General features: G+C 38.7%; 2 protein-coding genes across 5 annotated transcripts; both read right to left on the bottom strand.

The window, feature by feature from the left end:
- Positions 1-489: 489 nt before the first annotated feature.
- On the bottom strand, positions 490-35,798 carry stum (stum, mechanosensory transduction mediator homolog). Of its 4 annotated transcripts, none has more exons than XM_047388622.1 (4): positions 34,878-35,794; positions 9,600-9,782; positions 7,396-7,404; positions 490-4,632 (listed from the first exon to the last, which is right to left on the bottom strand). In XM_047388622.1, exons 1-4 carry the CDS (start codon positions 35,086-35,088, stop codon positions 4,598-4,600), a joined length of 438 nt encoding a protein of 145 aa, XP_047244578.1. In that variant the 5' UTR covers positions 35,089-35,794; the 3' UTR covers positions 490-4,597. The 4 variants fall into 4 exon arrangements, with proteins under 4 accessions (XP_047244578.1, XP_047244579.1, XP_047244577.1 ...); XM_047388621.1 differs by lacking the exons at positions 490-4,632; positions 7,396-7,404 and adding an exon at positions 7,520-9,285 and having other exon boundaries at positions 34,878-35,124; positions 35,586-35,798; XM_047388623.1 differs by lacking the exon at positions 7,396-7,404.
- Positions 35,799-43,204: 7,406 nt separating this feature from the next.
- Positions 43,205-44,414, bottom strand: LOC124882475 (C-C motif chemokine 7-like). Its single transcript, XM_047388896.1, has 3 exons — positions 44,263-44,414; positions 43,708-43,819; positions 43,205-43,485 (listed from the first exon to the last, which is right to left on the bottom strand). Exons 1-3 carry the CDS (start codon positions 44,339-44,341, stop codon positions 43,356-43,358), a joined length of 321 nt encoding a protein of 106 aa, XP_047244852.1. The 5' UTR covers positions 44,342-44,414; the 3' UTR covers positions 43,205-43,355.
- Positions 44,415-56,554: the final 12,140 nt, after the last annotated feature.

Here is a 56,554-nt window from a genome sequence, read left to right as displayed (position 1 = left end):
TCTGAGTCGCATCCAAAGTCAAGTCTCGGAAAAGCAGCTCTGAGTCCGGCTGTGTTTACACGACTGAGAGCTCGATTGGAGGGATGGGAGAATGTTGCACACTGAGCTGTCTGGTCACCAAGAGCAGGCAGTAACAAATCCTTATTTGGTGAGACAGGACAGCCAGCAAGCCTCTGCAATCATTTCAGACAAACACAGCTCAGAAATTAGACCTCAACTGTTTACTTCAGTGTGGTATGGCACTATTTTCACCATCGTAACCATGATCACAGTAGAGATAGTTAGTAAGGCTATTCTTAAATTTGCCATGGAAACAGAAATAATAATGTAATTTGGAGTAATCGTGGAAAATCAAGCCTTAGAATAAGTTTTACTGTAAGAAATGCAAAGTGGTTGGCAATTTGTTTGAGAAACAGTTTCAGTTCAACACATTTGGTGTTTTTGTGTTTCAGCAAGCAAATCTAGAAAAAAATCCCTGCAAACCACGAGTGTGGATTAAGGTTTTTCTTTTAATGTTCAAAACAACAAAGACATGAGTGCTGACAACTGCCACATCACCATCAACAGGAGGCTCCACAGCCGTGTTCAGACGTGTAGGCTTATTTATGAGTCACGTATAAATTCACACCTTATTTATAAAAGCTGAGCATATGGTTGCTGCATGTAAGACAGAAAACTCTCTAGTCCCTAAACCAGCTATTTAAAAGTAAAAAACAGGAGGAAAACATTTGTGATTTAAATTGAAAAAACAAACCTCATAATTTTGTCATTAATTTCCACACACACTGACCTGTAAATGACCAAGATCAAGCTGACTATTTATTGCATCATTCTTCAAGTTGCTTATGTTTATCTTAGAGCTGCAAAGCCACAGAATTAAGCTGAAAATCAACATAAAGTTCTAAATCTGCATATGTATTTGCAAGCATATGTGTTACTATATACATTCATGTGACAATATAAAGATGTGCATGCACAAAGAAAATGCTCCAAACCGTTCTATGGTGCCAAAAGCTGGCCAAACCAATCAGGCCCTACATGAAAAGTTGGAGAAGGGTGGAGAAGTGATCCAGGGAAAGTAGGTCTTTTTTTGCAGATTTCTTTTAATGTATGGGCTGTTTAAGGTCATACCACAGCATCTCAACTAAATTTTATTCCAAACTTTAACTAGGCCACTTTAAAACCTCCGTTTGTTTGTTTCTCGGTGCCATCCCAAAGAAGGTGGACTTGTTGATGTGCTTAAGACCATTCTCTGCTGCATTTCCCAAGGTTATGGTCGCAAAATCATAGTCTTTATGATTTTCTACTAGAGAACTAAATTCATGGATCCATCAATTTCAGCAGGTTTTTCAGAGACTGAAACAGAAAAGCAGCCCCAGGCCATCACACTACCATCATGACTGTATGTTTGACTTAATGTAATGGCATGCAAAGCTTGGTCACTGTCAGAGGTTTGGTCAGGAATGGTTTTCTTCATTGAAGATGGATGGAGCAATTTTTCCCAGTCCCTCTCTTATTGTTGAATCAATAACTGTGACAAGCAGGGCCTGCAGTGTTTTAGATGTTATTCTGGGTAATTTTAAACATCTTGGTTTAGTTGTTAATGCACTCCTGGAGTAATTTTGTTGGGCTAGCCTCTCATAGAAAGGTTATCCACTGTTCCATGTTTTCTCCACTTTTGGATAATGGCTCTCTCTGTGGTTCATTGGATTCCCAGTCCTTAAAAATGGCTTTGTAACCCTTTTTAGACTGACACAGTTCAATGACTTTAATTCTTAACTACTCTCGATTATTTTTGAGACTGAGTCATGATGCTTTCTAAGGTCTTTAGCCTACTTCATGTTGTCAGACGGGTTCTATTTAAGGGACAGATCTGGCAGTAATCAGGCCTAGGTGTGGCCGGTTAAACTGAACTTAGCTGAACAAAAATTGTTATTAATCACTGTTAACTTGTGATTTCACATAGGGGACAGCTTGGTTTGGATAGCTTTTTCACATTGAAACACAAAATAATAATTCACAAACTGCAGTTTGTAATTACTCAGGTTATATGTCTGATATAATATGTGTTACAAAAAGCAAAGACAGAGCGTACCACATACTTTTTCACAGCACTGTATGGCCAAAAAACGCTAGCACAATGTCATTATTGAATATAAACATAATACAACTACCGAAGAATACCCCTGACACATATCAGAAGTTACTATATTTATATTTATGCACTTACAGTACTATCATTTATAAATGTATGAAATGCAACTAAATCTAAATAAAATGAAACACTGCAGTACCACTCAGTCATTGAAACCTACGAGAACATGAATCAGTTGTAAGGAATAGAATAATATGCCTTTACAGATATCATTCATTATTATTATCATCATCACTTTCTCGCATATAAACACTGTACAACAGAAAAAGACATAAAAACATCTTTATACAAAACACGGCAGTATCATTGAAAAGGCATTTGGTTAAAAATACTGACGATAAATAAAAGGTACAGGAACTAAACCTGAAATATTCACATTGAATTTGATTCAATCGACATAATTACTCCTTTAATTATAAATTTGCTTGCTTTGTCTGTCCTGCATAATACAAAAAAAAAATCTTCCCATTTTCCCAGTGTTTAATATTCTAAGCTACAGTGGCAGGAAACAATAGCAATGCCAGGATAATTAAAGTTTTAAAATAACACCATGCTTTATCCAGCTGAAAGAACTTACAAAAATGTTTAATAAAACACTTTTAATACACTCAGCATGTTGCACTGTGTTAATTGGAGTAATTAAAATGTCAGCAGACCCAATCAAGTGAAAAGCAGCAAACTGTTATAATCTGTCCACAGTGTATCAAATTATTCTCAGCTTGTACATAGTTTTCTGAAGAAAAAACCCAGATTGACTTGTTTAAATTTAAGAAAACTTACAATAGACACAAATTGACCCTTATTTGGTTTGAGTCTGTTTTAAGCTACCTCTGAGTGGCCTCTACATATATTTCTTTTTACAATATTTTCAGCAAGCAATCTAACAGAGATTTTGATTTAATGCATTACTTTGGATTATAATCAAGTGCCCTACAATAGAAAGGCGTGAATTTGTTGCATGACATGAAACGAATCCAGCTAAGACGTTATGAACTTTTTACCCTGGTCTTGATCTGGATCCTGGAGTTTTTACTTTTCAATCTTGATAAAGCTGCTCAGTCTCCATGCTCCATGACCTCTGACATTTGTGGATAGACTTTCTTAAAAAATGCCAGTAATGCAGTCCATAGTTTGGGTATCCTGGGAAAGCTCTTGTTTGGAGCAACGATTGCTCAGAGAATAGTTTATGGATTCCTCTCCCTTTGAACCCAATGCCCCTCTCAGATTCCTCAGCTGTAACTGTTCCACTTTTAGTCACCGACATTGCATCCATCACATTGTCTATTAATACTCCTATTCTTCAACTTCAACCTTATTCCATATCAATTTGTGGGGGTCAGAACCAAGTATACCAAATAGAATCACTCAGCTTTAACTGTATCTTTGCTTTAATGTGACAGACAGGATTGTGGCCACACCAAACAGAGCGAGATGTTTTTTTTAAGATTTGATGCTTGAATAATGTGTAAAATCCGGTTGGCACTCATTTACATATTTAGGAGGTGTTAAAACTCCAAACAAATACTGAGGAAGAATAAGTCATTTTAGAAAGACTTAACATTTCTATACAAACATGTTGAAACTAGCAGCTAGCAATTGCGTATACATAGCCAATGGTTACATCATTATAATGGATTTGTTTTTATAATACGAGTTCTGACCAGCAAAATAATACTTTATGAATAATTGAGTTCAGAAATACATGATCATTTGGCAAAGCACTGATTCCATGCTAGCAACTTTTGTGAAGTGTTAGCATTAGTTTATGATCACATAGTAGCTATCCATTACTGTAGTGTGCTGTTGAATATTTTGATTCTTTCCATTATAATAAAAAAAATAAAGAACTGAGAAAAGTTCAAACAGGGATGAAGTAATTCGGTGATAATGTAAGATTTCCAAGTAAAAGATGGTGATGCTAATGCCCTAGCTTGTGCTAATCCAAATTTATACAAGGATAGAGCAAACCTCCTCAGATAAACCAAAGATGATCTTATGTACTCACTCTCCATTTCAGCAGAGGAAACAATCGTTTAGCCCCATTTTGTAAAGTTTCACCACATTGTATTATTTGATGAAATACCATTTTTTGTTGGATTCACAATTTAACTAGATTTTCTCAAATTGTAGCCAAAGATGCAGATACCAAACGTTAGCAGCTATTTTTTTTGACAAAAATAACAGCTTCGAATCTTTAAATGCACTCTTTAAATTCTCTCTAAAATAAAACACAATGATCTTTCTTTTAAATCCCAATTCTTTTTGCAAATATAAACAACTTCAGTGTGGTTGCCAGCCACCAGTCAATTCATGTCTATTAATTTTTTATCACATCTCTGCCACACATTGTTGTGAACTCATTATCAGGGTAAAAGCCTTCACGGTGGTTCTACTGGGCAAACTGACCACACGATCCATCAGTAAATGTGAGAAAGACACGCCTCAGACATCTTGAGGGAAACCTTGGTCTCTACAACCTGAGGAATCAAGAAACACAGAAAAATGTCACCTTTTCTATTTGTAGAATTTGAAAAAGACAAAAAGCAGAGAATCTTGTAACAGCACAAAGTATTAGTAGCTCATGCTGTAGCACATACTGACCAGTCTGAATAGAAAGACTTATAGTTCTGGTCAGAAGTTTGTGTACACTCATAATAAGAATAAATCATACTGAGCTATATTGTATTTCAGGGCACACCAAAGGTGGATTTTACTACAAATGATCAAAACACTCCTCTCGCTATTGTTACGAAATAAGTCTATCTTTGTCTCAGCTGATCAAGAAATGAAGGTATTTGGTGGGCGCGGAAAGTGACATAGCGGTAGAGGGTGTGACCCATATACATCCCGGGTTCAAGTACCGACCCAGGAGACCCATGCTGCATGTCTTCCGCCTCTCTTCATTCTACTTCCTATCTGCCTATTTTGAAAATAACAAAAAAAATAAATGCATCTAGGGCCACGAAAAAAGGTTACAAAAAGTAAGGTATTTGGATTATGGGCAGCCACTAATATCAGTTGAGCTCAAAGGTGTTAAATTTGGAGCAGAGGCATGGTGGTTCAAGTAGTTTTTGAACAGCCTGAATAATTTCCTTTCATCTGAGAGGGACAGTTTGAGTCAGATGATTGAAACTTGGAGACAACTTTGTGATCCAACAGGACAACGATCCCAAACACTGAATAAAACTGGTTTTGGAATGAATAAAGCTGGCTAACATTAAGCTTTTGGACTGACTCAGACATAAACCCCACTAAAAATTAATGGGCCATACTTAATAGCCATTTACAAGGAACCAAGCAATTTAAATGAACTCCTCTGATTCTGCCAAAACGAGTTCAAATACGTTCAAATATTCAGCCACTATTATGGCAGAAACTTGTTAATAGGTATAAAAAGCCAAACCAAATGTTATTTGAGATGAATAAAAATATTTGATCCTGTATGTACTGTATTATTTCACACTGTGTGGCTTAGAGAAAACCTACAATACATTTTACTTGTTGTATAATCAATCCATTCAGGAAAAAGCACAGTTTAAATGCACCCCTCAGTCTAAAACTCAAATGACATTCATACCCATGATGACTGTATATACATTACATTTCTGACCAGAAATATCAGTAAAAAAAGCAGCACACATTCTGGCTTCACCTGACAATTGTCTCCTATTCAGAATCTCAAACAGAAGAAAGGTTGTGAAGATGGTGGGTGGTTGAATGTGTGAAATATTGCAGAAGCAGACAGCAGACTCCAGGTTAGTTTTTGGTGAGCAGTGGGTACAGGCATGTAACACAAAAATAAGCAACGTGCTAACAACTTCTTCACGTCCACAGGAGTGACATGAAAGGGAGTTTTACAACTGAGTTTGAGCACAAGAATTTGTTTAGGAAGCAGAGTGAAGTTGGGCTCGCCGAATGAACTTTGCTTAATTTAGTCTTTTAGTCAATGTGGGAAACATCCTATTGAATCCCTTTTTTAAATTTTATTTTAAATTACATTTGATTAGTTGTCTCAAGTTTAAAATGAACAGATGGGAAGGCCAGAATTCTTGGAATGTTGAATGTTAATATTTTAAATATTAATGGATGCATGGATGGATGGGTGGATGGATGGACGGATGGATGGATGGATAGACATTCCTTTAACAAATCCAACAATTAATATGTATTAAGTTTGAAGATATCATTGTTTCTTTTCTGTTTACAATAAAAGCAGTGAGATGTTATTACGCTTTTTTGTTTAAAGTTTTGTGTAAAAAACGTTGTAAAATCTCAAGCCTGCGAATATCAATCAGTCACTGTAATGTAATATTTAGTTGTTGTGTCCACTTGAAAATGCTTCAAGCTGAGCATTAAGAGCGTATGGCTAGAATTAGAAATATCTACACCATGCACCTTTTCAAAGTACAACTTTGTGAGTTTGATTTAAAAGTATCTTCACTCTAAAGCATACCTTCAATTTATTCTGGGTTATTCTCCAATGATAGCCAGTTATTACAGATAAAGTAACATAGTATGCCATAATGTTATTCTCTCATAGGTACAATTCAAACAGTCAAACTAATGTTGGTCCTCAAGGCACTGTCCTGGATGTTTTAGGTGCTTCACATCACACTGTTTATATTAATGGGCCATAAACAGTGTTGTGCATGAACGCAGCATGGAACTTTCAACTGAGCAATGGTGTTTTTGTACATGACAAACTTGAAGTTGGTTTAGTTTACCTGACATGTGCATCATTTGGGGGTGAACAAAAGATTTACATTGTTTTTGAGTATTTCATGCAGAATAAGCCACGACATTTTCCCTCAAGGTGAGATTTGCCTGACTGTTGAATGTGTGTGGGCAGCAGCTGTTCAGCTGTTGCAATCACAGTCAGTTTTTGCAATAATTGTGATTACCTGATATTGATATCTAATCCTTCTCTCCTATATGTAAACATGACTTTAATGTTTTTAGATTTGTTGTAAAAACTTTAAGATACTAGATAGAACTAAAAGATAAATAAAATGTTTTTACACCCCGATCTTAGTCTTTATGGATGGAAGATAAGGAGAAGACAAGCCAAGGAAGCTGTACTTTCATTATGTTACACTTTTAACTTTTCTCTCAGATCACCAGACAGGTAAGGAACTGAAATAATAGCACATATGATGTCTTTAATTTACGTTGTTGCAGAGTTTGTCAGATATTATGCATAAGGAAAGGAACATTGAGATGACAAAAACAAAAACACCTACCATCAGAAACTTTCATGAAGGAGAGCAGAGAAAGAGAGAAGAGACAAAGAAAAGGTTAGCCATAATTTCTTACAATGATTGCTGCATTCATCTACCACAAAACACGAGGGGGGTGGGGGTTAAATATAATCTGACATCATATTTTAATCCAGATACATTACATTCTGAGAGCATTTACAGGAACACAACTCACGTTTGCCAGATCAATGATTAAAAAGAGGGGGCGACTGAGACTGGGAGGTCAAAAGAAATGAAGAGAAGAAAGAGGCAGGGGGAGACGGGGTGTGGGGCCAGAGAGTGGGAGTAATATTATAGGAGAAAGAAAGAGGAGAGGGAAGAATGTGGTGAGCTCAAATAGGAATAATCCTTAGATAAAGATGAAAAAGGTTCAGTAGGGGAAAATAACACTTAAATCATTAGAGATATAGAGCGAGAACATAAGAAGAAATATGGAGGCCAATCAAGAAGAGAGGAAGACTGATAAAAATCCCATGTTTCCAATTGAATTCCTAGTGGCAAAAAGGAAGAAAAAGAGTGCAGCTGAAAAGAGGCATAAACTCCCAAAGCTGCAGGGATTTTTGTTGTAGTAATGATCTAACAATTAATACTCTAACCACACAAGCATGAATAATTTCAGCTTGAAAAGCATCGCTAACCAGAAAATTCAAAATAAATATCCAGTTCTGTAGGAGCTAACAGAGGCAGAGATTTTAGCAGCAAAGGTTGAGGAAGACAAGAGCCCAGAGGCCTGAAAAACAGTCAAGAGCCGTGTACAGAGACACACCGGGGGTGAGGGGGCTGCTCGCTCCAAACAGACACCAACAATAACCGCATTGCAATTGCAAACACACACTCTCTTACAGGCTTGTGTGAGCTGATGCGCTTTGATCGCATGCAGGCAGCTTCCACCTCACATGTGCACACTCATGTATGCTCACAAAGGAGGCAGTTCTGTGCTAATTCAAAGGCTGCTTTGGCTCACTGGGGGGAAATGGACTCTTTCTGTGTGTTGGAGCTTGTTCAGGCATCATTCCAGAGGAAGAATACATTTTTCACCTCCTTCTTTCTGACAGAGCAGAAAGTGAAATTAGCCCATCTTTCTAGCTCTGTTTTACACTCTCTTGCTTTTTGTGTAGTAAATCTAATATCTATAAATAATAAAGGATGTCTTGGATCAACTATAGTTATTGCAGTTTTACAGATGCTTAAACACAGATTTGTTCAAACACCAAATGTACATTTGGAAACATATTATACACATCATACATGTCATTTTACTTGTCCCCCATACTGGAAATTGAGAAATAATGATATTTCAGTGATTTATCATTATAGGTGTTTATTCTATTTAAATAACACTGTTTTGACTAATTTCTATTACTCATCCTGACCTCAAAACATTTTGCCATTCAAAGAGGACCAAAAGAAATGAAGTTTGACCTTAAACACAAGCCTGCAACTCAAATATCTCTGCATCCTATCAGTCAATTTGAATAACTGACATGTCTATTAACCAGTCAGAGTCAGGAGAATTGAAAGGTAATGCCCACATATACTTTGAAAACTCAATGATGTGCCTGATGGAAGTAAATCCCAAAATATTATGCTGCTTGTGAGAATATAAGAATCTGAAATAAATCAGTTTGAATTACAATAGATCTAAGTAGAATAAATTGTAATTTATGTGCTTATATGACTTTCGTTATGAATTGGAACGATTAAAAAAAAAAAAAAATCTATGTATGATTCCTTAGGGTGAGGAGCTCGCCTATCCGGGAGGAGCTCAGAGTAGAGCCGCTGCTCCTCCACAACAAGAAAAGTCAACTGCGGTGACATCTTTTCCGGATGCCCCATGAACACCTCCCTTGGTAGGTGTTCCAGGCACGTGCTCTGTTGTGAAATGTGAACAAATGTTTAATGAATTTGGACAGAGATGTCAAAAAGTCGCACTGCAACAGCATGTCTCATTGTTGAACTTTCTGGCAGAAATTGGCAGTAAAATAAAAGAAGGATCAAATTATTTATGTAAAACAGCTGTTTTGGTGATAATTTAACTGGTTTTACCGCACAGTGATAAAATAGGATTACATTGTAACGCTAATGTCTATCATATTACATAAGATTTACATTTAAATAAGCAATCTTTGATTACAGGTTGACTGCAAGATAAAGAGGTAAAAGGAAAGATAAAAGCAGTTACTGACTCGCTAGAATGACCATGTCCATTCCCCAGAAGATGCTCATAATCCATCCAACCATTATAACAGCTGTCAGGATCTGGATGAAGGCTGCTGCCACATTGAGCCAGAACACACAGCACACGCCTCGCTCCGAGATCAGCTCGCTGCGTGCTCCACACAGCACGGTGAACGCTGAGACGAAAGTTCCTGCAACATAAATAGAGATAAAGAGAAAATCCTGAGCTGCACAGTTTATCAAAGAAAAAAAACAAAGTTATTAACTGCTGCAAAGTCGCAGAAGCAGCAACACTTATCACTTCCGTGTATTTGGCTCTGTGACATTTGTAGACTGATATGATTAATGGCTTTTAAAGTAGTTTTCCACTCTGGTTCATCTCTGGTGAGTTATAACAAACAACTGTCTTCCCTGGGAAATAGACCAGAGAACATTTTACAAGTTAATCTGAAGTAAAACTCACAGCAGGGCCTTGAGCTGCAGGATAACAGGTAGGAAGTCTTCTCTATCCTCATCTAGTATAATTACATCCAATTTCCAATGATGGGAATGTAATTAGTTTTTTTTAGAAAGGGTTATAAAATTCATCTTCTTGACACAAATTTCATCTTTATGAAGTTCATAATATTTCATCGAAATCCCACAGTCCCCCGACTCTTCAGGCTCCAAGCTAGACAAGACCGACATACACACATTTATGCAAACACACTACTCCCTTTGTACCTGCTGTACTTCCCCTGCTTAGAATAAGGCACCTTACAATTCAATTCAATTCAATTCAAAAATACTTTATTAATCCCAAAGGGAAATTAAACGTTGTTATAGCTCATATTATGAAGGTTTCCTCAAAGAGCCGTAGTAGATGCTGATGGCTGTGGGCAGGAAGGATCTCCTGTAGCGCTCCGTCTTACAGCAGATCTGAAGAAGCCTCTGACTGAAGACACTGTTGTTGTAGGACAGTCTCATGAAGAGGATGCTCAGGGTTCCATAATGTTCTTCATTTTATGAAGAATCTTTCTTTGCACAATGATCTCCAGAGGTTCCAGAGGAGTCCCCAGAACAGAGCCAGCCTTCTTTATCAGCTTGTTGAGCTTTTTTAAGTCCCTGGTTCTGATGCTGCTTCCCCAGCAGATGATGGTAGAAGAGATCACACTTTCCACAACAGACCTATAGAAGATCTGCAGCATCTTGCTGCAAACACCAAAGGACCTAAGCTTCCTGAAGAAGTACAGTCTGCTCTGTCCCTTCTTGTAGATGGCTTCACAGTTGCATCTCCACTCCAGTCTGTTGTCCAGGTGAACACCGAGGTATTTATACTCCTCCACCACCTCCACTTCTTCTCCCATGATAGAAATACTTTTTGACTTATTCCTGTTTCTCTTAAAATCTACAATCATCTCCTTTGTTTTAGTCACGTTCAAAATGAGACGATTGTTTCCACACCATGCCACAAAGTGGTCCACCACCTTCCTGTACTCAGCTTCTTGTCCATCTCTGATCCACCCCACGACTGCAGAATCATCCGAGTGTTTCTGCAGATTTCAGGAGTCTGTCTTGTACTGTAAGTCTGAGGTGTACAGAGTGAAAAGGAATGGTGAGAGTACAGTCCCCTGTGGTGCTCCTGTGCTGCTGACTACCTGGTTAGACTCACAACCCTTCAGTCTCACAAATTGTGGTCTGTTTGTCAGGTAGTCTTTGATCCAGGAGATTGTTGAGGCCTCCACCTGAGTCTTCTGGAGTTTCTGACAAAGCAAATCAGGTTGGATTGTATTAAATGCACTAGAGAAATCAAAGAACATTATCCTCACAGTGCTGCTGGCTTTGTCCAGATGACAGTGAGTTTGTTGAAGCAGATGTATGATGGCATCTTCAACTCCAACTCCACAGCAATAAGCAAACTGAAGGAGGTCCTGATGGTTTACTGTTTGCTTACTCAGATGGGCCAACAGGAGTCTCTCTAGGACCTTCATGATGTGAGATGTCAGGGCAACAGGTCTATAGTCATTGAGGACTGATGGGTGAGTTTTCTTTGGTACCAGAACAAGACAGGAGGTCTTCCACAACACCGGAACCTTCTTCTGGGCCAGGCTACGGTTGAAGAGGTGCTGCAGAATCCCACAGAGCTGCTCTGCACAGGCCTTCAGGACTCTAGGGCTGACATGATCTGGACCTGCAGCCTTATTCCTATTCAGTCTCTCCAGTTGTCTCTTCACCTGACTTCTTGAGACACACAGGTGGAAGGGGGAAGCAAAGGAAGCATCAGCATCTTCTGATATGGTTGAAGGCAAACATGTAGAAGCAGAAGGGTCTAGGGCTGAGGTGGAAGATAAAAAATGTGAGGTGTTACTGGACAGCTGTGGGTCCTGTGGGTCAAAGGAAGATGGAATGTCTGTTTGGCTGTGAGCAGGAGAGCAGGATGCGAAGCTGGTTTCTGAACTGAACCTATTGAAGAATGTGTTCAGTTCATTGGCTCTGTCCAGACCTCCATCGGTCTGATCATCCTTCTGCTTGAAGCCTGTGATCTTCTTCATCCCTGTCCACACATCTCTGATATTGTTTTGCTGGAGCTTGCTCTCCAGCTTCTTCTTGTACACCTCCTTGCTGTCTCTTATATTGACTTTAAGTTGCTTCTGTATAATCCTCAATAATTCTCTGTCTCCCTCTCTGAAGGCTCTTTTTTTCTTGTTAAGCAGGTCCTTCAGGTCATTGGTGATCCAAGGTTTGTTATTGGGGAAGCATCTCACGGTTCTGGTGGGGATGATGTTATCCACACAGAGGTTTATATAGTCGGTGACACACTCAGTCATGGCATTGATGTCCTCTCCATGTGGCTGGCACAGTGCGTCCCAGTCTGTAGCCTCAAAGCAACCTTGCAGAGCTTCTTCAGCTTCCTGTGACCATTTTCTCACAGTCCTCTTTATTACAGGTTGTCTCTGAACAAGGGGCTTATATTTTGAGCAGAGAAAAACAAGATTGTGATCTGATTTGCCTAGAGGAGGTCTTGCTGTAGAGATGTATGAGTCCTTGACATTTGCATAAAACAAATCCAATGTTTTGTTTTCTCTGGTAGAGCAGCTGACAAATTGTTGAGACGTTGGAAGTGTAGCAGAGAGTGAAGCATGGTTAAAATCACCAGAAATTGCCACAAAAGCATTGGGGTTTTGTGTCTGTAGCTTAGCAACAACTGAGCTGATGGCATCACATGCAGTGTCAGCAACAGCGGAAGGTGGAACGTAAATTGTTACCAAAATAACACTGGTGAACTCTCTGGGTAAATAATATGGACAAAAACTTACTGCCAACAGTTCAATATCTGGACTGCAGAGATGACATTTCACAGTAACATGTCCTGGATTACACCATCTGTTGTTCACAAGTATTGCCAGTCCACCTCATTTACATTTGACGCTCCTCTTTAAATCTGTCTGCCCGTATGGTTAAAAAGCCCGGCAGAGAGACGCTGGAGTCGGGGATATGATCCTGCAGCCATGTCTCAGTAAAACACATGATACTGCATGCCCGGTACTCTGGCTGGGTCCTTTGTAGGGCTTGGAGTTCATCCAACTTGTTTCCCAACGATCTCACATTGCCCATCATAATCGACGGAAGAGATGGTTTGAACTTCCTCCTTCGCTCTCTTCTCTTTGCTCCTGCTCTGCATCCACGGCGTCTCCTTTTCAACTCATCAGGGATTTGGGGTTGTAGCTGAAGTATTATTTGAGCGTTTGAGATATTAATCAGCTGCTCCCGGTTGTAAAAAACAACCCCGTTGCCATGGCAATGCATCATAACAAATGTCCAAAAATAGAAAGTATTAAGAAAAATCCTCCAAGCTGCACAGCATCCGACACTGGAGTGGACAGTCATACAAAAAAAATCAACTGTATTCACCACAAGAGGAATAGTTCCCAAAAAAGAATAAATCAAAATCAAAAGTAACAGAACTACTCCAACCTGCTGCCACCTTGAGCGGCGCAATTCTAGAATTTACAAATATTTATACCCCTTAAACTTTTTTTCACATTTGGTCCAGTTGCAACCTCAATGTATTTTATTGCGATTATATGTGATAGACCAGCACAAATTTAAAAAATCATGATTATCAATTTTTTCACAAATATAAATCTTATAGATGTAGTTTGGATTTATATGCACCCTCTTTTCTTTTATATCCCTAAATGAATAATCCAAGGCAACCAAATGCCTTCTGGAGTCACTTAATTGGTATCTAGAGTCAACCTAATTGGAATGTATGTACCTGACTTTTGTGAAGTGCCTTGAGACAACATGTGTTGTGAATTGGCACTATATAAATAAACTGAATTGAACTGAATAGAAATTGAAATGAATATATCCAAACATAACTCCTTTTGTTAAGAATTGAAATATAAGGTCTACAGACAATAACCACCCACCCAGTCTGACTGAGCCTGAGCTGCTTTGCAAAGAACAATGTGCAAAAATTCCAGTCTCCAGCTTTGTAAACCTGGCAGAGACATTCAGTAAAATATATACAGCTACAATGAAAGGTGGTGCCACGAAAGATTGGCAGGCATGGTAAACACAAATGTGCACCACTCTTTCCCAATCCTTTTTAACTTGTAAAAGATTTCATAAACCATATATTTTTCAGCCTTACGATTATGCTCTACCTTTTGTTAGTGAATCACATAAATATACTGTGTGCTTTAGGCAAATCACTGCACTGACCACTTGCCATATTGCAGCAAAAACTCTATTTACCAGGATAAACATATTGAGTGATTGTAGACCAAGTTACAGCATAAACAGCTTGATCATAAAACGCTGGTAGTAGATAGGCATCTAGTTCTAATTGGGATTTTACAACACATTCTATGTAATTCGTCCACTTAGGATTCAGCCACCATGGCATCATGTCTCCCTTCATTAAAAGATGTTAACCCACCACTGATTATATGACCTGAAATAAGGGATCATCTCTGTAGACAATCGTCATTTGCCTGACTGCACCATCACTCCTCATCCTGCTATCTGGGGACAACAGGACCAGCAGAACACCATGGTACTGCATTTATTATTACCGTAAACGCTCTGTGTGAATATGTTTCACAGTATCTTTGTCCACAAATCACATTATTGTATCACTGTGTCTCATGAATAAAATATTGTTTGTAATGGCATGACAATTGCTCTAATGGATGATATGTGTATCTACTGCAGTATTTTCTTTTGGTTTACTACACCAGAGATAAAACTGTGTTTGATTCATCCATTTATGGTCATAAATGGGGCTTAGATATTGGCACAGCAGTCAGAGGTCTTAGATTATGTTTGTGTTTCAGCATAAACTCCATTTATCAGACTACTGAAGACTGCATTTTCATAATCAGTGGCATAAAAATAGTTTTTTTTTTCTATGTATATATTCTTACAAATACTTGTGAGTACTTATTTGAGTATTTATTTTGGTAACAAACTCAGGAACCCTTAGAGAGTCAAAATGAGTCTTTTCTCCTTTAACCCTTTAAATGCTCCTTTCTGTTCTGGTGCCACTGAGACCCATGCTGGGCATTCTGATCAAATCCAGCCTGGATGGAGCAAAATGCAAGTGTGAGGACACCAAATATGAATTGAGTACAACTTGAGGCAGTCGTTCCGATCTGATCTGAGATGCTTTTATCTATTCAAAATCATTGTTGAAATTAGAGCCTGACAGTTAATTCAAAAGTTTTAAACAGCTGTCGGTGAGAATATGATGAAGAAAGGGTTACTTTTTCACATAGGTTGGTTTATTTCCCTTAAAAGAAGAAATTTATGATTTTGAAAAATGCGTTTTGTATTTGCCTGAGTTATCTATGTCAGATACTAAAATTAGTTCAATGATCTTACACATTTTAGTGTGACAAAAAAACAAACAAGAAATGCAAAAAAATCTTTAAGGGGTTTGCAGAGAAGACATACAGCAGCTCAAAACCTGCCAGTGTGCTGTCTGGACTTTTACTGCTGTGGACAACCGCAGAGTATAACACAGCAAAAAATGCACACATGGTGAGCCTGGATTGTGATCTGTTGTTTGCCACTTGATTGATATTTATCTGTATGTAGAGTAGGACAGCACAATCTAAGAAAATCTTGTGATGGTGATGTTTTTGTTCAATTCTGGTAATATGATATCAGCTGCAATAAATCCACTGATTCACTGCCCTGTTTCTCATCTGTCTTTATGAAGTAAACAACTTTTAATATCTTGGAAACTATTATTTGTGTCAGGTGTGAACATCTCCACCCAGCAGGATAAACTTCTTATTGGCTGGCAACACAGGAATACAATTACCCAGAAACATTGCATTTCATACAGTCCTCTGTGTTAATGATATTGCACACACTTATATATTGGATCAACTCACATTTCGGTCGTGTACACACAGGCATGGAGTTATGTGATATAGGTTATGTGATATAATCTGGCCTTGCATTCTCACGGAAACTGGATCCTACAAAACCTTTAAGAAGAAAACCAATGTGCAACTTTTTGAAAACGATGACCAGATGTTATCCCCAACTCCAAAAGCATTGTCTTATTGAATTACAATGGCAGTGTTACAGCAAGGCAAACAGGCCTGACATGGTTACTCTTCAGTTTTTTGCGAAAGATGTTGTGTTTACAGGGAGCTATTAAAAAATGCCGAATGGAAAGATGGTTTTGGGGACAACATTTTTTGTGTGGATAGGTTTTTATGTGGACAACAACCTCATCATTCTGGATGACTTTTACTGCCAGTGGTAATTAGCTTAATTTATCATATTTGAATAAGGCACCAACCATACTGATGCCAAGCTTGCTTGTATGTTAAAGAACACAGAATATTAACCACAATTTCTCTTGTGAAAATGTAATTCTTAAAAATCTACGTCGTTCATCTCTATCCTAAGGGCAGATTTTCTATTATAGCTTAACAATACATTACTAAGAAATAAAAGCACATCAGTAAGTTTTTAACTGTACTTGTAGTACTTCTGGCACTCTGACCGATTTTAAAAAGGGCTGTCTTGTTCCCCCTTTTGTGTCCTTTTATTACAGCCTCCACGATATTTTCAGCCAAGCAGGCCTTCTTTCACCCCAACAATATGTAGCCTGATACATTTGGGTATGTATATAACATGTCCTCATGAATCCACAATTTTTATTTATGTTCTCATATAATCACATTTGCTCGTTTAAAATTAGTGCTTTGTCTGTGAAAGTGCTGTTGTTCTGATATTTCCAAGTTCATCATTTGATTGTGGGGATAAACTAGAAGAAATTTGCCAAAAACGCAACTTTTGCAGTCTGCTCTGCTCTGCGAGCTTATTAATCAAAATGTCATAGAGCAATGCAGCATCTTATTCTTGTTGGAGGTTAGAGACTCAGCAGAAACTAACCTTAACCCACATGTTGATTTAGTTAACTATATTAAGAAAACAGTCTAAAAACAAATGTAATTCACAGCAATTTTGTTTTCTGTTGTATGTGGATTTTTACAGCTTTTTATGCACAAAAAGCTCATACATCATTGGTAACATACTGAAAGGAAAGAAGAGTAAAATAACTGGATCTTTCCAAGAATTATTACATAATACAAAATTGAAACACAGAGTATCATGAGTAGTTTTTGACCATCTTATCATTTAAAGAAAAAGTAATTATTGATCTTATGTTTGAAAGGCATCTTTTGTTTCAAGAAAGTTGCATCATATTTTAAATATGACCCCACGTGACTCTTCTCTTAAAGTCAAACTAATCTCTCCATTCAGCCAGTCAGCTGATGTCTGGCCATTGTCTCTGTGAGCTTTTCTGTTTTCTTTTTGCAAAATCTGAAGAAATTTCTGTGAATACTGACAGCCACACAAGAAATGCCAGTGGGCGGCATCACAACTTTGGACCTTTCCTCTCGGCAAGCTTCAGTTCTTGTCACTTTGGAGGAATTTAACAAGCCGAGCAGGTGGAAGGAAGGAGGAGCGGGAACGGCCCCGGCTGCCAGCTGCATCTTGCTTGGTGGGAGGAAGGAAAGGTCAAAGACAGATCATGTTCGGGTTAGTTTGATCACAGTTTATTTCTTGGTTTTGTCTCAGTGTTCAGTTTGAAGACATAAATCTACAGGACTCTGTTAGATGCAACAGTCCTTTAAGTGAGGGTTGAGAAGTCTGAATGCACCTAATACTTTAGACCCAAAAGTGAGCAGCTTCCTCTCTCTTAAATGGCTAAGACATGTAAAAAGCCTCCTTAACTCTTGCATTTAAAGTCGTCTCCCTTTTAATCTTTCGCCCAAAACTCACTTCAAAGCCTCTCACATAAAAGAGCAGCAGGAAAATAAACTGAGACTCCGCTCAGATCGGATCCGACGGTTAAATCTTTAGGTCATGGAGGCCTCGCCCACCAACAGATGCTGTGGCTGCCGATGGTACTGCCCACTTTCAGACATGACTGACAACAAGTTACATGGTTACGCATCACTTCCATCTGAGCTTTGGCTCAGAATACGATTTATACGGTCTGTCTACTTTCAATTTTCCTGTCTGGTTTCCAAGTTCTGCTCACCCTGTCAGGTACCGATAACACGTGTTGCCTTCACTGAGCTGCAGCACCCATTAATGGATTTATCATGTATTATACATCAACCAGGCAATGAAGTAATGAGTAGAAGAGTTTCACTTTTTCTCCCTTTGATGCCCATATTCTTACATATTGTCCATAGCTGTTTTCTTTTTTTTTTAGCTATTCCCTTTTTTTCTTTAAAAATACCCAAAGTCAATAAAGAAGAAGAAGCATGAACATCACTTGAAGTTTTCTCAGGCAGTTACAATGAGATATGCTCATGGCTGCTGGATATCTTAAGCCATGAATAGCTTGATGTTGAGGCTTAAAACAACATAATAGGAGCAGTGAACCAGAACAGGGATGCTGCACATCTGAGTGACTTTTTCCTAATTTTATGTTGCCATGAAGACTAAAATATTGATAAAAATAATTGAACTTGTGTCTGACTGGAGGCGAAGGTCAGATCCTGAAACACTGGAGACTCAGGCAGACTCAAAACTCTCTAATTTTCACAAAAAAGTTGCATCATCTTCAAGTTTCTGATTTTGAAATGACAATATATTTGTTTTACCAATTATTTGAATGCAAAGGGTTCTTTACACATGCATAAAACAAGATAGGGCCCCTTTCAAGGCTCAAGGATTATACATTAGCACCAAAACATGACAAAGAAATTAAAAAACTCCATATTACATGCTGCTATGGATATTTTACATGCACAAAGTCATCAGAGTTTCGTTTCCTTCGGTTTTGCAAAAGCTTCTTTTCATTTTACTGACAGTGACAACTTCGGAGAAAAGCAATAGTCTTACTCTAGTTTTTGCATGAGTTTTGCATGCCCTCATTTATCTCTACAGCATATTCGGGAAGCAGATTGGGATATGTAGCCAGCATATACTTATGCAGACACACATCAAGTCCAGCAGAAGCTATCTGCACTAGAACTTTAAAAACAACTGATCAAGAAGGATCACATTGGAGAAGTGATTTTAAATCAATGAGTGCCGAAGATGTTTTTAATGCTCCACTGTAGATTGTAAAAGACAATAGACGGATGGATCCTTGTACAGTATAATCTGATTTTAAAATTCTTACAGGTGGCCTAAAAAAGTATGTATTGAACTATCTTGTGTCATGATGTCAGAATAAAAAGAATCTTTAGTGCTTTCTTTGCCTTGTTCACATCATGTTATTGTCAGAATGCTGTTAACTTGTGAGCCCCTCACTCTTGTCAATAAGGTCAGGTCTGCTCTAACTGTTTTTTTTTAGCTAAAGAAGTGTTTGTTAGCTTCAAACTCTGGTGTTAAAAAGTGAATTAAAGATGGTTATTCATGTGGTTTTTCATCTCATCTTGATTTTTCCAACAGGCTTTTTATGCATTTGAATAAGACAGATCTTGATTGTTTCCAATTTGTATTAAATTCTGATGCAAGGCTTTTAACTAACACACCAAAGAGACAGCTCATTACTCCAGTTTTAATATCTGCCGGTATGTTTTAAAATTAATTTTAAAATTTTAGTCTTCACTTTCTGTTGGTTCTTTTAAAGAGCAGCTGAAGACTAATTTATTCAGACTGGCTTTTAACTAATTTTAGGCGGTATGATGTTAGATGTATATTGATTTTTATCTTTTCTTTGATGTTTTTATCTTCTGTTTTTTATGCTTTTTTTATTGTAATGCGCTTTGTGGTTTTTGACCTGTGAAAGGTGCTATATAAATTAAGATTGCTTACTTACTAACCTTGAGCCTAAACAGGTACACAAGGAAAAAATTTCTCTGCATACCTTCCTCAAGGTTTCTTTCAAACAGTCTGCATGTTGCACACAGCGTCGAGCTCTCAGAATGCAATCCCATTTACAATGGATGCAATTCACAGAATTATACATAAACATTTAATTAAGCATTTTGCCCAAATGCTTTAATAACCGAATTTTAAAACTGGCAATCTGCATAATGGCAGAGATGCTGCTTACTCAGATATGCAGACTTATGTATACATTTATTGCATGCAAATGCTCTTTTAAATTTCTGCTCATTCCCTTGAACAGTCCAAACTTTACTGCTTCAGTTTATCAGCACCTTAACATTTTCTGTTTTGTTCATCTTAAAGGATGCATCCTCACTTCAACCAGACAGTTAATGCATTAAATCAGTTAAATGAATGATGATTCCTGCTCTGGGCATCATAGCCTCTAGGTTATATTTACAAACTTTGCATTTTAACCTATTTTGTTTTGGCCGTGAGAGTACTGAGCATTTATGTTAATTAGTTATGCTTTCTTAATTATCTTGTTTTAACCCGTTATATGCTGTGACAAAATACTTCCTATTTTAGGTCAGTCTTCATCTGTAGAGATGAGTACAGTTTATATAAGTTTTAAGAATGATTTCTCTTCTTATAATAAAATCTTTCACAACCAGTCAGGCAAATGGAATAAAGACTGTTAATCTACATTAAACATGAAAATGCAGCACCAATTTGCTTCCAGAGCAACAGGCGACGACTTCTCATCCACCTCCTGGAGCTTCGGCACCACCTCCTTATCTCAGAACAAACCTCTTTCAAGCTGTCACTTAGTTTAGTCTTTGTCTTTCTGGCCCTGTATGTTGTGTTGCAAAAAACCCTGTATTTCCTAGGTGAAGACAGCTGTAGGTTGTGTGAAGCTGCTGCGACTTGTATGAAATACAGAGAAACCTAAAGATAGCCTGCATGAGTTGTTGAGCAGCGCCTTGCAATGCCTGGGTTACATTGTGATGGAATTTACCTGTAAGTATCGCTAGAGGTTGGTTATAGTTTCAATAAGGACCTCAAGCATATAAAAGATAGTCTTGGCAGTTAAAAGCATAATCAAAGTGACAAATTAAAGCGAAAAAAAAAACTTATGTTGTATGATATGTGCAGCTGAATTTGAAACTGAACATTTCCTTGAGCTCAACATTGATACCAGTTTTTCTCCATAGGTATCTTCTTGAACAGTCCTGCATGTGTGAACAGCTCTTGGCTCCTTTGTATGTAGCATGTGGGACATTGTGAGAGTTCGAACGTGTGTGCCTAGATATTAGCCAGACTTATTACTATAATTACACAGAGAGCTCTACAAGGCACCCACTGCTAGTGTGGGAGGCTAATGACAGAATGTGAGTGTCAAGGACAAAAAGAGACGAAGGCTTAAAGGGAGAGGAAGAAAGACAAGGACACAACTTCTTTCAAATGTGGAAATTATTTGAGTAATTTAACATAATGCAGGTAAAAAATTTGATCTTTCTTTTTCTGATGCAGTACAAGTTTATCAAATCTTAAAGCTTAAAGACCACTCAAGCTACATTTTTTTTTCATAACAACTGTTTGAACATTAAGAGGTCCAAAATCTACTCAAGTCCTGCAGCGCATGTTCCTGCAAAAGCAACTTTAGTTTTTGGAAAATCTGCACCATTGTGCTTTTGTACACATGAAAGACAAAGAAGAGTCATTTGAGTGATTGAAAAGCACCAACTTTCTAAAATGTACACACAAACTCTGCGATGGTGAAATGCCAACATGACTCAATACACTGATGCAATTTCCCCATTATCACATGACATCAGTCTCACACACGTGCACGCATCGATGCAGAGACTGGTGACTACTGCATCCCACATGAGTCCAATTTACCTTTCTGGTAGTACTGTAATATTAGAAAGAGTAATTTATACTTTCTGTCATGCTAAATCTCAGCAGGGCTTTGTTCAGCCTACATTTCCAATACTAACAGCTTCTGTAACATTGAACAAGAAAAGACTTTAGTATGTTTGTTGAGTGAAATGATAATCTAAGGATCTGGTAACGTAACGTCATAGATGGTTTACATTAACAGACTTCAATCTGAGAGCTGGTGCAGATGTGCTGGCATCAAAATGATGAGGCTTCACTTCATAAAACCCCTAATGTCAGAATATTAAACTATCTAAAGCCTGGTGGTGATTCAAGAGCTCCTGTAGTTTCAGTCGTATCTTTTTCACCAACGGGGACCAATGCCGCAGCATGTTATTGTGTTATGGGAACACATATTCTCTTTTATGTGGTAAAAAGATGAAAAATAGGTTTATTACAAATGCTGCTTGAGGGAAACTGCATCATGTTGACAGATGAGGTATGTATTCTTTTTATAATTTGACTACATTTTTGACAGTAGCTTTTAATCAGACTGGAAGCTACATTAGTTTTCTAGTCAGCATGTCAGGATATTAAATTTCAAACTCGATATCACTACTAAACACATTACCTGATACCTGCAGGGAACAAAGTTAAAACATAAGACAGACAAATATTGTAATAAACTGCTCCAAACAAACTTAGGAGTTAGAACAAAATATATTATGATTGTTGACATTCATTTTCCTACATTTAATAATTTGAGAATGACTCAAACTGTTCAAAAATGGTTGTGTGGAAATTTTCACTGACCTTTCTTAACCCTGTAAAAATATCTTCATTTGAAGTCCTTGTACCATAATGCAGGAGTATTAATCTAGGGTTACTTTCAATTATGGATTGAAGTTAGGAGTCAACCTGCTGTGGAAAAAAAGCTGGATGTCTGTCTGCTGAAGGAGGCAGTCAGCTCACTAAGTGACCACACATGGAATACTGTTTGCATAGGGATGAAGGCTGGGCAGCAGAGGTGTTGGCAGGGAACACCACCACAACATGACTTTTTCCAGCTAATATTCATCTTTGGATATTAGGAATAATTTTATTATAGCTGCAACTACACATGGGGCATGTATACAGGTCCTTCTCAAAATATTAGCATATTGTGATAAAGTTCATTATTTTCCATAATGTCAAGATGAAAATTTAACATTCATATATTTTAGATTCATTGCACACTAACTGAAATATTTCAGGTCTTTTATTGTATTAATACGGATGATTTTGGCATACAGCTCATGAAAACCCAAAATATCTCACAAAATTAGCATATCATTAAAAGGGTCTCTAAACGAGCTATGAACCTAATCATCTGAATCAACAAGTTAACTCTAAACACCTGCAAAAGATTCCTGAGGCCTTTAAAACTCCCAGCCTGGTTCATCATTCAAAACCCCAATCATGGGTAAGACTGCCAACCTGACTGCTGTCCAGAAGGCCACTATTGACACCCTCAAGCAAGAGGGTAAGACACAGAAAGAAATTTCTGAACGAATAGGCTGTTCCCAGAGTGCTGTATCAAGGCACCTCAGTGGGAAGTCTGTGGGAAGGAAAAAGTGTGGCAGAAAACGCTGCACAACGAGAAGAGGTGACCGGACCCTGAGGAAGATTGTGGAGAAGGGCCGATTCCAGACCTTGGGGGACCTGCGGAAGCAGTGGACTGAGTCTGGAGTAGAAACATCCAGAGCCACCGTGCACAGGCGTGTGCAGGAAATGGGCTACAGGTGCCGCATTCCCCAGGTCAAGCCACTTTTGAACCAGAAACAGCGGCAGAAGCACCTGACCTGGGCTACAGAGAAGCTGCACTGGACCTTTGCTCAGTGGTCCAAAGTACTTTTTTCGGATGAAAGCAAATTCTGCATTTCATTCGGAAATCAAGGTGCCAGAGTCTGGAGGAAGACTGGGGAGAAGGAAATGCCAAAATGCCAGAAGTCCAGTGTCAAGTACCCACAGTCAGTGATGGTCTGGGGTGCCGTGTCAGCTGCTGGTGTTGGTCCACTGTGTTTTATCAAGGGCAGGATCAATGCAGCTAGCTATCAGGAGATTTTGGAGCACTTCATGCTTCCATCTGCTGAAAAGCTTTATGGAGATGAAGATTTCATTTTTCAGCACGACCTGGCACCTGCTCACAGTGTCAAAACCACTGGTAAATGGTTTACTGACCATGGTATCACTGTGCTCAATTGGCCTGCCAACTCTCCTGACCTGAACCCCATAGAGAATCTGTGGGATATTGTGAAGAGAACGTTGAGAGACTCAAGACCCAACACTCTGGATGAGCTAAAGGCCGCTATCGAAGCATCCTGGGCCTCCATAAGACCTCAGCAGTGCCACAGGCTGATTGTGTGTGACCTCCACGTGCCTGTATGACCTCCCTACAACGTCTGGGCATGCTCCTGATGATGGATGGTCTCCTGAGGGATCTCCTCCCAGACCTGGACTAAAGCATCCACCAACTCCTGGACAGTCTGTGGTGCAACGTGACGTTGGTGGATGGAGCGAGACATGATGTCCCAGATGTGCTCAATCGGATTCAGGTCTGGAGAACGGGCGGGCCAGTCCATAGCTTCAATGTCTTCATCTTGCAGGAACTGCAGACACACTCCAGCCACATGAGGTCTAACATTGTCCTACATTAAGAGGAACCCAGGGCCAACCGCACCAGCATATGGTCTCACAAGGGGTCTGAGGATCTCATCTCGGTACCTAATGGCAAACAGGCTACCTCTGGCGAGCACATGGAGGGCCGTGCAGCCCTCCAAAGAAATGCCACCCCACACCATTACTGACCCACTGCCAAACAGGTCATGCTGAAGGATGTTGCAGGCAGTAGATCGCTCTCCACGGTGTCTCCAGACTCTGTCACGTCTGTCACATGTGCTCAGTGTGAACCTGCTTTCATCTGTGAAGAGCACAGGGCGCCAGTGGTGAATTTGCCAGTCCTGGTGTTCTCTGGCAAATGCCAAGCGTCCTGCATGGTGTTGGGCTGTGACCACAACCCCCATTTGTGGACGTCAGGCCCTCATACCATCCTCATGGAGTCGGTTTCTAACCGTTTGTGCAGACACATGCACATTTGTGGCCTGCTGGAGGTCACTTTGCAGGGCTCTGCCAGTGCTCCTCCTGTTCCTCCTTGCACAAAGGTGGAGGTAGCGGTCCTGCTGCTGGGTTGTTCCCCTCCTATGGCCTCCTCCACGTCTCCTGGTGTACTGGTCTGTCTCCTAGTAGCGCCTCCAGGCTCTGGACACTACGCTGACAGACACAGCAAACTTTCTTGCCACAGCTCGCATTGATGTGCCATCCTGGATGAGCTGCACTACCTGAGCCACTAGTGTGGGTTGTAGAGTCCGTCTCATGCTACCACGAGTGTGAAAGCACCACCAACATTCAAAAGTGACCAAAACATCACCCAGAAAGCATAGGTACTGAGAAGTGGTCTGTGGTCCCCACCTGCAGAACCACTCCTTTATTGAGTGTCTTGCTAATCACCAAAGATTTCCCCCTGTTGTCTATTCCATTTGTACAACATCATGTGAAATTAATTGTCAATCAGTGTTGCTTCCTAAGAGGACAGTTTGATTTCACAGACGTTTGATTTACTTGGAGTTATATTGTGTTGTTTAAGTGTTCCCTTTATTTTTTGAGCAGTGTAGTTGGACCTTTGTCATTTTATGCCAACTCCTTAGGTGACAAAGAAATGCAAGATCAGACGGTTTAAAAGAATCCAGTGGAGCTGTAAAGGTTGAAGCTGATTGGATCATTTCTAATCTGTTGCAAACTCACTGAACAGACTGTGCTTTTGAGAATTAGCATACATGAAACTCTTAACTGTAGGTGTATTAAGGTCTGATGTTAGATACTGGCGGTGGGGGGGGGGGGTTCAGGAACTAATGAGTGAGCTCAGCGCTGCCATGTCCCAACCCAGCACACTCCCTCATCCACTCAAACACACAGCCAAGGGATACATTACAATAAAATTAGAAATTATACAAACTAACCTTTGTAAAATAGATCACACCAAATCTGAAACTGTAACTTCCAAGATTTGTCAGTCACATTTGACATTAGCTGAACCCCCTTCAGATGTAAACATTAACTAACATTAATTAATATGTAGATCTGAAATAAGTAATTAACTCACTTTTCAATTTTCTCTTTAAAATGTCTTCATTACTTCATGCAAACTATGGTTTGGCTCACCATAGACAGAGCAAAGAGAATTTTTATCCTCCAAAAACTGATGTGAACCAGTTGAACAACATTTCTCCTGTGTTGTAACACCTAGAATAGCACCTGCTAGACTGTATAACACTTTAAAACGCTTCAAGAAGAATCGAAAATTTGTTAACTGTACACCCATGAGTAGTTGTCTACTGTTGCCTCTAGATTTAATTAACAACCAAAAGAAACAAATGAGAGTAATTATCAGTTCACAATCACTTGTTAATTCTGAGCAGAGTGAGAGTTTCAGCTGGGTTTTGTTGTCAGTTATTAATGTGTTTAAAACTGTGTTGATGATCGTGTTAATCTCTGTCCTCTTTTTATGTTTTCAGAGCAGAATTGAGACAGCTGAACGAGAATTAAATTAATCATGAAGACCTCTTCTGCATAAAATCTACTAGCCACAGCGAAACACTCAAACTGTTACTGGATTTCTCAGAAAATGTATTTCCCAGTATGTTTCAGAAAATAATCAGTTTATCTAATTTTACAATTTCTTTGCTGTCATTAGTTGAACTGAATGTTGAATCAATTTGTAAAGAATGTTTCTTCTTATTTAATTTTCAAGAAAGTAGCAGAAACGTAATGATTTTCTGGACAATGTGTATTGACAGGAAGGAAATGATTTGTTACAAAAAAATTATGATTTTAACATCCGTCTCTTTCTTATCTTAGTCGCAAAATCTTTTTTCCCCCATCCTGGCAGCTTCGTGAAATAGTATGGTGAGTTTTGTTGTCATACCATGTAGGAGCAGAATTGCTCTGGGGAAAGGATGGGATATTCCTCCAGTTACAAATTTGTCTTTATTAAATTAAAACCATGAAACAGAGCATCTGTTTTTATTAACAAAGTGGACAAGGCCAGAACATTTATTAAGAGAAAAAGATAACAAGGCATAGAGAAAAATAATATAGGGGGCAAATAAGGAAACGACATCGCTAAATACAATGATAAACAAAATGTACCGTATTTTCCAGACTATAAGCCGCTACTTTTTTCCAATGCTTTGAACCATGCGGCTTATAATGAGGTGCGGCTTTGCTGTGGATTTTTCTTCACCCGCCAGGGGGTGCTGTAGCAGAAAGTGAAAAAAAAACGAGACAGGTGGGAAGTCAAAATTGGAAATAGAAGAAGAAAGCGCTAATTTTCACGGAGAAAACACTGACAGTGACACAGAAAAGGTATGTGACGAAACTCTTCTGAGGCTGTTCAACTCCGACACTGAAGAAGATGACTTCAGTGGTTTCAGTGCGCAGGAGGACGATGAATAAACTAATCCATAACTTTTCTGATTTGTTTGATCAGCACTCTCACTTTTATGCTGCAGGCACCATTCAGAAACGAATCAGTTCAGTTATGTTCAGTTAAACTATGTAATCAGTTCAGTCGATATCAGTGGCTTTTAGCCTGGTGCGACTTATATTGAGGTGCGCTCTATAGTCGGGAAAATACGGTACTTAAAAATGAGAAAAAAACATATTAAAAGTAGCTATTCTAATTCAGAATTTTTTTTATCTGGTGCGGCGTTTCTTCTGTATGCATGTCTGCATGTTCTTGTATGGATCTGCACACAGAAAACTAAGCATGGAGATGATACCAATGGGAAAGTGGGTTAGGAACCTCAACAAAGCCCAGAAGCAGCTCCCCCAAAGTCTGCAGCCATGGAGAAAAAATCCAGCAGAGCAGGGCAGACACATCCCCAAGACACATCAGACAAGTTAGACAAGTTCGAGATGGTGAAAATATGATTGCAAGAATTATTGCATGGTATTACCGACTTGACTGAATATGATTATTAGTGAATCTAAATAGATAGCTGACATTATATGCAAAAGGGAAAAATAATAGGCACCCAAACACAAGCCTGCATTGCAAGCAGTTGTAACAGATTTTACACACACTATAAAAAAGGCCCATAACCCATTTTACTCACTGTCTTACTAAATCAGACTGAACCTTTTCTTCTTTAGGTCAGATAGAATAACCAAGTTATTATCTTTCTTCTGAATAAGAAGAATTTCTTTAAAGTCAGAAGTTTACATACACTAAGATTATTATGCCTTAAAACAATTAGGTAAAGTCTAAATGATTTCATGGCTTTGCAAGCTTCTGATCTATTTTAGCTTGGATCTATTTTAAAGCAACACCTCAAACACACTGTTTCCATTTGGGACATCATGGAATAATCAAACGAAACCTGCTAAGATATCAAGCAGATGATTGTGGACTCCCGCAAGTCTGGTTCATCCTTCAGTACCATTCCTAGATATCTGATGGTTCCATAATCATCTGTCTAAATTGTATATGTAAGTATACACACCATAGCCATCAATCTGTTCATGAAAGGGATGGGTTCTGTGTCTTAGGGATGAACGTGTTCTGGTTTAAAATGTGCATATCAGTCCTAGAACGTAAGGAAAAGACCTTTTGAAGATGCCGGTGGAAGCTGGGTCATCTGCAGTGAAATGAGTACTGTACCAACATGGACTCCGCTCAGCGACGAAGAAGCCATTACTCTAAAAGCAAAATTAAAATCCAGATTATAGTTTGCAAATCCATGTAGGGACAAAGATGTTAATTTTTGAAGACACATCCTGTGGTCTGATGAAAATAGCATCAAAGTGTCTGTCCATCATGATCATCATTACATTTAGAGGAAAAAGTTAGAAAGTTGCAAGCCTGAGAACATCATCTTAACTGGGAATCACAGTGGCGGCAGCAGTGGCTTGTGTGCACGTTTTGCTGCATGAGGCACTGGTGCACTACACAAAATAGATAGCATGTTGAGGAAAGACCATTCTGTGGATATATTAAAGCAACATCCCAAGACATCACCCAGGAAGTTAAAGCTTGGGCTCAAATGGGTCTTCAAATGGACAATGACCCAAAGCATACTGACTCATGATGTAAAAAGTGGCTTGAGGGTAATAAATCTAATGTTTCAGAGTGGCCCACACAAAGAACTGCTCTCAGTCCCATAGAAGATTTGTGGTGGGCAGAGCTGAAAGTGTGTCCAAGCAAGGCAGCCTACAAACCTGACTCATGAACAGCAGTTCTGTCAGGAGGAATTGTAAAAAGCTTGTGGAAGGATTCCCAAATATTTTGACCTAAGTCATACAGTTTAAAGGCAATACTAAATACTAATGAAAAGTGGGTAAATTGAATTAGAATAAAGTAAAAAAAAAAGTCTTAAAATGCACTTATTATTCTTGCATTTAGCCAACAATTTTTTTTATACTAACTAATCTATGACACTGAACATTTAGTGTAATTAAATGTAAGATAGTGAGGGAATAAAAAAGGTCTACGTGTGTTTTTATCCACTGTTAATATCCGGTTTCAACTGTAGGCCTGCATCCCCCAAATGTCATGCAATGATTCACACCTCAATACAGCTCCTTAGTCAGATCCCACATAATTCATTTACTTGGCTTTAGATACATTTAAACATTTTTCTTCGTTTCAGATTTCTGGGACCTTGTAATAGCGGGCTGTGTTTTCCACAAAGCAATACCAGTGCTCCAGGTGCTGCTTCACAAATCTGTCCTGATTTGTTGCACCTGTGCATGAATGCGTGCCGGGGGGGGGGGGAGGGGTCTCTGGTTATCGTCCAAATTCAATCACACTTTTCAATTTTTATTTTATTTTGGCTGCAGGTTAAATAGAACGAGACGCTGTTTTCAGTCAGTCAATTAGAGACAAACGGCTATGACACACCACACACGTATGCACAATTTTAGTCATTGTTGTCATGGCAACTAGCCACGGCTATTCAATGAAATGTCAAGGCATTCAGGCAAGCAGCCTGAACACACACTCCAGACACACCGAGGCGAGTCGTCACCTTGATGCTTTCTGAAGACATCAGCCGGCATTCATGTCAAAAAGGGACTTTCAGAGCAAAATTATGAAAATTGCTTTTGTAATTAATCAAAATAATAGTCAGTGAAAACAAATACGTTTGAAGTGAAAACAACGAGGATAAACACATGATGACTCTCTAGTTAGTAAACAAATACATCATTAGTTATATATTTCAGATCAGGAACTATGAGGCATCAGTCTAAATATTCCTGCCACTAAACATAATTTGTCCTTTTATTTTTCCTATACAATGTTTTCAGAGATGTTCTGCATACTTGATTTTTTTTAACTTTTCATGTTTACAGGGGAATTGATGTGGCTTTTATGCAATAAATACTACAAAATGCTGAAACCCTGAATTATTTTAAATGAAGGTTAAAAAACAATTTTTTTAGAGTTGCCTTTGACTATTCCATTTAAACTATTAACTTTTTAATGATTTTTTTTTTTTTTTTCGTTTTTATGTTTTTCATCATGTACAGCACATTGAATGGACTTTTTGCTGAAATGTTATGTACAAATAAGCGTCCTTTGCCTTGATAGTTCACTATAATTTTCTAATATTAGTGTTATTCCAGCTCTTCGAGCTCGGCTCTAAACAAAATGTAGATCAACGCATCAGTAGGGATGACGCCACCTGCTGAGAATGTGCTTACATTTATTTGTATGTCATTAGTGGCCAGATGTTGCTGCATAACGTGGCACACAAACATAGACGCCCAACAGAGTGAAAGATGAAGGACTGGTAGTTTAAAGGAAAAGGCGGAAGAGAAGGGAAGCACATCATTATCTTAGATAATGAGGTCAATTGGATTCCTGTTTGCACCAAAATGCACAAAGTGAAGCAATCAGATGGACTTCAGAGTACAAAGGATCATTACTGTTTTATGCCAAGTGATTCAGACTGACTCCATTATGGTTGTTTGGAGTCATAATGTATCTCCATCCACAATAAACAATTCACAAAGAATACATTTTTATATTGTGATTAAAGCCTGTTGCAAAGATATAATTTGCATACCTGATTTTTGTTAAATCTATACAAAATGCCATTAACAGTACAATCTGAAAGACATTTTTGCACCAGTTTGACCTCAAATAAGTAAATATATCAGATAAACCTTTTTAATGTATTTATTTCATGGGGGCTATTCTGATGTTTTCTGTTCTTCTTTGGCCCAGATCCCTCAAAACTGTTACAACTTTCTCACTTTTCTATATTTTCAGATGTTTTTTGTGGATTCATCCAAAAAATGTTTGGTTTCCAGCTCAATAAATGAAATTAAAGTAGTAACTTAAATTTACATTAAATTAAAGTGTGAAAATGCACTAGTTTAAATTCTGTTTAAACAGACTATTAAAGTTGGGTTTTTTGATATTTTGGTTTAAGTTGAATAGTCCTATCTTTGCAATACACAATTGTATCCACTAGGGGTGTAACGGTGCACACATCTGTGGCAAGAATTTTTGGTTTGAGAATTTCTGAAAGGTAGAACTGGTGTACCGAACATAGAAAGTGTTTCTTTAAATCCGCACATATCCAGATGATTATGTAGACAAATAAGAATGGAGACGTTCTGCTATGAAGCTTTTGAAATGTAGCCCATAGCTACAAAACAGCATCAGTAGCACAGACGAATGAGATCTTAAGGACTCCTCACTAACATTGTTTGGTTTGGAAACTGCTACAGTCAACTAGAGATATGATGCAGATAGAAAGGGAGGACTGAATGACACCTTTATGTCAGCATTGCTCCACAGCAGGAAGATGTGTAGCTAGCACTCTGGTAAATTTAATTGTGACTTCAAAACCATCAATACATACAGAACCAGGATTTGTTTTGTATTGTTACACTCCTATTATCTTTCTATTATCTTTCCTAACCCTAACAAAGTAGTTCCCCTCCCTAACCTAACCTGGAAACAGACGCTTAACCAATTAGTGATAAATAAACAGTGAGGGACTCTGAAAGAAAGAGCATTAATCCATGTAAACATTTCATAAAAGTGCTTGTTTTGTTAAATAATAAAAATGGGTAACAACAATCTGGTAGCAGACAGAACAGAATTTATGAATGGTACGTGGTTAGGTGGTGATGTAATTAAAGATAATCTAGATTAACAGCCTGATAAATAGTTAATTCCACCAAGCAGGGTCAAGGTTTCTTCACTTGATCATCACAAATAATTAGTCTGTTTACATTAATATTGTCCACATTTGACTTGATGTATCCATAGCGAAGATATTATTGCCATAATGGTGATACTGACACTTCTTTCTCACTCAGATTGTGACATTTCTAGCTGCAGTGTATTAACACCTGGCAAAGTCAGATAGTGTTTTCATACACCCAACACATATTTTAGGGGGTGTGAACAGGATCTCTCGCTGCCTTTCTTTGCCTTTTCTTACAGGTTTTTCTCAGATATAGACACACTCTGACAAGGTTTTAAACTTGTAGGTTAGTAACAAAAGAAGAACTCTGAGAGAGCATCCTCCAACAAGGCTAGTGTCCTAGTTTTTCACATGTAAAATTTAAAGTACCGTATTTTCCGCACTATAAGGCGCACTTAAAAACCTTTAATTTTTTCAAAAAATGACAGTGCGCCTTGTAATCCGGAGCGCCTTATATATGGATCAATTGGTTAATTGGTTGATCCATACTGGTTGTACACGGCGCTCTGTCAAAATGTTTCAGTACGACTGGTAAACTACAAAGCCGCACCGCTTGCAGCATTACGGCTACCGTAGTCAGGGGCGTCGCCGAAGTAATAGCGGTAAACACCTGTACTGTGCTTCCTCCTAGTCCAACACCACTTGTGTGTGTATAACGACTCCAAAATTGCACCTTTCAAGAGACACGCTTACGATGCTGAGTTCAAACTCAAGGCTGTCAGCTACGCAGTCGAACATGGGAATAGAGCAGCAGCGAGAGAATTCAACAGTTAACGCTACTATATTGTGAATGTACTAACGTTTGATTTAGTGCATCAAACTTTCTTTTACGTGTTTACTGAATCAGGGAAAAGTTCCCTTTCACGTTTTAACTAACGTTTGATTTCAACTTCAACTTCATAGACTCCAATGCATTCCTAACGTGCGGTTGGCTCTATTCAATATAATTCTATGTAGAGGAGACCTTACCATGAGAGTGAATGGAGTTATCAGAACGCTGGTTTGTAGTGTATTAATAAAGTTTGACTGACTTATCTGACTGTTTTGTTGACATTCTCTTTAGCACAGCTCCATCTAGTGGATGCATAACGCAACCCCAGTCAAACGTTTGACTGCAGTAGCTTCTATTCTATGCGCCTTATAATCCGGTGCGCCTTATAGTGCGGAAAATACGGTACTCTAAATGTAAAATCTCGATAATTTAAATAATTAGCCAGTTTTCAACCACTTTAAAAAGGTTTTTCAAAATCAAAGCATTCAACATGTGGTGTGCATAAATGTTTGTAAAAGACAAGTTTCATTACGTTAATATTACAGTCTAAACCTAAAAAGACCTTTACCTAAAGCACTTAAACTGAGTACTATTTTTTCTTGTAACATCAAACGTTTTGTTTAAGAGTGAATAGTAAAGTGAAAGAGTTATAGGATGAACTTTAGCCACTTCATGCAGAATAAAGGTTGATTAGACCACAGCCATGTTCTTATATGTTTATTGATGTACCTCCACTTCTTAATGCTAATTCCAACCTTTTGTCTCCGACTGTCAAAAAATCTATATTGCCAAATTAAGAGTGCAGACACCTTTAAATACCTCATAGTGAAAAAAAACCTAGTCTGAGTCCTGAATTTTAGACTTTGATCGCTTTCTGACAAGAATAGAAATATATGTAAGTTGCAATTTTGGCAATTTACAAAAAACAGTGCATATTAGCCTAGAGAACAAGAGACCAAACAGCAATTAATATGGGACAAGAAATAAATATGGTAAATGGTTACTGACTTTATCTCATGATAAGTAATAAAAGAACAGGAAGTTGTTCAAGTGTGAAAAGAGGAATTTAGCTCACAATATTTAGGTAGTTAACAATTAACATAAATTAATGTATTATTAATCTGAGTGAACCAAACTGAGAACTACTTATTGGTAGGAGTAAATAAAACACTGAAGATGGCTCACTGCTATTTCTCAGATTAGAGGCATAGAAAGTAAATGCCACCAGATTTTTCTCTGTCTGGAGATAACTCACAAACCAAAGCATTTTAAGGTGTGGGGGTTACAGGTTAGTCCTAAAATGTGCAATGCAACTGAGCTGATTTCGTGCAAATTGGACAGATTTATACAATCCCAGGTTTGCAGACCAAATAGGTCAGCAAAATATCATAAATGTCAAGTTTTTCCGTAGAAACTAAGAGAAAGTCTATGGGTGTAACCACATATCCAATAGGTGTAACGACACAGTCTATAGGTGTAACCACAAAGTCTATGGGTGCAACCACACGGTCAATAGGTGTGACCACTCGTTCCATTGGCATAACAACAAGACCTATGGGCATAACCACATGATCTATAGTTGTAATCATAAAGTCTATAGGTGTAACCACATGGTCATTAGGTGTCACCATGTGCTCTGTGGATGTAACCACACACTCTATGGACAATGATTTATCCAAACAATCAGGACTACTTTAATATAAGCACCTGCTTTACTGTCTCTGATAACCCCAGTGTCTATGGGCGAAACCATAAAGTTTATAGGCATAACCACACAGTTTAAGGGCATACCCACATGGTCTGGTAGTGTAATCACATAGTGTGTGAACCTAACTGTACAGTCTATGGGTGTAACTCTTGTGCTACACAAACAATGACATTACATTTTTTTTTGTATTTCAGTGGCAAAATACAATGACCACAAACTTTGCTTAGCTTTGGATTGACTTTTGTAACATCTATTTCAGATGGAGGTAGGACAGAAAGAGTGATTTTGAACTCACCAAGCCCAGGTATGAAGGTGTTTAGGAAAAGACAAATGACAGCCACAGGGAAAGGCATTGTGGGTATTGCAGCCCGGAGAGGTCCCTTCTTCTCTCGAACCTCCACCACCACTCCTCCACCAGCTGAGGGGCCCCCAGCCATAGTTTTGGCCCTTAAATTGTCCTCTGTTTTAATGCGCCCCTGATCTGTTCCTCCTTCTTTCTGAGCCATCTGTCTTTCCTTCTTTCTCCCTCTGTCACCTGGATGCTAAAATTAAAATTCAAATAGCTGTGCTAGCTTTACAACAGCAGTTTGGCAAATCTGTGAGAAAATTTAACTAAGGTCTTAAAAACTATTAATTGATAAGAAGCTTAATTCACTCCAAATTAATTACAAATTCAACAGCTGATGTCAACAACCTACTTGTCAAAGCTAAATAAATTAAAGTGTAAATGAGACATCCAAAAGTTGTTAGAATTTAAAGTAAAAAGATAAATCATGAATTTCTGAGATTATTAATGTGCAGACAATATTATTTTGCCTGGTTTTCAAGAGTAAACAAAATTACTCTGAAATTCATATATCCTATGGAGGAGGTGTTTAAAAAAGTGACTTTAAAATGATTTCCGTTTGGAAAAAAAGTCTTAAAGGAAGCAGCGATTTTGCTTTCAACCAGCAAAGATATTCTATGTTTAAGTCTCTAGATGTTCTCAAAAAAGAGATGCTACCTCTTCATCAGAGGTCAGTGATATTTCTGAGCTGAGTCCTGGTCCAAAATCTTCGTGCAGGATGATGATCTCAGACTACATCTTCTCAAATTGTTGGAATGCTTTCAGAAAAATCATGTGAAACATGTAGCTCCTTTAGGCAATTTCTTTCTTTCTTTAAAAGCCTTCTGTCTTATCCACACACTCCCCTCTACAGAGAGGATAACATGAACACAGCTCTGCCTATTTTACTATATCTCCCTCTCACTATCTCTTTCTCTCCTCTCCCTCTGCCCCTCCCTTGTCCTTCCTGCATTTAAAGAAACAGCACACCCATTCAGTTTCACATCAATGAGGTCACATTCAACAAGCTGTTACATAGAGCCGATCGATGAAGTTAATGCACCTATCGCTTTAAGCTTTGTGCAGATTAATGTCAAAATATTTAAATGCTCTTAGTCTGTTTGTACATCAACAAGAGAGTTTCCAGAAATAAGCAAGAGATAATGGAGGTATGGGAGACACAAAGGCTCTCAGGATGAAAACAGGTCAGTGCTTGTAAAAATATATAACGTTAATTATCTAACCTATTTGCAATACTATATACAGCTATGAGAACATTTTCTGAAAAAAGAAAAACAAGAACCTGCGAAAAACTGAAAAAACCAAAAATAACGATTTTCCCAAACAATCAAAACTACCACAATAAAGGGACCTGCTGTCTCTGTTTCCTTGGCAAAACGCTGCCTATTGAAGTAGAGTTTTACTTTCATTTGAACAGATTTCTGAAAGGAAAAGTGCAGAGTAAGATGCAGAGACTCCAGGAACTTGTGGCACATTTGTTTTCTCATGTTCATCATTTTTTTTTTAAGTTGGATAGGTAAATAACAATAAGTAAGCCTTGCTTGCACCAGTGGTTCTCTAAGTTAAGGTCTTGACCTCACTGTAGGAATATATTCCTTGCTAACAAATAGATTTGCAATTGTTCCCAATTTAGTTCAAGTTTAGTGCAGCTGATATAGCAGATCAAAGTTGTTATGCTTATTATTAAACCTAATTGTTGCCTTGTTGTTATTTTATAGTGGCTTTAAAAAAAAAGAATACACACCCGAGTTACAATTCCAGGTTTTTGAGATATAAAAATTTTAGGACATTATGAATAATTTTAGACTTTTTCCACCTTCAGTGCAATATTGATCCTGTACAATTTAACTGGAAAATAAACTAATCTGTTAAAAGATGCAACAACCTGTTTGCATTGCATATCCCTAAATAAATATTTCGTGGAAGCATCTTCTGATTCAAATTCAACTTCCAGTCTACTTTAGTAGGAGTCTGTCAGAATCCTACATGTTGATGTGGCAATAACTGTCCGCTGCCTAGAAAAGGTTGTCCTTATCTCTCGGATTGTAAGAACATGTCTTGTCCATAGTTCTCGTCTTGGCATTTCAAAGAGTTTAGGTCAGATTTAGTTCTGGACTTTAGTTAGGTCATTCCAAAACTTTATTTATTTCTGGTGAAAATATTCCTTTGTTGAATTGGAATCACTGAGATGCTAAAAATGAAATACTTCTTAATATACAGGTTTCCAGCAAACACCTATTGGACTACTATTCAAAACAGCAAACAATTTAATACATTTGACAAAAACCTTTGTTCCATCTGATGAAACTTAATCTCAGAGCAAAATGCTACCACTCACTTTGTGCTGTTTTTTTTTTTTTGCCAGACATACCTTTTAGAACTGTGGCCCATAATTTCCAGTTTGGTTCTTTCCAACCATGACAGTCACTGACATTGTATTTATGAAAGTTTAGATAATCTTGATGATTTTGACAGATTTCTTTACTTCCCAGTTAAAATGTTGAATAGTACAGGGTATATGTCAAACTAAAGGTGGAAAAGGTTAAGAATTGATTTATTGTGGTCCTAACTAAAGGTTTCAAAAACATTGCCTTTTAACAAGGGGTGCCCACTTTTGAGAGCCTCTATAAGATTATTGCCTCAAAACTAATTGGGCCCAGTGGCAGTTCTTGCATGAATTAGTGAGCCCCTCATTCTGCTATCCCTCAACTAATCAAAAAGCAGAAAATCAAATAACTTGTGGGTCTGGATTAAATGCATAGCAATCCACCAAAAACCACATAAAATAGTCTCCCTATTCTAATCAGTCAGCAGGACATGCATTTAAAAGCAATAGAAAACTTGTTCAAGGCACCACTGACAAATAAGTTATGTTTTTTTTTTTTATCTGGGTGTTTCTGATGCTGCCCTATTGCCTATTCGGCCCATATGAGTGGCTTTACTGATGAAGCCATGGGTAAAGACAACAGGCAGGAGGAATAAAACTATGAGACAGAAAAGTGTGAGAGGGAAAAGAAAGAGGAAAAGCGATGGCCGGGCGGTTAGGACAAAGGACGACACCAAAATGTGATGGCCAAGGTCAATATCTCAGTAATTATTCATGCATCCATTCAACCACGTACAGTATAAAACACGTCTCTGTCCCCTTGTGACTGCTTGTAACTCTATATCCGAGTTTCATTTTTTACCTCGCTTTTTCGCCTTCTCATCAGCCACCCTAAGCTGTATTTAAACAGAAGTAGCAAATAAAGTGGAAATCATCTCAGCCCCGGAATTAGTCTCAGGCTTTGTATTAGCGTCTCTGTCCGTCTCATCATCTTCATCTCCTTCCCCCCATCTCTCTCTCATCTCTGTTTGGTTTCCAAGCAACGAGGAAGCTGTAGGTAATTATACAGAAGATATTGATCTTGAGTTTTTGGTTGTTCCTCTCCTCTCTGTCTCTCTCATCCTTCCTATAATTTCACTTTGATTCCCACTCTTAATTTTCCTTAATCGTTATAAGACATTCAACACATGGAGGTTTTGCTTCTTTTTTTGTTATGCAATTCATCACGGGGGTCTAAAGTATCTGGACTCCACCTCTGTTTGACTGTCTAGCTAAAGCCATGCGATGCATGTTATTATGATAATGGGTTGGTAAAAGTCATACAATAATTGTTACATTAACGCTCTGAACATAACATTTTAGAAACTGAGGTATGACCACAGTGATTTACAGTGTAATTACCCTGCAAATATCCTAACAAGCTGTTAATTGCAAGCCATGCATGTGTGTGTTTGTGTGTCTGCTCCTTTTGACTTCTTCCTTTTATTGCTGAGAACACGCACAGACATCACCACCCTCTCCGGTCCACACGAAATCTAATTTATGTTGATCCCATCTGTCAGGAAAAGCTGACATCACATGCCGGTTATTTTTACATGTGTGCATGACGACAACTGTAGCCATCACAAACTCTTTTCTTTTCCCTTTTTGTCTGTATCTTATGGTTGGACTCACTGTTTTTTTTTGCTTTTCTTATTCCACCTTGTTGCCCACATGAATTCCCTGTTCAACTGTAATACAGCAGGTTGCTTTTATTTCTGCTTCTAATGAACGACCATTCTTTTATTGCTAGGATAGAACAGTACAAACCTTCATTAAAGGCACAGATTTCATATGCTCAGCTTTCTCAGTCCAAGACCTCTGATTTACTCATTTGTGGCTGTAGTCAAATGAAATCTCTACAAAAAAAAATGTAACTTCACAACACTAACTTTGACTGGTTTAAGGTTTAATTGTGTTCTGTCATTTCTGAAAAATTGTGAAGCATTACAGTGCAAATTGTTTATGCTACTCGCACTTTTTTACATGTTGTCATGTTACAACAACCAAAAATTTTGATTTTATTTTAAACATCAAAAAGGTAGAGGATAATTGTGGGCTTGAAGTAAAGTGATAAATAATTTTTTATGTTTTTACAAATAAAAACCTGTTATGTCAGGCCTGCATCAATCCCCCTTAATCTCATATTCCTAAATAAAATCCAGTGCAGCCTGGTGCCTTGGGTATTTCCACCTCCTCAATTGGATTTAGGTCTGGACTTTGACTAGGCCATTCTAAGCACATTAATAGGCTTTGATTAAAATCAAGTTTTAGCTGTACAGGTCCTTCTCAAAATATTAGCATATTGTGATAAAGTTAATTATTTTCTATAATGTAATGATGAAAATTTAACATTCATATATTTTAGATTCATTGCACACTAACTGAAATATTTCAGGTCTTTTATTGTCTTAATACGGATGATTTTGGCATACAGCTCATGAAAACCCAAAATTCCTATCTCACAAAATTAGCATATTTCATCCGACCAATAAAAGAAAAGTGTTTTTAATACAAAAAACGTCAACCTTCAAATAATCATGTACAGTTATGCACTCAATACTTGGTCGGGAATCCTTTGGCAGAAATGACTGCTTCAATGCGGCGTGGCATGGAGGCAATCAGCCTGTGGCACTGCTGAGGTCTTATGGAGGCCCAGGATGCTTCGATAGCGGCCTTTAGCTCATCCAGAGTGTTGGGTCTTGAGTCTCTCAACGTTCTCTCCACAATATCCCACAGATTCTCTATGGGGTTCAGGTCAGGAGAGTTGGCAGGCCAATTGAGCACAGTGATACCATGGTCAGTAAACCATTTACCAGTGGTTTTGGCACTGTGAGCAGGTGCCAGGTTGTGCTGAAAAATAAAATCTTCATCTCCATAAAGCTTTTCAGCAGATGGAAGCATGAATTGCTCCAAAATCTCCTGATAGCTAGCTGCATTGACCCTGCCCTTGATAAAACACAGTGGACCAACACCAGCAGCTGACACGGCACCCCAGACCATCACTGACTGTGGGTACTTGACACTGGACTTCTGGCATTTTGGCATTTCCTTCTCCCCAGTCTTCCTCCAGACTCTGGCACCTTGATTTCCGAATGACATGCAGAATTTGCTTTCATCCGAAAAAAGTACTTTGGACCACTGAGCAACAGTCCAGTGCTGCTTCTCTGTAGCCCAGGTCAGGCGCTTCTGCCGCTGTTTCTGGTTCAAAAGTGGCTTGACCTGGGGAATGCGGCACCTGTAGCCCATTTCCTGCACACGCCTGTGCACGGTGGCTCTGGATGTTTCTACTCCAGACTCAGTCCACTGCTTCCGCAGGTCCCCCAAGGTCTGGAATCGGCCCTTCTCCACAATCTTCCTCAGGGTCCGGTCACCTCTTCTCGTTGTGCAGCGTTTTCTGCCACACTTTTTCCTTCCCACTGACTTCCTACTGAGGGGCCTTGATACAGCACTCTGGGAACAGCCTATTCGTTCAGAAACTTCTTTCTGTGTCTTACCCTCTTGCTTGAGGGTGTCAATAGTGGCCTTCTGGACAGCAGTCAGGTCGGCAGTCTTACCCATGATTGGGGTTTTGAGTGATGAACCAGGCTGGGAGTTTTAAAGGCCTCAGGAATCTTTTGCAGGTGTTTAGAGTTAACTCGTTGATTCAGATGATTAGGTTCATAGCTCGTTTAGAGACCCTTTTAACGATATGCTAATTTTGTGAGATAGGAATTTTGGGTTTTTATGAGCTGTATGCCAAAGTCATCCGTATTAAGACAATAAAAGACCTGAAATATTTCAGTTAGTGTGCAATGAATCTAAAATATATGAATGTTACATTTTCATCATGACATTATGGAAAATAATGAACTTTATCACAATATGCTAATATTTTGAGAAGGACCTGTATGTCGTAGGCTTTTTGCCCTCATATCATAAACTTGCAGTCAACATGATTCCCTGTGTTTACTTTTAAACAAGCATTTTAACACTTTATCATTTGCTATAATTTGACATTAAATGTGAAAAAAGACCCATATATATATTTTTTTGCCTGTGTGTTCTGTCTGTATTATCCTAAAAAAATGAATTAAAAAACAAACTGATATTCATGGTTTTAACATTGTGATTGTATCTAACCACCTAACATTATGTCCTTAAATGTTCTCAGTAAATAACATGATCCATATCGTATTGGGAAATATTTTACACAGATCTGTTCTTACACAGCTGATATTTCTGACCAACAATAGTAGCTGTAAAATGAAAAACAAAAACCTGGCTGCCGGCTTCTGCTTTGTCTTCCTTCTGGCACAGGTAGTTCATGCTGCTGAGCTGTTCGGTTTTATGTAAATTTATTAGGAAATCTCTGAGAAATCATCTCAACCGGGCTTTCTTAACAAAATAAATCCAACATAAGAGTCATGTTAGCTTTGACCTTAATATGAAGACCATTCACATTCTTCCTGTGTTTAGAAAAGTATCATCAAAATTTAGAACAAGAGGCACTCAAGCCACTCCATCTCTCTTCGGTTTTCTAACTAATTACTATGTAAGTCCACACAGCAGCCAGTAAAGCCTCTTTCCATAGCTTGCATGGGAGAATTAATTTAGCTTAAAAATAAAAAACTCAAAAATCTGTTCTGACATAATGCCAGTGCTCTGATATCTGCTGAGGTTAAGTCCAGGACTTAAAATCGATTTTTTATTATTTGTTTTTTTTTTGTTCTTATTTATCTGAAATTCAAAAAATAAAATAAACAGAATAACATCTAAGATGGTTAAAGTTTACATTCTTATATGCTATGAGAATAGGTTTTTAGTAGTATGTAAGGCACTCAGCACATCAAACAGGGTTTTATTACAGATTTGTCCATTAAAATCTCCATAAAATGATCCTATTTCGCTGCTCCTGCATTTGGAAACGAGATTAAAAAACACTCTCATTATGATGCTGTTTGCTCTGACCAATATAAACCTATTTGTGGAACTGATTTGAAAAATCTTGGTGCAAGATGAAAGAGCGACCTCTGTTGCAAAGAAGCTGCAAATACATGCAGAGTTGTTTAAGGTATAATGACTCAAGGATAAAAAAAACACAGATGCAATCCCTCATGTAAGTTTTTCCAAAGAACGCAACTTGTTTGGTTGGTTTTGAGTTTTTTTACCCCTAAAGAATGTTTTGTAGGTCACACTCAAACCTTTGTGGCTCAGATAAGAACTTCCTTTGGTTTCATCAACCAGAAACCACAGGAACTTTGATGCTTTATGTGATTTGAATGAGAACAAGAGAGAGTTTGACTCTTTCTGAACATAAAATGTATTATATATCCCAATTAAACCATGACATTTGTTATTAAACAAGCTTCCAGTTTGGTTTAGACAGTCGCCTTCTATAAGACCAGATGGTAATGGATGGGGAGTTGTTCCTTTCCACTGTTGCGACATGCTTGCTTAGCATGAGGGATTTCATTTAGCTGGGCTTCCTTAGATAGATCACATTTTACCGACTGGCATAATAAACTGAAATCAGCTGCACAGTGTTTGAAATGAAATGGAACTGGATAGTATGAGATTAATTTGAAACAGTCCATATAATTGGATTGATTTGAATATATATCTCTGGGTATGAATTGGTCCTGATCGTCTGATAAAGCACCTTGAGATGACGTTTGTGAAGTAATTAGCGATATGTAAATCAACTGAATTGAATTTGATGATCTTCATGATTCTTTTATTTTTGTTGGTTTCAGCTAATTTCTGTCTTTGTCCTCTCCCTTGTATAGCACCTATAGGCCAAAAATAAACTTTAAAAAAAGATTATACGTTTTGCATTGTCAGTTTCTACATACTGATTTTAGATTTTAATGTAGCAGTTGATTTGATATAATAAAATGCATGCATTTACAAAAAAGCCAGAAACAAATCATTTAATTAATTTTTGCATTTATTGAAATATATATATATATATATATATGTATAAAAAATCTCAGTGTGCAGGTAGAGAGAGCTTAAGGTAAATGTTTCCACCAGCACTTCAGCTTGGCTCAGTGAGCTTTGAGAGGTCAGGGTAGATAGGGCTACTGGGATGCTGTGGTGTTGGAGTTGCTCACTCCTTTGTTCTGGTTCCTCTCCTTGTCTTTAATGATGTCCTTCACCCACTTCTGAGACTCGTCAACACAGAGTTCGTTACCATTTTTCATTGTAAAACTGCAACAGAGACGAGGAAACAAGAATCCAGTTTATTTACTAACTATGAACAGTAGTTTTACTTCACTTTAACCCTGTTGAAGTCATTTCCTGTGGTTTGTTAAAAGTCAAGTAAATCCTGAAAACTATAAAACAAATTCTTTTATTTTTCATAAAGTACAAAAAAAATTAAAAACCGTTTGGAATTGACTAAAAAACATATTAGGATCTTAGGACACTTACAGAACACCTTCCATGGGACACAGAGACTCTGTGCGTCTGAAGTTCACCACTCGTTTCTTTGACAGTGGTTTGACAATGAAGTTGAAGCAGCATTCTTCTGGACCAAAGGTCTCTAAAAAGGCGGAAATAAGAAAAAAATAATTGGCATGGAATAAAAACTAAAAACTATTTCTTTGTGTTTTTCCATCATCAGAGTATTCCACCTGGACAACTACTGCAGTCATTATCAACACACACTGAGATACATTTCGTCAGATTAGATAGATAGATAGATAGATAGATAGATAGATAGATAGATAGATAGATAGATAGATAGATAGATAGATAGATAGATAGATAGATAGATAGATAGATAGATAGATAGATAGATAGATAGATAGATAGATAGATAGATAGATAGATAGATAGATAGATAGATAGATAGATAGATAGATAGATAGATAGATAGATAGATAGATAGATAGATAGATAGATAGATAGATAGATAGATAGATAGATAGATTAGTTACCAAGTTGTTTACAAATGATGACAGAATTTATAAAAAAAAATCTTACTGGCATATGTCTGAAGAATGAGAGATGAGAGAAGCAGGAGGCAGGTTGCCAGAACGAAGGGGCTCTTCATCATCACCATGTTTGTCTGTTGTCTCTCAGGCTTGCTTACAGGTCCAGCTAAGTTGTCTGTCTGTCTGCAACTCTCTGAGTCCCTTTTTATTGAGCTGCATCTAACATGAATGTGTATGTGCAGGAGAACAGGTTCCATGACAAAACACTACCTGCAAAAAAAAACAAAAAACCTGCGGTCATGTGGTCAATGTTTCTCAAAAGGGAAAAAGCATGATGGTAAAGAAGGGAGGAGGGTGAAGTACCGCTGTGGTTTTCAGTATGTTATTTGAAAATGAGAACATCTCATTTCTTCCTCAGTTTCTGGTATGTTTTTGTATGTGTGAATGCATTTTATGCTTATGCATTTGCATGTGTGTGCAATGTGCAGATGCACGGTGGTTTGCATCTTCTCCACCTGTTACTATTCACATATAATTTTAATGATTGGCTTTCAACCAAGGTGAACTTCAATGCCAAAAAAAGAAAGAAGGTCGATTTGAACAAAAAGTATTAGCCTCGAATAACAACAGTTTCTTTGGACTGGCTGGACCACTCCAAAACTTTAGTATTACTTTCAATAAGAAGAAACATGTTTGTAAAATGAAAACCTAAATCTGCCATTCACAGACGGTATTTCTGGTGTGCTTCTAATCATTGTCCTGCTTCATAACCCGAGTGAGCTTGAGTTTAAGGTCTCAAACTGATCTCCAAAGATTGTCCTTCAGGATTTTCCGGTAGGGATCAGCATTCAAGATTCCAATGTGTGTGTCACTGTGGTTCCCTGTAGTCCCAGATCCTCAGAAATAGCTCTTTAACTCTCCAGACTGACAGATGCCAATCTGTTTATCATCTGTTCCTCAATTTTTTGGAATTGGGCATTGAGCTTCAGTTAAACACAATGCAACTTGTCTGCAATGCAACTAAAATGTGAGTATAACGAATTACAGTTTGTGTTTGGAATGTGACAAAATGTTAAAAACTTAATGGGGCATTAATAAGTTCCCAAAGGCCCTGCACATTCCAACCCTTCCACTTGTTCATTACTGTTTTCTTCATGCATTAAGAGCGCTTTGAGGAGATGCTGATTGTGGAATAAAAATATTTCAGGGTATTTCATAAGAGGATATGCTGTATTGCTTTTTTTCACCACACTGTGTGGTGAAAAATATTTTAACAGGTTTGAAAGTAGAGAGATGACAGGATGTGATGGGCCGGTGGTAGAACGTCAGTGGTTTATTAGCTAACACAACTTCAATTTCTATTGCTAAGTAGGTCATGCTCAGGTATAAGCATGATTTACCTATATGAGTTTTGAGGAGATTTCACAGGTGAGGTGATATATTTCAAATTATTCTCAAATTTACATTATTTTTCCAACATCTAAAGGTCCTCATTATGATCAAACTCTGTCATATCTCAAAAATCTCAGAGTTCTATGTTATCTCAACAAATAACTTTATATTTAGACTGCTGATTGCTAGAGTTTCTCACAGTAAAAATAATGACAGCCTACACCCACTGGATTTTTTTTATTAGTAGTTGCTTCCAGTTTGGGTCAGGTGTGTAATCACCTTCCTTACCTTTCACACTGTACAGTAAATAGATGACCCTAAGTTTTCACTTTGGTTACCTTGGTTTAATCTGAGGCCAAAGGGGGATATCCCATGATGTTTGATCATCTCTTCGCTCGCTTGACTTTCCGTGTATGTAGACAATTGCCATTTCTACCTTCCTGTTCTTTCTAAACCTCAAGAGTAGACGGTCGCTCGTCTTGACAAACTTTCAAGCTCTGCTTTTTATTTCCCACTGCCGTCTGCTCCATGGAATTAACTCACTTTAGAGTATAGATTCAAATTAAATTTGGTTATGAAAAAGCAGATATTCTCAAGAACATATTCACCATCTACCACACAAACAAAATATGTTTATATTGAGTGTGTATTTGAAATTTGAAATGCTTTAAATAATGTTTATATGCATTTATTGACACCCTGGTAAAGATGTGAAAAAAGCCTTGTTTTTTATTGTAGTAGCATAAATTCACACTGAAACATAAAGAAAACTGTAGATTTGAGTATATTTATTTGGTGCAGAAAAGTCCCATGTAATTGATTTTAACAAAATCACTGATGGTACAATTACTGGTACCACTTGGGTTAGGGATCTTGCTAGGCCACCTGAGTTAAAGGTGTCTGTAGTGTTAGCACTTCATGGAGCCTGGGCCCCATAAGAAGAAATGTTGTTTTCGGGGAAAGAAGCAAAAGTTTAGGGCGAAGGTGTTTATTGAGTTTAGGTTAGGGGTCAAAGTCAGGCCATAGAAGTGAATGGAAAACGAACGGAGGTCAATGCAAAGTCCTTGTAAAAATAGAAAGACATAATATATATATATATATATATGTATATATATATATATATATATATATATATATATATATATGTGTGTGTGTGTGTGTGTGTGTGTGTGTGTGTGTGTGTGTGTGTGTGTGTGTGTTTGCTGGTCCTTTTTTAAAATTACTGTCAGATTGTCTTGTTTGCTGGTGAACCAAAGGCAATTTTCCACTCCGCTCTTTGTTTGCTTTGTCCCCTACATATAAAGCTCTTCATGACACAGGGACATGACACGAATCGCTCTCTTCTTGCCATGCTTCAATAAAGTCCCCATAATTAGGGGGGGTAGGCTGACAGGTGTACTGGATCTCTCCAGCTCTTTCAGAGTGACCATGGTTCTTCTCTGATTATTCCTCTCAATGTCTAAATTGTCATTTTAGGTAGACAGCACTTTCTTGGTACATTTGGATTAATTTTTTGATGATGGATTCAGATTTGAACTATGTTTTAAAATCTGGTCCTGCTTTAAACCTCCCCATATATTTCTCCATAAACTGTCTGTTGTGCTCCTTGGTCTTTGTGATGACATTTGTTCGGCAGTGTTCTCTAACAAACCTCTGAGGCCTTTACAGAACACATACACAAGTTGTTTGCCATGGGTTAAAAATTTGTTATGGGTAGAGTTATGTTATGTTATAAAGCGCAGAAACTGTAGTGCTGATTCTTTGAAGATGTGTAGTTTTCATTTTTGTTGTGAGTAAAGTGATCAAGGTTTAATCGCAGGAGAAGAATGACTAATTTTAAAGGGTCTTTTACTGAAGAAAGCACATAAGGATGATTATTTTATCAACTTTCTCCTTATTCCTTGTGGATTTTAACTTCAATGTTGTTTAAGAAAAATGTTTAATCAAATTATTAATGTGTTTTTATTTAAGACTATCAGACTATCACAAAAACACTTCCCTTTTCTTTTTGACAAACCTGTAGAGACCAAAAAAAAAAAACTAACAAAAAAAACAAAAAAAAAAACAGTCAGAGGCTGAGTTCAGCATAAATTTCTCATCTGCATACTCAAACGGAAACCTGTGGTTTGTTACACAGGCAGGGGTACAATGCATGAACATGCTTGTATAAAGACCAGCAAAGTCAATGCAAAATTCTGCTATGTATAATACAGTAGGCCTAACTAAGAGGCAGCTCGGGTGACATTTAGTTAAGCGAGTAGGCTGTAGGGGCAAAACCAGTGATTAAAAAAATTCTGTGGCCTTAACCCTGGCTCTAAAATTAAACAGGTATAAAATATACACAATACTGATAAAATTAGTAGGAACAGGTTCTAAAGTAATAAAATGCAATGAAGTGAGGCTTTGCAAATCTTTACAAATTAAAGTGTTGCTTCTAGTTTGGAACAGAGGCAATAAATAAAGTAATAGTTTGAGGAAATCATGGAATTTAAACTAGCATGAGCCTGCACAAGGGAACATTTGGTGGAAAGTGTGAAATGGAAACTCTGCTTGAGGGTTAGAGAGAAGGGCAAAGTGGTGTACTTCATTGTCACAGATCAGCAAAATCCCACCGCAAAATTACCCATCGTACTCGCTTACCTTTACTCTGAGATTTTTTTTAGTTTACCCCGGAAGAACGATGGTTAGAAATTCGCAGAATTGAATTTTACATCATGTCTCAATAAAATTCTTAACCTAATGCATAAACATGAAATTTCACTCATTATCTAATGAGGCCCCATGATTCATTAATAGATGTGGTGTAACTCTTGTGGTGTATGTAGCAGCTACCAGACACGGAATGAAGACTCCAGGAAGTTATCTCTCATAGCAAAGAAAAAAGTCCAATGATTGTTGCAAAATTACAGTTCAATGCAGATATTTCAACACGCTGTAATACAAGACAAAACATTTTCTCATTGTCTGATCTTAAATAAGACAAACGTTTTCCTGTTTTATGTTAATTGGGATAACCAAAATTATTTATATTTGCTAATAGGCAGAAAATTGAGAGAGTGCTTGACTTTATTTAAATTCAGACATCAACATACACCTAGATTACTAATGCTTAGAACAATTTTAAGACAGCCCAGATCATGATATCATGACTTTGTAAAATTTGCAAAGGTTCCTTCTTAACTGAGGTAAATGGAGGCACACCTGTGGATGTATATTAAGGCTTCCTTGTGTGAAATTTTTAGTTAGCTAAGTACATTTAATCAAGGAGAGAACTTAATACAATGTTACATAACAAAACAAGACAACCGTGGTTTTGTACAAAAGATTTCTAGCTGAAAGCTAATTTACAAACCAAATCCTTGTTTGGCCTTTTTTTAATACAGTAAAACAGATCTAAGCAATCGACACACACACACACACACACACACACACACACACACACACACACACAGTAGTGTGTAGTGAGGACCATGTGTTGACTCCCATTGACTTCCATTGATTTTCAGTCATTTTCAACCCTTTCTACGCCCTAACCCGACAATAACCCTAAACCTAACCATTACCAGTGCATGTCTAACCCTAACCTTAACCCAAACTCAATTCACACCTTAGTCTTAAACCTAACCGTTAGCAAAATAGGTCGTGAGGACCAGCAAAATGTCCTCACTTTGGTACAAACAGTCCTCAATTTGATGGTGAAATCGGGAAAATGGTTCTCACTGTGATGCCAAGACAGGAACACACACACACACACACACACACACACGCTCAGAGTAACTATAACTAATGACAGAAGATACATGGAGATGCATGTTAGACATAGCATATTATCCAGCAGCAACAACAGAGACTGGTTTACATCAGTGTTTACAGATTTGTTTTTGTTTCAACCATTGTTTCACCTGAGAATTAAAAACTCTCAAAGCCATAAACATTTTTATTGCTGATTGTAAACTGTTCCAAATTTGAGGACCTCTAAATGAGAACAAGGATTGACCGAATTATGTTTTGTATTTCGATGGTTTGCAGTCTCCATTAACTGCTCCTCTTGTTGCAACTCCTGTGCTACTGGGTTTTAGAATCATTATGTTCACCAACTCTGGGACAAGGCCATTGATGCATTTAAACGCCAACTTTGTCAAAGCTTAAGAAATTGTATTTCTCTAGTATTTTGCAGTGATCCCATTTCATTGTTTTTTTATTTAGAACCAGGTGGGTAGCTTTTGCAGATAAACATGACCTTTTAAGACAAAGAGTCTTTATGTTTATGTTTGTCTTGATAGCTTTTGACACTTTTTGGATGTGAGTTTCAAAGTCAAGATTGGAACCCATGAATGACACCCTGGTATTTAAACTCAGCCACTTTTTGGATTTCTTTCTGATTGATCACAATGGAGAAGTTGTTACAGAATCAGAATCAGAATCAGCTTTATTTCCAAGTTCATACATAAAAACAAGAAATATGACTCCGGTACACTTTGCTCTCTGGTTTTTGTTTTTTGCATTAAAGAGTATACATACAGGGGTTGGACAATGAAACTGAAACACCTGTCATAATAGTGTGGGAGGTTTCATGGCTAAATTGGACCAGTCTGGTAGCCAGTCTTCATTGATTGCACATTGCACCAGTAAGAGCAGAGTGTGAAGGTTCAATTAGCAGGGTAAGAGCACAGTTTTGCTCAAAATATTGAAATGCACACAACATTATAGGTGACATACCAGAGTTCAAAAGAGGACAAATTGTTGGTGCACGTCTTGCTGGCGCATCTGTGACCAAGACAGCAAGTCTTTGTGATGTATCAAGAGCCATGGTATCCAGGATAATGTCAGCCTACCACCAAGAAGGACGAACCACATCCAACAGGATTAACTGTGGACGCAAGAGGAAGCTGTCTGAAAGGGATGTTCGGGTGCTAACCCGGATTGTATCCAAAAAACATAAAGCCACGGCTGCCCAAATCACAGCAGAATTAAATGTGCACCTCAACTCTCCTGTTTCCACCAGAACTGTCCGTCGGGAGCTCCACAGGGTCAATATACACGGCCGGGCTGCTATAGCCAAACCTTTGGTCACTCATGCCAATGCCAAACGTCGGTTTCAATGGTGCAAGGAGCACAAATCTTGGGCTGTGGACAATGTGAAACATGTATTGTTCTCTGATGAGTCCACCTTTACTGTTTTCCCCACATCCGGGAGAGTTACGGTGTGGAGAAGCCCCAAAGAAGCGTACCACCCAGACTGTTGCATGCCCACAGTGAAGCATGGGGGTGGATCAGTGATGGTTTTGGGCTGCCATATCATGGCATTCCCTTTGCCCAATACTTGTGCTACATGGGCGCGTCACTGCCAAGGACTACCGAACCATTCTTGAGGACCATGTGCATTCAATGGTTCAAACATTGTATCCTGAAGGCGGTGCCACGTATCAGGATGACAATGCATCAATACACACAGCAAGACTGGTGAAAGATTGGTTTGATGAACATGAAAGTGAAGTTGAACATCTCCCATTGCCTGCACAGTCACCAGATCTAAATATTATTGAGCCACTTTGGGGTGTTTTGGAGGAGCGAGTCAGGAAACGTTTTCCTCCACCAGTATCACATAGTGACCTGGCCACTATCCTGCAAGAAGAATGGCTTAAAATCCCTCTGACCACTGTGCAGGACTTGTATATGTCATTCCCAAGACGAATTGACGCTGTATTGGCCGCAAAAGGAGGCCCTACACCATACTAATAAATTATTGTGGTCTAAAACCAGGTGTTCCAGTTTCATTGTCCAACCCCTGTATATACAATATACAAATATACATATATATAAGGGCTGCACGGTGGCACAGTTGGTAGCACTGTTGCCTTGCAGCAAGAAGGTCCAGGGTTCAATTCCCACCCTGGGGTCTTTCTGCATGGAGTTTGCATGTTCTCCCTGTGCTTGTGTGGGTTCTCACCAGGTACTCTGGCTTCCTCCCACAGTCCAAAGACATGCCTGTTAGGTTAATTGGTCTCTCTAAATTGCCCTTAGGTGTATGAATGAGTGTGTGCTTGGTTGTTTGTGTGTTGCCCTGCGATGGACTGGCAACCTGTCCAGGGTGTACCCTGCCTCTGGCCCATAGACTGCTGGAGATAGGCACCAGCCCCCCCCCATGACCCACTATGGAATAAGCAGTAGAAAATGACTGACTGACATATATATAAATAAAAAGGTGCATTTGCAACATCTGTATGCTGTTGTTTGGTACTCTATTAAATGTTCAACAGAGAAACAGCCTGGGGGAAGAAACTGTCTCTGTGGCAGCTGATTTTAGTAAACAGGGCTCTGTAGCGACGGCCTGAAGGTAAAACTCTAAACAGTTTATGTGCAGGATGTGTGGGGTCTGCAGAGATTTTTGCAGCTCTTTTTCTGACCTTAGACCTGTATAAGTCCTGTATAAGTATTATAGACTTTATATCGAACTGAGAAACACATTGAGATTGTTTTGTTGTAGTTCAGAGTCAAAAGGTGATTCTTAAGCCACTGAGACACTCCCACCATCTCTGTTCAGTAGCTCTGTTGCCAGTTGTGGAGTCTTTGTAGATACATACCTGATGGCATCATCTGCATACATCTGACATTGGACATCTTGACAGCTGTAGTAGTAATGTGACATTCATGAACGAATTGATTCTTCTGAACATCTCCTTACCTTGAACGATAGGACTCAAGTCTTAGTCTTTTTATTACTTTACTTGCTAATAATGTGACTTTTTTAATTGAATTGAATTTTAAATTATGTTATATTAGTTAGGTGATTAAATATAAAAACTGAAAGCGGGTAGGTACGAGCATACAGCGCACATGCGCTGCTCCTTAATTAAAGTCAAAACAATGAGTGTCGGAATCACCATTAGTGATTTGCCTTAATAGTTATATTCAATAGTGCAGGAGGGGATTTTTATTTCTGCCAAAGCAACTTAAGTACAAGTTTTTCTCTTCTCTTCTTTTCTATTTTGTTTTATTTTCCTTTCTTTATTTTGTTTCTATATTACATACAGCATTAAAATGCACACAAAACATGTAAAGAACCACATGTTTTGATGTTTTATACTTCATTTTATGGAAAATATATACATAAAGATTTTAGCTCTAGTAAATTTCAGCAACACATGTTGGGTTTCCCGAAAATTATACATTTAGCATTATATTAAGGGTAAAATAGCTTGTTCTTCGAAATATGCACCTTTTCGAAAACGGATAATGTTAACAGTTGTTTTGAACGGCTCTTTGAAAGAAACGGATTCCGAAGGTTCGCTTCCCTTCAAAGAGCTATAAGTCCCATATACCTGGAAATCACTGATGTATAAACAGAAAAGCAGCGTCCCTGAATTGGAACCCTGTGGAACTCCCATTATGCTTTGAAAGCCTGATTTCATTCCATTGATTTTGATGCACAGTTCTCTACTTTTAAGATATGAACTAATAGCTGTCCAGGAAGAGCTGAATTTGTTAAGGTTATGTAGGCGTATCTCATGATTCAATGTATCAAAGGCTTTTTTTTTGTAGGGGTTCTGGTGCTCTAGTGGGAGGGCCGGTGGACCAAAAGATTCCCGCTCAGACTCACCGACTGGTTCTTCCGGCCACCCTGTTATTCAACCTTGAAGCCTGGGAAGTTTCAGCCTTAATTGACTCAGGTTCTGAGCAAAACTTAATCGATCAATCTCTAGTTAAACAAGCGGGCATTGAAACGGAACCCTTTACGTCACCCCAACAAGTTGTAGCCCTGGACAGGAGAAATCTTCATAAAATAACTCATCGCACCAAACCCCTCGAACTGATTCTTTCAGGTAACCACCGTGAAAGAACAATTTTCTTTGTTTTTCCTGTCACACAAAATCCTCTAGTTCTGGGTTTTCCCTGGTTGAAGCAGCACAATCCCCACTTCAATTGGGTTGAAAAACAAGTGGAAGCTTGGTCAACTAAATGTTTATCATGACCTGCAAACAGTATTTAGTAAATCACGGGCCCTGTCCCTACCACCTCACAGACCTTATGACTGCGCCTTGAACTGTTTCCTGGAGCTACATTACCCACTAGCAGACTTTATCATGTTTTCAGACCCGAGCAACAGGCTATGGAGAAATATATATCAGATTCACTCGCAGCAGGGATAATCCGTCAGTCCTCTTCTCCCCTAGCGGCCGGTTTCTTCATTGTGGGGAAAAAGAATGGTTCCATGAGACCCTGCATTGATTACCGAGGCCTTAATAACATAACTGTTAAGAACAAATATCCCCTACCTCTCATCGCATCTGCTTTCGAACCTGTTCGTGATGCCAAATGGTTTTCAAAATTGGATCTCAGAAACGCCTACCACCTGGTCAGCATTCAAAACTCCCCTAGGTCATTTTGAGAATTTAGTAGTGCCTTTTGGTTTGACCTATGCCCCCGCTGTTTTCCAAGCCCTGGTTAATGATGTCCTTCGGGACTTTTTGAACATTTTCATTTTTGTCTATTCCAAGGACCTGCATGACTACCGACGTCACTTCAGACTTGTCCTCCAACGTCTCCTGGAGAATCGCCTTTTTGTTAAGACTGAAAAATGCGAGTTTCACAAAACATCAGTAACCTTCTTGGGATTCATCCTCAAGGGTGGGCAGGTTCGTTCGGACCCGGAGAAGATCAGAGCCGTTTTGGATTGGCCCATTCCAGACACACGTAAGCAGCTTGAACGCTTTCTGGGCTTTTCAAACTTCTACCGCAGGTTCATCAGACACTACAATCAGACCGCTGCCCCCCTCACTGCATTAACATCTACTAAAACCACCTTCAACTGGACGCCCGAGGCCAACCAAGCTTTCAACTCACTAAAAAAACTGTACTCCAAAGCCTCGATTCTAGTGCATCCGGACACTTCTAAACAGCTTGTTTTAGAGGATGATGCCTCCGACTCCGGTGTTGGAGCTTTACTCTCTCAAAGAGCTGAATCGGGTAAGAAGCTTCACCCTTGTGCTTTCTTTTCCCACAGACTAACACAGACAGAACGCAATTATGACGTTGGGAACCGTGAATTATTGGCAGTAAAATTGGCCTTGGAGGAATGGAGGCACTGGCTTGAAGGCGCTGCTCACCCTATTCTGGTATGGACAGATCATAAAAATCTAGCTTATTTACAGACAGCCAAACACCTTAATTCCCACCAGTCCCACTGGTCTCTGTTCTTTTGCCATTTCCGCCTACATATCTCTTACAGACCCGGATCTAAGAACATTAAGCCAGATGCCCTCTCCAGACAGTTTGCCTTGGACGATCTGGACCGTCAGCCTGAGCCTCTTCTTCCTCCCAGTTACATTGTGGGAGCTTTAACCTGGGGAATTGAGGAACGAGTTAAACAAGCCCAGCAAGACGAACCAGACCCCGGAACTGGTCCAATAGACCAAACTCTGTTATAAGCCCCACCACTGTCCGTCTCCGTCTCCCTTCCCCCATGCGCATTCACCCTACCTTCCATGTTTCCCATGTCTTCACGAGCTCATTCTGCCCTCCAGTCGAACCCCCTCCACCCGCCCGGGACTTCCAGGGTCACCCAGTGTACTCGGTGCGACGGATTGTGGACTCCCGTCAGCGGGGTAGGGGTTGGCAATATCTCGTTGACTGGGAAGGTTCTGGTCCCGAGGACTGATCCTGGGTGCCCCGCTCCTTTATCTGTGATCCCTCAGAAATCAGATTACTTGGCCTCCTCGCCGGGGGGGCTCCACTAGGCTCCACCTAGTGGAGCCAAGGACCGTGGTGAAGTGGGCACAGGTGTTTCTCATCTGCAATCTTCTCCGGAGCTCCACAAGGGAGACGCAGCCTGCACTTGCCTGAGTGTTAGCCCACAGTGGTAACAAGTCTGGCCCTGAGAATTACTCCGTGTTTTGTCTCCCTTACGCTGAAGTTCTTTGTACTCACTTCTTGTGTGGTCCTCCTAGGTTTCCTGCGACCTTGCCTGCTGGTTCTGACAAGGACATCAGTTCCGATACAGTCTCCATTACCTTCCATACAAGCTCCTCCAATATTGGCTGGCTGCCTCCTAAAGCTCCGGATCATCAATCATCTGCAAACGAACCTGCCCACTCTCCAACGTGAGTCAAGGTTGGAAAGGAGAACGTAACTGAAACTTACCTCATCCATTCGGAACCTTCACCCGGAGAGATCCAACTTCCCCAGGCTTCTACCATCCCCTCCTTTGGTGGCTTCTACATCCTCACTCTGTAAGCAAACAATTCCTTTCACTAAAAGTCACCATCATTTATCAAAGAAACCACACTCACCACTCTCTCTTTTTGTGCAGCTGATCCCCACCGCTTTCAAGTCCTGATCCTGATCCAGGTAAGTTTTGCTTTTATTGTCTTAAGAAATTCTGTAAGAATGTTACAGCAGATATCGGGGTCAAGTGCTTGTAAAGTCAAGTCATAGTCCATATTCTGTATTTCATTGTCAAAATGCTTAAACTCGCCCTTTCTGATCCCAGTGTGTTAAACATAAGTGTCTGATCTGTAACAATTTTTTGTAGTCGTTATTTTGTCAATTTCCTGATACTTAAGGTTAAAGCAGACATATCCAGCAACATTAATTATGTGGGTTGGCACATTATTATTCAGCCAGGTTTCACTGAAGGCCAGGAAGTCCAGGTTGGAGTTTATTAGCAGCCTGACACCACGTGAAAATTAAAAAAAACAAGGCAATATATAAATATAGAAATTAAGTAGAATTGTGGATTTTCACAAGTCTGGTTCATCCTTAAGGTATAATTTCCATACACCTGAAGGTTCAACGTTTGTTCTTTCAAACAACTATGCACATGTGTAAACGCCATGGGCTGAAAAGCCACTCAGAAAGAAAGAAGCCATTACTCCACAACCAACATGAAAAGCCAGATTAAAGTTTGTAAATGCACCAAGGAACAAAGACATTTTCAGACATGTTCTGTG

This window comes from Girardinichthys multiradiatus, chromosome 15 (assembly GCF_021462225.1).
Source record: "Girardinichthys multiradiatus isolate DD_20200921_A chromosome 15, DD_fGirMul_XY1, whole genome shotgun sequence".
Lineage (NCBI taxonomy): Eukaryota > Metazoa > Chordata > Actinopteri > Cyprinodontiformes > Goodeidae > Girardinichthys > Girardinichthys multiradiatus.
This window is presented reverse-complemented; position numbering and strand designations above follow the sequence as displayed.

Bases quoted from the DNA above. Each gene is read 5' to 3' on its own strand.
- LOC124882475 (XM_047388896.1), bottom strand. From the start codon at position 44,341: ATGGTGATGATGAAGAGCCCCTTCGTTCTGGCAACCTGCCTCCTGCTT. The intron at 43,820-44,262 runs GTAAGATTTTTT...CCGCCTTTTTAG, and splicing joins CATTCTTCAGACATATGCCA to AGACCTTTGGTCCAGAAGAA. The intron at 43,486-43,707 runs GTAAGTGTCCTA...TCTCTGTTGCAG, and splicing joins TGTCCCATGGAAGGTGTTCT to TTTTACAATGAAAAATGGTA.
- stum (XM_047388621.1), bottom strand. From the start codon at position 35,088: ATGGCTCAGAAAGAAGGAGGAACAGATCAGGGGCGCATTAAAACAGAG. The intron at 9,783-34,877 runs GTGAGTTCAAAA...TTTATGTTGCAG, and splicing joins CACCTTCATACCTGGGCTTG to GAACTTTCGTCTCAGCGTTC. The intron at 9,286-9,599 runs GTCAGTAACTGC...ATTTCACAACAG, and splicing joins GGACATGGTCATTCTAGCGA to AGCACGTGCCTGGAACACCT.